Genomic DNA, 72,089 nt, shown 5'->3' on the forward strand with positions numbered 1-72,089 from the left:
GGGAAGGATGATCCCCCACTGACAGCATTATGCTGCTGATCACCGCCAGAAAAGATGTGAAGACTAGGAAGATCTCTAAGATCAAAAGTTAAACAGGAGTTCCCCATATGCTGAACTACTGCTGGTAAGTAAGACCTCAGGAGTCTGGGTGTCCTGGAACTGACTGTGCTGGTGCTGAGTGGGAGGATAGGACCAAAACTATGTTATATACCGGCTTTATTCCAGACTCCCTGGTCTTTACTCCATGTGTGGGGAAGTGGCTAACCCTAGAGCCTGCACTTACAACATGGTATCCTGGTTCTAATATAACATGTGGTGCTGTCCCCATGGGTAAACCACATGGTGATGTGGTAAGCAGACTGCGAAGAGCTACAAAGGGATCTCACAAAACTAGATGATTGGGCAACAAAATGGCAGATGAAATTCAATGTTGATAAATGCAAAGTAATGCACATTGGAAAACATAATCCCAACTATACATATAAAATGATGGGGTCTAAATTAGCTGTTACCACTCAAGTGGAGTTATTGTGGATACTTCTCTGAAAACATCCACTCAATGTGCAGTGGCCATCAAAAAAGCAAACAGAATGTTGGGAATGATTAAGAAAGGCATAGATAATAAAACAGAAAATATATTGCCTCTATATAAATCCATGGTACACCCACATCTTGAATACTGCATGCAGATGTGGATGCCCCATCTCAAAAAAGATATATTGGATTTGGAAAAGGTTCAGAAAAGGGCAACAAAAATGATTAGGGATATGGAACGGTTTCCGTATGAGGAGAGATTAATAAGATTGGGATTTTTCCGCTTGGAAAAGAGATGACAGGTGGGATATGATAGAGAGCTATAAAATCATGACTGGTGTGGAGAAAGTAAATAAGGAAGCATTATTTCCTCTTCATAACACAAAAACTAGTCACCCAATGAAATTAATAGGCAGCAGGTTTAAAACAAACAAAAGGAAGTATTTCTTCACGGAATGCACAGTCAACCTGTGGAACTCTTTGCCAGTGGATGTTGTGAAGGCCAAGACTATAACAGGGTTCAAAAAAGAACTAGATAAGTTCATGGAGGATAGGTCCATCAATGACTATTAGCCAGGATGGGCAGGGATGGTGGTCCTAGCTTCTGTTTGCCAGAAGCTGGGAATGGGCGACAGGGGGATGAATCACTTGATGATGACCTGCTCTGTTCATTCCCTCTGGGGCACCTGGCATTGGCCACTGTTGGAAGACAGGATACTGGGCTAGATGGACCTTTGTATGGCCGTTCTTATGTTCTCAACACTAGGTCCTGTTGTGTTAACCAAACTTGTTTTAATGCGGCCAGTTTCATATTGTAGATGGACATGGACAATTTAGGGCATTCAGCCTGAGTCCTCCTCATAGAAAGTTACAGCCTGTGGTGAGATGTCACATTTCTGAAATAAACAAATCTTCCTTGAACTGGAACCTGCTCCCCTTCACAGGGGCTGCAGGTTTGTATAATTTTTGGTGGTGCCCAGAATGGGTCCAAGTTCTGCCCCCCCACAACCTGCCTAAGGCTCTGGGAGGGAGTTTGGGTGTGGGGGGTGGGTTCTGGGCTGGTGTGGGGGGGAGGAGTGCAGGGGTGCAAGCTTTGGGAGGGAGTTTGGGTGCAGGGTCTGGGCTGGGGCAGGGGGTTGGGGTGCAGGAGGGGCTTTGAGGTGCAGGTTCTGGGAGGGAGTTTGGGTGCAGGAGGGGTGAGGGGTTGGGCTCTGGGGGGGAGTTTGGGTGCAGGGTCTGGACTGGGGCAGGGGGTTGGGGTATGGGAGAGGGTGAGGGGTGCAGTGCTTACCTTGGGCAGCTCCCGAAAGTGACCCACACAACCCTCTGGCAGCAACTCCTAGGCGGGGGCCAGAGGGGACTCCTTGCACCGCTGCCTGCAGACACCACCCCCACAGCTCCCATTGGCCGCAGTTGGCAGAGTCGGCGCTTGGGGTGGGGGCAGCATGCAGAGACACCCCCCCCCCCGGGGTTGCAGGGACATGTCGGCCACTTTTGGAAGCGGAGCAGGTGGGCAGAAAGCTGCCTTAGCCTCATTGCACTGCAGGGGCGCTGGGCCCTTTTAAATTACCTGAGGGCACCATATGGGGCTGGGCGGGACACTTCAGGGGTGGTGTGTGGGGGTGGCCAAGGGAGAGACTCAGCCCCGAACTTTGGTGGAGCCGGGCCCCCGGGCCCTCATATTGGTGGAGCATGGGCACCTCGGGTCCATACAACTCACTGCCCCTACCCCTTCAGTTCTGTTTTAACTACTCTGTCAGCCCATCAGTTTCCATCCCCCCTCCCTCACACTCTCTGTAATGATTAACTTATGGATCATAGTGTTTGCTCCATAAGGTAAGCGTTCATTCAGGTCTGGGGAACACAAAGCCAGCCAGAAAGCTTCAGCGACTCTATACTTCGATTGCAATACACACAATAAAAACAGGTTGAAACAAACTCTGGAGCAGTTAATGACAGAGTTCCAGCACTGCCTTCCTGGTACGGGTTTAGCAGTTTGGGTTTCCTACTCGGCAGTAGCAGACAGTCTGAAAAAGCCGGCAGTGGCAGAAGGTGCAGAAGTCACAGCACGGGGGAGAGGGTGGCTTGCAGTTTTTCCAAGTAGCCACACAATTAGGTGGGTGTGTGGGCCTGGGCTTGCGGGATTTTCTTGTCTGGGTCTTTCTCTGCAAGACAGAAATGAAAACTTTTATTAACTCTACAGCAGTCCCAGATCATGAATAAAGCATCAATACAGGACTTGACCAAGAGAAATGTTGGTTTGAGATCAGGAGCAAATACCTAATAATGTGGCCAATATTGAACATTAGAATAGCCTCTCAGAAGAATTAGTGGAAGCCGCAAGCCCAATATCCTGCGTCATTTAAAACAGCACTGGACAGGGCCCTGGAGAATATGCTGCTATCCTGCATTGACAAAGTGATGGACCAGATGATCTGAGGGTCACTCATAATACTTTGCCCATCTATGTCTTTTTATGTGAAGATCTCAGAACATGTTTCAAAGTGTTTCACAACACCTCTGCAGAGTTGATATCAGCCCTGTTTTATAAACAAGGAAACTGAGTCACACAGAGGTGAAGTGAAACCTGGGAATGGAACTCAGGTTTCCTGGCCCCCACACTGGTGCTTTAAGCACAAGTCTAACTGCCCCCTTAAGAGAGTTTGCCAATTTTTAGGGCCATATTTTTAGATCCTTTTAAAATTATTCCATAATAGCAGGGTAAAAAAACAGCCACCACCCTGCATGTAGGCATGTGCAAACTACTAGTCAAGTATGCACCCAATTCCTGCATGGAAACCCCTATTTGCAAGAACAAATGCAAGTTTTTAGGTGAGCAAACAAAATCTCTTGCAAATCTTCTAGCCCAGTGGTTTTCAAACTAGGGGCACTGCTTGTTCAGGGAAAGCCCCTGGCGGGCTGGGCCGGTTGGTTTATCTGCCGCATCTGTAGGTTCGGCTGATCGTGGCTCCCACTGGCCACAGTTCACCGCTCCAAGCCAATGGGGGCTGCGGGAAGGGTGGCCAGCACATCCCTCAGCCCGCGCCGCTTCCTCCCCATTGACCTGGAGCGGCCAACCGCGGCCAGTGGGAGCCGCGATCAGCCGAACCTGCCGATGTAGCAGGTAAATAAACCGGCCCGACCTGCCAGGGGCTTTTCCTGAACAAGCGGCACCCCTAGTTTGAGAACCACTGTTCTGGCCCACTTATGAAGATATTTTGCAAATGCAGCTCCTCTTGTCTATGAGTCTGCTTGTCTACAAGCAGAATTACAAGCTCCAGGTACATAACGAGTGGGATTTCCATTATTAACCCTCAATTGTTTTCAGAGAGCTAAGACTGAGGGTAAAATTTTCAAAGTGCCTAAGTTATTTCGGAGCTTAAATCCTATTGACTCTGGGCAAGGCCGTCCCTAGGGAGATGCGGGGCCCAGGACATAAGCACCAAATTTGTATTTTGCCAGGAGGGTGCTCCCCTCTGGCTCCACCTAGGCGCCACCCCACTCCACCCCTTCCCTCAAGGTCCAACCCCCCACCTTGCTTCTTCCCACCCCTGCTCCACACCTGCCCCCACCCCGCCTTTTCCCACCCCTGCCCCGCCTCTTCCCCGCCCAGTTCTGCTCCCTCCCCCAAGTGTGCTGTGCCCTCTCTCCTCTCCCTTCCCCCCCAGTGCCTCCTGACGCCACAAAACATCTGACCCACGGCAGGCGGTAGGCGCTGAGAGAGAGGGGGAGGCGCTGATTGGCAGGGCCTGCCATTGGGCAGGAGGTACTGGGGGGATGGAGGGAGAGGTCTGGTAGGGGGGCTCCTCTTTGCCTCCCCCTGCCTACTGCTCGCCTCCCTGTTCGCCTCCTCACCCCGCTCACCCACACACCTCACCTCCCCACCCACCTCCTCGCGATTTTATTGAAGCGCAGGGCCCCTGAAGCACAGGGCCTGGGGCGGTCTCCCCAATTCACTGTACCCAAGGGATGGCTCTGACTCTGGGATGCAAATGGAGCTGCATACGAAAATGGAACCCCCAAAATTGGGATTTTTAGGAGGAAAAAGACTTAACTGACAGAGTTAAGTCACAAGAATTCACCAAAAAGCTCCTGAGGAGAAGTTCCAAGGGGGAGGGACCAGGCAGGCCACTACCCACAAAAACAGAAGGAAAAGCAAATACCCTAGTTTCATTCTGGCTGAGGGCCCCTATGCCATGAAAAGCCATCATGCCTGTTAACGAGGCCTGTCCTTTCTCTACCCTCCTCCTGGCTACCACTGAGATGTAGGTGTCCAGCAATTTCCAACATTTAAGCCTTGACATTTACAAGCAAGGAACCTCTAGCCAAGCAGCAAGTCCATCAGCGTTAATCTGCTGCGATGAGAAAACCATGGGCTAATCTTTTCAACCACGTACGAGCTGCCTGAGGCGCCGGTCCCTTGGCATTCTCGCACTTCCTTTTTTCACTCCAGGTGGTGAGTGTATGTACACGCGCATGTGCGAGAGCACGTGTGCAATGAATAAACAGAATTTATCGGAGAATGACACCTCTAGAATAGTTCCATAAATATCTAAAGCAGCCCTAGGTTAAACAACCTCACTGTCTGAAAGAATACATCCCTATGTATTTTATGGATTAGGAGTTGTATATTGAAACCAGGCTATTTTTATCTACATTCTTGTTTGCTAGTTGAAATTAACAAGTTTTGATGTCCTAAACTTTATTGAATGCTTTGTGTAACCTTATGTTGTGGGGCAGAGCTTAATTTCTAATCACCTGTCATTTGGGCAGGCTGTCTTAATTGGCAACAGAGCTGTAGTCTCAACATTAGCTTTAACTTGTGAGAGGTTTGAGCCAGTGCTTAATGGGCTTGCTATGTCAGTTATGAAAGTAAAAAAACTCCTTGAGCCCTAAGTGAAAGATAAATTTCCTTGAACTGTTAGCAATATAGGGGCTATCATACACAGCTGAGCATTTTTGATTCCTTCCAGAGGAGAGCCAATGGTTCACTAGCCTGTTTATTGTTAATATCCTAAGAGCTAACATCCTCTCCCATGCCTCAAAGTTTATAAAAGTGCGCATTTTTCATGAAAAATAATCCTTTGTAAGGGCCTGATTTTGAGAGATGTTGAGCACATGCCCCGGACTAAGTGGCTGTGGCTCAGCTTGTCTCAGGATATGGCTCTAATTTTGGATGTGAATTTTATACCTCACTGAAAACCTTTGGGCACATCAGTGCATGCACAGAACTAAGTTTACGCATGCTAATTGGCTGTTGGCAGCGATAGGCCAAGGAGGAGCTATTCTGATCTGAATTAGGGTTAGGCTATGGCTCACAATTGGAGAGTATATCAGAGTTAGGGTTTAGTTTAGGATCTGAGGTAGGGCTGTCAATTAATCACAGTTAACTCATGTGATTAACTCGAAAAAATTAATCGTGATTTAAAAAATTAATCGCGATTAATCACACTGTTAGACAATAAAATACCAATTGAAATGTATTACATATTTTTGGATGTATTTCTACATTTTCAAATATATTGATTTCTATTACAACACAGAATACAAAGTATACAGTGCTCACTTTATATGATTTTTTATTTCAAATATTTGCACTGTAAAAATGATAAACAAAAGAAATAGTATTTTTCAATTCATTCATACAAGTACTGTAGTGCAATCTCTTTATTGTGAAGGTGTAACTTACAAATGTAGATTTTTTTTTGGTTACATAACTGCACTCAAAAACAAAGCAATGAAAAATTTTAGAGCCTACAAGTCCACTTAGTCCTACTTCTTGTTCAGCCAATCGCTAAGACAAACAAGTTTGTTTACATTTACGGGAGATACTGCTGCTTGCTTCTTATTTACAATGTCACCTGAAAGTGAAAGAGGCGTTTGCATGGAACATTTGTAGCCAGCATTGGAAGGTATTTACGTGTCAGACATGCCAAACATTCGTGTGTCCATTCATGCTTTGGCCACCATTCCAGAGGACATGCTTCCATGCTGATGATGCTCATTAAAAAAATAATGAATTAATTAAATTTGTGACTGAACTCCTTGGGGGAGAACTGTATGTCCCCTGTTGAGTTTTACCTGCATTCTGCCATATATTTCATGTTATAGCAGTCTCAGATGATGACCCAGCACATGTTCGTTTTAAGAACACGTTCACAGCTGATCTGACAAAACGCAAAGAAGGTACCAATATGAGATTTGTAAAGATAGCTACAGTACTTGGCCCAAAGTTTAAGAATCTGAAGTGCCTTCCAAAATGTGAGAGGGATGAGGTGTGGAGCATGCTATGGCAGTTGGGGGCCCCTGGGCCCTTTAAAATCACCCGGACCCCTGGGCAATTGCCCCCCTTGCCCTTGTTGTCAGGCCTGGGTGTGTTGGCCAGTTTTTAAAGACAAATGCTCAAGGAATTGTGTAGAAAAAGGAAGTTTGATTCCTGGTCCAGAAATAAAATAAATAAATAAGGCTAACTGCTAAATTTACATAGGGTTTGTAAAAATTTTGATAAAAAATTCTACATGCATGCTTCTTCAGATTGGTGCTTTAACAATACTAGTATTATACACTAATATGCTGCAATGTATAATTCCATAAAATGGGGTTAGAAAACCCTTCAGACTGGCTCAGGAAAACATAATCTAGTTTAAGATTCATATGATTTCACAAAAGGCCATATGGCTCAACCAGCGTTTGTTAAAAGCTCCCACGAACAGGCTTTCTGCCTTTTGGCTTGTGATGATTGGTCTGGTAAGCTGCTTTTTTCTTTTCTCTGCCTTTTTTCTTTAATATATATATATTTTTAAGCTTTCTTGGACATCTTGGAAAGGGAGCTGCAGAACAACCATGCGCCACATACATGTAACTAACTATAAGTTTACATTTTCTCTCTCTGTTAATATTTTGTAGCTTTTGTGCCATGATTTACTTTCTCTAGACTTGTGCTAACTGCACAATATTTTCTTCTAAAAACGCTGAAAAGTTATGAGTTAATATATTAACACCTCTCCTTTATTCTGTGTTAAGTCTTTTTGCATTTATTTAATTTACTTAGAATTGGACTAGTGGTTTTGTACAATTATTGAGTTGACTTTATCTAGTACTGGCAGAAGCCCTGGAAATCTGTCAAAAACATACAATGAGGAAAGGTATAGAGTTATTACTTCTGCCATAATAACCTTACAGTGTTAAGAGAGTAGTCACGCACCTTAGATTCTTTCTTCTTCTCTGCCTCTTTCCTGCTTACTTTCCGGGATGTTTTGGTTAATTCTTCAAAGAGAAAATAAAACATAGCATTTAACAATTAATAGTGCAGTTCACCACAGCTATATATCCCAGTATGCAACTCGCCATCATTTAGTGCACTGTCTTTTGGGAAATTTTTGCAGTGCATGGTGGGACAGAAACTAGGCATACAAGGGTAATTGAGAGCTAGGGGTCAAGTTCCCATCATGCACTTTCTCTATCCCATAATGCCATCTGTAGCCCATAATTTTTGCACCTTTTTAAAAAGCCCCACAAACCTGCATGCATTTTTGCTGTCAACCATTTCTGACTGAAACTTGGATCCCGCACAGCTCTGCACTATTGTCATGAGCACTGCAAACACAGGATGAATGAACCTCCAGTATGTGCAGAGCCGCAGGAAGAGAACCACAGTGATGGGGAACATGACCATTATGGAGGACAGATTGCTGTGGGACATAGCGCAAACCAATTCAAGGTTGTCAGTGGTGGTCATGGAGCAGCTGCAGATGGTAGAGTACCATGCCGGGGCCTGAGAAATGAGAACAGCCTGGTGGGATCGCATTGTAGTGCAAGTTTTTGATGATGAGCAGTGGGTGCAAGAATTTTTGGATGAGAAGGACCACATTCCTGGATCTCAGGTTTCAGAGTAGCAGCCGTGTTAGTCTGTATTCGCAAAAAGAAAAGGAGTACTTGTGGCACCTTAGAGACTAACAAATTTATTAGAGCATAAGCTTTCGTGAGCTACAGCTCACTTCATCGGATGCATTTGGTGGAAAAAACAGAGGAGAGATTTATATACACACACACAGAGAACATGAAACAATGGGTTTATCATACACACTGTAAGGAGAGTGATCACTTAAGATAAGCCATAACCAACAGCATTTCTCCAAATGCAAACAGATGGACATCATACCGAAAGGACTGAAGGTAAAAAATCCATTACAATCTACATACCACACAGACTATGCTGACAGCTTGTGCCACACACTCTCAAGGAAACTGCGGAACCACCTGATCAACATCCTCTACAGCAAACAGGGAAAGATTAAGAATGAGCTCTCAAAACTGGATACTCTCATAAAGAACCAACCTTCCACACAAACTTCCTCGTGGCTGGACTTTACAAAAACTAGACAAGCCATTTACAAAACACACTTTGATTCTCTACAAAAGAAAAAGGACACTAAGCTATCTAAACTACTATATGCCACAAGGGGCCACAACAATGGTTCCCGTAACCCACCCAGCAATATTGTTAATCTATCCAACTATACTCTTAGCCCAGCGGAAGAATCTGTCCTATCTCGGGGCCTCTCCTTTTGCCCCTCCACCCCCACGAACATGATACAGTTCTGTGGTGACCTAGAATCCTATTTTCGACGTCTCAGACTCAAGGAATATTTCCAACACACCTCTGACCAACATTTTAACCCACAGAGACCTTCCTGCCAACACTACAAAAAGAAGGATTCTGGGTGGACTCCTCCTGAAGGTCGAAACAGCAGCCTGGATTTCTACATAGACTGCTTCCGCTGACGTGCACGAGCTGAAATTGTGGAAAAGCAGCATCGCTTACCCCATAACCTCAGCCATGAAGAACACAGTGCCATCCACAGCCTCAGAAACAACTCTGACATCATAATCAAAAAGGCTGACAAAGGAGGTGCTGTCGTCATCATGAATAGGTCGGAGTATGAACAAGAGGCTACTAGGCAGCTCTCCAACACCACTTTCTACAAGCCATTACCCTCTGATCCCACTGAGAGTTACCAAAAGAAACTACAGCATTTGCTCAAGAAACTCCCTGAAAAAGCACAAGAACAAATCCGCACAGACACACCCCTGGAGCCCCGAACTGGGGTATTCTATCTGCTACCCAAGATCCATAAACCTGGAAATCCTGGACGCCCCATCATCTCAGGCATTGGCACCCTGACAGCAGGATTGTCTGGCTATGTAGACTCCCTCCTCAGGCCCTTCGTTACCAGCACTCCCAGCTATCTTCGAAACACCACCGATTTCCTGAGGAAACTACAGTCCATTGGTGATCTTCCTAAAAACACCATCCTAGCCACTATGGATGTAGAAGCCCTCTACACCAACATTCCACACAAAGATGGACTACAAGCCGTCAGGAACAGTATCCCCGATACTGTCACGGCTAACCTGGTGGCAGAACTTTGTGACTTTGTCCTGACCCATAACTATTTCACATTTGGGGACAATGTATACCTTCAAATCAGCGGCACTGCGATGGGTACCCGCATGGCCCCACAGTATGCCAACATTTTTATGGCTGACTTAGAACAACGCTTCCTCAGCTCTCGTCCCCTAATGCCCCTACTCTACTTGCGCTACATTGATGACATCTTCATCATCTGGACCCATGGAAAAGAAGCTCTTGAGGAATTCCACCATGATTTCAACAATTTCCATCCCACCATCAACCTCAGCCTGGACCAGTCCACACAAGAGATCCACTTCCTGGACACTACGGCGCTAATAAGCGATGGTCACATAAACACCACCCTATGTCGGAAACCTACTGACCTCTATTCCTACCTACATGCCTCTAGCTTTCATCCAGATCATACCACTCGATCCATTGTCTACAGCCAAGCGCTACGATATAACCGCATTTGCTCCAACCCCTCAGACAGAGACAAACACCGACAAGATCTCTATCATGCATTCCTACAACTACAATAGCCACCTGCTGAAGTGAAGAAACAGATTGACAGAGCCAGAAGAGTACCCAGAAGTCACCTACTACAGGACAGGCCCAACAAAGAAAACAACAGAACGCCACTAGCCATCACCTTCAGCCCCCAACTAAAACCTCTCCAACGCATCATCAAGGATCTACAACCTATCCTGAAGGACGAGCCATCGCTCTCTCAGATCTTGGGAGACAGACCAGTCCTTGCTTACAGACAGCCCCCCAATCTGAAGCAAATACTCACCAGCAACCACACAGCACACAACAGAACCACTAACCCAGGAACCTATCCTTGCAACAAAGCCCGTTGCCAACTCTGTCCACATATCTATTCAGGGGATACCATCATAGGGCCTAATCACATCAGCCACACTATCAGAGGCTCGTTCACCTGCGCATCTACCAATGTGATATATGCCATCATGTGCCAGCAATGCCCCTCTGCCATGTACATTGGCCAAACTGGACAGTCTCTACGTAAAAGAATGAATGGACACAAATCAGAGGTCAAGAATTATAACATTCAAAAACCAGTTGGAGAACACTTCAATCTCTCTGGTCACTCGATCACAGACCTAAGAGTGGCTATACTTCAACAAAAAAGCTTCAAAAACAGACTCCAACGAGAGACTGCTTAATTGGAATTAATTTGCAAACTGGATCCAATTAACTTAGGCTTGAATAGAGACTGGGAATGGATGAGTCATTACACAAAGTAAAACTATTTCCCCATGGTATTTCTCCCTCCCACCCCACCCCCCACTGTTCCTCTGATATTCTTGTTAACTGCTGGAATTAGCCTACCTGCTTGTCACCATGAAAGGTTTTCCTCCTTTCCCCCCCCCCGCTGCTGGTGATGGCTTATCTTAAGTGATCACTCTCCTTACAGTGTGTATGATAAACCCATTGTTTCATGTTCTCTGTGTGTGTGTATATAAATCTCTCCTCTGTTTTTTCCACCAAATGCATCCGATGAAGTGAGCTGTAGCTCACGAAAGCTTATGCTCTAATAAATTTGTTAGTCTCTAAGGTGCCACAAGTATTCCATTCCTGGATCTGTGTGTCAAGCTCGCCTCAGCCCTTCAGCACTAGGACACGAAGATGAGAGCTACTCTGACTGCACAGAATGGAATGGCAACACTGGATTGCTATTGGTCAGAGGGAAATCATTTTGGAGTTAGAAAATCCACAGTGGAGGCCGTTGTCATGCATGTGTGCAGGGCCATTAATTATCCTCTGCTACGCAGGATTGTGACTTTCAGTAATGTGCAGGGGACAGAGCATGGATTTGCAGCAATGGGGTTCCCAAACAGCAGCAGGGTGATAGATGCACATCCCTATTTTGGCCCCAGTCCACCTTACCTGTCAACAGAAAGTGCTACTTTTCTATGGTTATGCGACCATTATTGGATCACTGGGATGCTTCCCTGATATCAGCATGAGCTGGTCACGGAAGCACGTCACTTGCATTTTTAAGAACACAGGACTGTTTAGAAAGGTGCAAGCCAGGATATTCCTTCCAGACTGGTGGATTACCATTGGTGATGTTGAAATGCTTCTGAGGGGATCTAGCCTATCCCTTGCTCCCCAAACTCATGAAGTCATACAGGGGCCAGCTTGGCAGCACCGAGGAAACATTCAATGACAGTTGAATGTGCTTTCAGTACCTTGAAGGGCCACTGGTGGTGTTTACTGACAAAATTGGATCTCAGTGAGAAAAATATCCTAATGGCTATAGCTATATTGTGTGGTGCTTGGTGTACATTGATGAATATAACACTGCCTGTTAATGCAGCTATTTGTGTTGTGACGCTTGCTGCACATTTATAATTATTACACTGTCACTGGCTCTATGAGTTCTGTTGCCCTGTACAATAACTAATAGTAGATACTTTCAGTACCATTAGGCATTGTGCAGCATATGTGGTGTAGTAATGATGATGAATTAATTTCCAAAAAATAGAATTTTATTGAGTACCAAAACCAGTGCAAAATATGTGCAATTTAAAAGAAAATGTAATAAAAACTTCTCAAATAAATTATTTATTTATTAATAAATAAGAACAGAACTTAATAAGGTAAAGAACATTCATGTCAATTTCAGTCCATTTATGCTACAGGCACAGCAACCATGGCTCTCATAGGCCATGTATGTGAAATTGTGATTGTCCTTTCTGTTGCCTGGAGTGCAGTAGTAGGGGTAAGGATGCAGCCATGAAGAATATTGGGGGGGTGTAGGGAGATGCGATGGCAGAGTTATTGACTGACTGCAAAGGGAGGGGAGCCTGTGCTTACAGAACTTGCAGGTCAACAGAAGTTTGTAATATCTGTGTTTGCTGCTGGAGAAGCCCCATTATGTCCTGGTGCATCTTCTTCTCCTTTTCCTGGTGGGACTCCTGGGCCTTCCTCCTCTCTGCTCTTTCCTTTTCCATAGTGTCTGAAATATTCATCCTCCAGGCCCTTTGTTCATGGTCTGATGCAGCAATGGTTTGCAGGATCTCTGAGAACATATCTTGCCTGGGTCCTCTTCTTACTCCTCTGTATCATGGTCAGGCATTCCATGGGCGGGGAGGGGGGAACTCCTTGAGGCTGCAATGGCAGCAGCTGCCAGTAAAACACATAGAGGTACCATTGTGTTTATAGTCACAACAGAAAATGAAAGTTAAGTTTCAGAACTCCCCTCCCTTGCTCCCCTAATGTTTTAAACAAGACTTGCTTATTGACCCTTCAGCCTTGGAGTACCTCTGCAAAGCCCAGCCATGGTAAGTATGGCTCAGGAGGGTCATGGGGGGAATGAGGAAGGAATTGTTTGACTGCATGAAACCCCAGTTTCTGTGGGTACAAGTGCATGGCTCTGGCACTGAGCACTGGCACCATTTCCCACAGGCAGTGGTGATTTTAGCGGGTATCTCCCTTCTGAAGGTAACATAGGTACAGAGAGCCCAGCTGCTGCTGGTGTCCCAACTGGGCCCATACGCCACTAGCCTGTGTTCTGCAATGGTGCCTGCTGAAATAATCATGGACTGGCATGGGAAAGTGTCCTACTGCCAAGGAAGAAATAAGACTTCCCTCCTAGAAGCCTTCAGGAGAGGATTGCAGAATATCTCCCTGAAAGTTTCATTGAGGTCTCTTAGGAGGATTCAAGGGACATCCCTGTGTTCACAAACAAATTGCTCTGCATCCCCTTCCTACCCTCCGTCTACTCCTACAGGGGAATGAAAAGCAGATATCAACTCTACTTCTGCTTGTTTTACCGCTACCTCTTCTAGTACAAGTAAATTTATGAAAAGTTGATACCTGTGTCCTGGTAAGCTGGAGTTGGGTGCCATCTGTACATTTAAACATTGTAGCAGAAAATGCATTTGCACATTTCCCCGAGGTTCCTGCCCCTTCATTGGACATGCCCATACTTGGCTGCCAGGACTGGCTAGTCTGTGGTGGAGCCTCGAACAGGTCCTAGCTCATGGCATAGCTGGATCCCCCATCACATGTCCGCCACCCTCCTTTTCCTCCTCACTGTCCACAGCAGGGGTCTGTGTCTTGGGCTTCTTGGCGGTGCTCTGTGGGGTGGTTGCAGTGTCCGTCAGGTGTGACATTCAGCTCATTGTAAAAGCAGCAGATCTGTGGTTTGGCACCACATCAGCTGTTGACACCAGAACGACCATTGGCCTCCCTGGCCTCCTGGTATGTCTGCCACAGTTCCTTCCCTTTCCTACAGCACTGCTGCTGATTCCTGTCATACTCCTTTGCCTGCATCCTCCATGCATTTCTGCTCATAGGTGTCCACATTTCTACAGCTGGACCTTCACAGCCTCTTCTCCCCCCAGACCCAGGAGACCCGATACCTCCTGTCTGCTCCAGGCAGGAGCATGGCTGGAGCTTGTGACTAACATGATCAATGGGGCAGTTGCATTCTACAAAGGAGAACTGCTCTTCTAGTTATGCTCACCAGGCTAGGACATCAGGAATAGGCATTTCAAAAATGTGTGAGGTTTTCAAAGGGCGGATGAGCATAGGCTGGGGGTATAATAGGTCAGGGACGGCTAAGCCTCCCCTAGCGTTGCGGCGGTCGCTGGATGCTAGTTGTGGGGTTTTCACGGAAGTTTTTGTTTATTATTATGCCCCATACAGTGTCTGGGGTGGCTGAGGAGGCTGTATGTGCTACTCAGCTTCCTGGGTTCATCACCCATTTCCCTGGACTCCAGGGCAATTGTTGATAAAACCAGGAAGCTGAGTAGCACATACCGCCTCCTCAGCCACCTCGGAACCTGCATGGCACATATCAAAAGCTCCGGTTCTTCAGGAAGAGATGAGCTTTTCCCGTGGGGTGGCTTGGGGTCTCAGGACAGAAGGTGTGATGTGGCTTGGGGAGCTCCAGCCAGCCCAGGGCTTCTCCGGCTGCAGGTGGGGCTCAGAGCTCCACCTGGCCTGGGGGTTCTCCAGTTGTGGGGGGCTCAGAGCTCCAGTCATGGCGGGGAGGGGAGGTTTTCTGGGCTTCTCTGAGAGGAGGGTACTCTGGTCACAGGTGGGCCTCAGATGGACGGGGTGGAGCCGGGGGGGGGGGCTCCTCCCGCCACCCATGGAGATGGGGCTCTTGGTCTCTGTGACCCTTGGGCAGTTCACAATCGTGACCATAGTGTCAGGCTTTTTCATGGGAAAGCTGCTGGAGGACTGTTAGGTCAGCTCCGATGAAGTGAGCTGTAGCTCACGAAAGCTTATGCTCAAATAAATTTGTTAGTCTCTAAGGTGCCACAAGTACTCCTTTTCTTTTTACAGATCATGCAGTGTCTACACTCACACTGCATCAACCACAGTATATTGACCCTGGCTCAACACCACTTGGGGAGGTGGTGTTACTGCATCGCCATACCAGAGTGCTTGCATTGGTGGGACACAAATTTCGGTGTAGACACACGCACAGCGAGGTGGGCACAAGGTGACTTACATCAACCTAATTTTGCAGGTGTTGAGAGGGAGGGTGCACAGGAGAATGGGGAAAGTGGGGCAGGAGCTGGGGTGTGGAAATAGGGTAAGACCTGAAGGGAGGGGCGTGGAGGAGGAGCTGGAGTTTGTGGATGTATAGGATCAGCCAGCAAGGGACAGGAGCCGGGGATGGGAGGTAAACAGGAGCCGAGGGAGACAGAGACAGGGAGAGGGCACAGGAGCAAAACAGTCTATAACCATTACAGCACACTCCCCTCCAGAACCTGGAATTGAATCCAGGAGTCCTGACTCTCTACAGTCCTCTACTGCCAGCAGACAGCTGTGGAACTCACTGGCAAAGTGTGTGTCTCATCTCCCACTAATGGCATGGTCCATATAGAGAAAAACAGCTTAATACTGTTAATAGCTACTCCATTAGCTCAAGTGGTAGAAGTTTATGCTGTGAAGCTAAAGATCCAAACACTTCTGATGACCAAAGTCAATGGTCATGGTCAATATGGTTCCACATGATAGCATTTTTTTTCAATTTTTAAGAAATAATTAATTGATTTATTACGAAATTACACCCCCCAAAGTATGTTAAAATAGCAAAGTCAAGCACTCAGAAGTTAGGAATTGCCAGACTTGCCCATGCAACATTAAGTTGTCCCCCTGTGCATATGCATTGTGATAGTTGTTAATTATGTGCTCACACATTAATTCCCCCCCCGACCGTGTTCCTTATTCAGTGCCCAGAACTGACATGCCCTAGGAATGAATGAGAGCTTTGTAGTGAAGGAGACTGTTGTCTGCAGGACTCCTGTATCTTTTTGTTTTTCCGAAGTTGGAAGGCATGTAGTGAGTGAGGCAGATGGCTGCAGAGAGAAAGGATGGTCTTGTGGTTCAGGCTGTCAAATGCTGCCCTTGAGAACTGGATTCTATCTCTGCCTCTATGTGATGCGGGCAAGTCTTTTAACCCAACCTTTTGCCAGATGGGCACTCATTGTGAGTTCCTCATTTTCTACATGCCCATCTTGAGACAGCCCGGGCCAGATTTGCACCAGGGCTGAGTACTCCCAACTGCAACTGATGTTGACTGGAGTTGTGCTTTGAACGTAAAAAAGTACTATCAAAATGCTTGGCACTCTGAAATTCAAGCTAAGTGTCTCAAGCTGGGCACCAAAATGAGTGGGCACTTCTGACAATTTGTCTTCAATTGCTCTGTGCCTCAATTTCCTATCAGAGGCATAATAATACCATCTTACCTCACAGGGGTGCTGTGAAGATAATTTCATCGATGTCCATGAAGCACTCAGATACTATGATAAGAACAGCAGAGACACCCAGGAGGAAATTAATCATTTTGTATTCAGGTCGGGGATTGGATTGTGTGCATTAAATAAGCTGTGAGCCCACACATTGAATGGGGATGATACAAAAAATATATTGACTAAATTGTCATTCACTGAATGAGGCCAGGGGCCTGTTGAAAAAATAGCATGTGATCATGTAAGCAAACACTGTAATGTGCCCAAGGGTGTGTGTGTGTGTGTATGTGGCACATTAAGGTTGCATGGGCAATCTTATGTCTGGCATTTTCTTACTTATGAGTGCCTGGCTTTGCAACCTCAATGTTCTCATAATGTAGTTTTCTTAGATGTAATATACAAATGTTGCCTAATACACACTTGTTGCCTTCAACCATTCCAACCTCTTAAGCTGGAGCTCTTGCTGATACTAACTTCTGCTCTGGTTATCTCTTCTGTAATTCATGTTCCCATAGCATCTCTTCAAGGAATACACAAAGGGAAGCTTGTTTGGGAGTTGACATTCATAATTCATGCATTATTTAACAGGCTTTCTGAGCTCCTTTTGAAAATGAGAGCCACCTAGGGGCTACAAGCCTGAATGACAGAAAAAGCTAACGTCTAAAGTCACCCGAGGCTCTGGAAGTCATACTATAAGCTACCATTGCACAGGGAGGAAGGTGAAACTGTTTTAGCTTTACAATGAATTATTATTAATTATTACATCTATAACTGTAGTGCCCAAAGACCCCAATCAAGATTGTGGCTTTGTACAAATACAAAGGTTAATTAAAGTGGTTAAATTTTCAAAATAAAATACTGGTTACTTTTACAACATCATATTTAAGGGTTATGAAATATTTCTCCAACAGGCAAAAGTGTATGGTTTTGCTTTTGCTACTGCCCATTCTGATTTAACAGAAAATATGACAAATGTGGACATATTTGTCCGCGTGGAGGATTTTTTCCAGTTTCTGAATAAGTTTATCATGAAACACTGAACAAGTGTCATTAACATTTATTCTGAGAAAATGAACAGTTCTGATTCTGTATATGCCTGTTTGACTTTTCTCTACATTTGAATCAGTGTTCAGCTAGAATGTCTACTCCTCGTAAGCTCAGAGCAAATTCTATTCAGTTTTGTAGGGTGTCTGGAACTTACATCTTGCAATTATAAGAAAATAATAATGAATGTTTTGGCCGATGAAATGAAAATCTGGGACATATCAGGCACTCTGAAAAATTAATCGTATGAAAAAATATGACGGTCCTAGTAAAGTCAGGATGTATAATGTGTATGAAAGGTAACCCTTCCATTGAAAATATAGGTGATCAAGAATGCCATCCACATATTCCAAAATCTGCATGCAAATGGTGGTCACTTGTGAGCACATTGTTTCAATTTGTGTGCAGTCCCAGTAATTGCACATGCAAATAAGATGAGTAATTGCACGTTCATCTAATCAGCACTAACCAAGTCCAACCCTGCTTAGCTTGAGAGATGTGATTTGATTCTGAAAGTAGAATCTTTGCAAGCCAATTATGAAAACCCGATATTGCTTGTTGATGGGGACCATCCATAATCAAATCTATTTTGTAATTTTCCTACTGTAATTGAATTTGGATTTGGGAACAGTAGGCCAGTTAAAATATTTTTCTTAACACAATATAGCCATGGAATAATTTTAAACAATTTCCTTGATGTTTCAACAACATCCTATTGTGATGTCACCTGCTATCCACTGAATTTAAATGCCTGGGGAATGTTGTTCCATATTTTCCGTTATGACAGGTTTCAGAGTAGCAGCCGTGTTAGTCTGTATTCGCAAAAAGAAAAGGAGTACTTGTGGCACCTTAGAGACTAACAAATTTATTAGAGCACAAGCTTTCGTGAGCTACAGCTCACTTCATCGGATGCATTTGGTGGAAAAAACAGAGGGGAGATTGATATACACACGCAGAGAACATGAAACAATGGGTTTATCATACACACTGTAAGGAGAGTGATCACTTAAGATAAGCCATCACCAGCAGCAGGGGGGGGAAAGGAGGAAAACCTTTCATGGTGACAAGCAAGGTAGGCTATTTCCAGCAGTTAACAAGAATATCTGACAGGTTTCAGAGTAGCAGCCGTGTTAGTCTGTATTCGCAAAAAGAAAAGGAGTACTTGTGGCACCTTAGAGACTAACAAATTTGTTAGTCTCTAAGGTGCCACAAGTACTCCTTTTCTTTTTAAGAATATCTGAGGAACAGTGGGGGGTGGGGTGGGGGGGAGAAATAACATGGGGAAATAGTTTTACTTTGTGTAATGACTCATCCATTCCCAGTCTCTATTCAAGCCTAAATTAATTGTATCCAGTTTGCAAATTAATTCCAATTCAGCAGTCTCTTGTTGGAGTCTGTTTTTGAAGCTTTTTTGTTGAAGGATAGCCACTCTTAGGTCTATAATCGAGTGACCAGAGAGATTGAAGTGTTCTCCAACTGGTTTTTTTTTTTCAAATTTGTTAGTCTCTAAGGTGCCACAAGTACTCCTTTTCTTTTTGCGAATACAGACTAACATGGCTGCTACTCTGAAACCTGTCAGATATTCTTGTTAACTGCTGGAAATAGCCTACCTTGCTTGTCACCATGAAAGGTTTTCCTCCTTTCCCCCCCTGCTGCTGGTGATGGCTTATCTTAAGTGATCACTCTCCTTACAGTGTGTATGATAAACCCATTGTTTCATGTTCTCTGTGTGTGTATATCAATCTCCCCTCTGTTTTTTCCATCAGATGCACCCGATGAAGTGAGCTGTAGCTCACGAAAGCTTATGCTCTAATAAATTTGTTAGTCTCTAAGGTGCCACAAGTACTCCTTTTCTTTTTGCATATTTTCTGTGTATCTTTAAATGTAAGGTGATACAAGCACAGAGCTAAGGACTGAAGAGTTGTGCTGTATAGAGGGGAGAGCATAAATAATAGGTAACCGAATTTGTACCATTCTGCTCAGTGTGTATCCAACCAGAAGTTACATGGCTTGTATCAGGAAATTGGGACTGAGTTAATGAAGGCAGAAGCTCCATCATAAACATTGAAATTGGGCATTAGAACCAGCTCATGATTGAGAGAAATTCCCCAAATAACAGACAATGACCCAAGCTCTCCTCAGAGAAAAACATGCAACAGTGTATTTCTCAATTGGACTGATGATGTGGGTATTCCAACTGGGAGGGTGACTAGTACCCCAAATACAGGAACAATACATACATATAGTCACCTTGCACTGGCATCTCATCACATCTCACAACCTAATACAGCTGTGTAGCTGACTATCCTGCAAAGTGAGAGAAGCAGGTGGAGCAACTATTCGTGATCACTTGATTACCTTCCCTTCAGATTTCTTTACAATTGATATTTTGTATGTAAATGCTGTGATATGGAAAGGGGCCAGTTTGAGAACCCTGGGAACATTGCATTCTATTTGACTAGTGACTTTGTATAAATAATACGAATAATTAATATCAGGTTATGCATCTTTAGTACCTTTAATTGGGCAGCTCATTTTATAGCTGCTGCAGGCAGATGAAACTCTGGCATCCTCTGCCATTGCTTACACATATCACAGGCAACAGCTTGATCACACACTTCTTTGCTTAAATAGGCTAGGAGATAACCCAGGTAGGCCCCTTGTCCCCACTCTAGCCTGATCCTCCCAGACAGGCCCCTTTCCTTTGCTCTCTAGCCAGCCCCTACAGCTGGCACCCTTGTCTCCCCGACTTCAGCCATTCTCCTCCTTGCTCCCACTTTAGGATCCCCGAATTGGGTCTTTCGATTCCAATTCCAGCCAGCCTCCCTGCTCAGCCAGGCCTCCATTTGTGCTTAAAAGGTTGGGATAACACAGAACTCAGAACACATGAGCAATGAAATGTGTAGCCCTCTAAGTATCATCTTTAGGGTTCACAACATATCTCATGAGGCAGGCATTATTAGACCCATTTTCCAGACAGGGAAGTGGTGAGGTAACTTGCTTATGGTCACAGAGGGAGTCAGTGGCAGAGCCAGAAGAGAATTCTGAGCTCCAGACTCCCAGCCCTTTGCTGTGTCAATCAGCACATGCTTGCTCCTCTGTATAGCACAGCAGCAACAGGATTAGCCCCCAAGATCCTTCCCTGCCAATGTGCCTCAATCCTGACTTGAGAGGACCCCACTGCCCAGCACCCTCTGTAGTAATTTATACTGGTGCAAAGTGAGTGACAAGTGCTATTAAACACTAATGAGCATGAGTCACACCCCTTTTGCACTCATTTTGGTTTTATGGCTACACCAGAATAATAATTCATAGATTGCAAGGCCCGAAGGGCCATTGTGACCATCTAGCCTGACCCCCTGGATCCCACAGGCCAGAGAACTCCCCCCCAAATATTTCCCAGAGAAGGTCTTTTAGCAAAACATCCCATCTGGATTTAAAAATGGTCAGTGATGGAGAATCCACTATAACCCTTGGTAAATTGTTCCAGGTGCAGGGCAATAGAGAATTTGACCCCTTGTCTTTGAATGGCTGTGGTTATAGAGAAGGGGCAGATATCCATGTGGCCACAGAAGACCTTTTGAGAGGCATAGCCACCTGAGAATAGCCCTTTAAGGGTCTGTTGTTAGTAGAAATGCTGGTTAATGGAGACATTTAAAGTAGATTACACATCCACATTTTCTTTGTGGGGAAAATGCTAGCTGAAAGATACCCACTTAGCTGTCTCCACAGTGCTCATTTTTGTGGATTTTGGTCTGGTTTATGCTAGAAAATTAGGTTGGTTTAACTACATCAGTGAGGGGTATGAAAACTCCACCACCCTGAGCGATGTCGTTAAGCCGACCTAAGTCCCTGAGTAGATAGCTCTAGGTTGACAGAAGAGTTCTTCTGTTGACATGGCTACCACCTCTTGCAAGGTGTATTACCTATGCTGATTGGAGAACCCTTCCAATCGGCGCAGGTAGCGTCTACACTGAAGCGCTACAATAGTGCAGCTGTGCCACAGAACTGTTTTAAGTGTAGACAAGCCCTTTTTCTGGCAAGACTTAATGTACTTTTAAAAAAATCTTTGTTTTCTCCTGACTGATTGGTTTTCTGCTTCTTCTATTTTCTCATTCAAAGCCCCACTTCTGTCCCCATTGCAATCACCCGAGGAAGGATCAGAGAAGAGCAGAAGGATGATCCAGTGGTTATGGAGCTAGAATAGGGAGATCTGGGTTCTGTCAGACAGCCACCTTAGGCTAATCACTTAGCCTCTCTGTGCCACTTTCCAATGTGGAAAATAGGGTAGTGGTACCTTCCAACCTCACAGGAGTCTTGTGAGGATATCTATCCATGCAGGATTGTGGGGCAGTCCGTTACTATGGTAATGAGCATCATATTAGTACCTACCTAGAATTGCCAAACTCCCATTGCTTTCCATGGGGCAGGATCAGGCTCTAAAAGCATGCATTCTTGTGCATCTTTATTTCAAAAAGGCTAATAAAAATAAAGAGAAAAAAATTTCCATACCAGTAGAAAGGAAGTTTGGTTTAAAAAATTAAAATAATCAAATTAAAATTCCCCTGTGATAGGAAGCTGCAGTGGAAGTGCCCGTGGGACGATGGGGATGTCTGACTTATCCCATTCCTTTTGTAAGCTGAGAGACCTGCCTGTGCTGTGACATCATGGCTGGTATGTGCTGTAGCACTTTACAGTATTTTCTTATTCCCAGAAACCCCACGTGTGGGGCAATACGTCACGACAAGATGAGAACGCTACGTTGCAGTCAGATGTCAACATGCACACTCTTAATTTATAACCACACTTTGTTTTCTGCAAAGCACTTCAGCTTGCCACCAAATGGCATTTTACTAACCTACTATAGAGATGGGTGGGAGATCTGGGAGTTTCATTTTGATGCTGGTTGCCAGATTGGTGTCTCTGTTCTCCTCAAAGATCATGTGCGAATAGGCAGTTGAAAGCAAAATGGAGCAGAGAAATAAAGCAAGGAAGAGGTTCTTATCTTCCATCCTGGGGAGAAAAGAAATTGTGCTTTCATGAACACCAAAATCAGTCACAAATTATGGAGGGTGCGAGGGAAGAGTGGGGAAAAGAGCTTAGAAATGGTTTACTATGGAGTGATACAGGTTCACAGACAAAATAGCCTTCAATTTCACAGTATTGCTGTGTTTAATACCTTCATAGAATAAAATGTTTGGAAGTGTTAAGTTAAATCGTACTGTATGTTCTGCAATGAGTTTGCAATCACATAACTGCTGCTGAATTAGGCACATGTCAGAACACAAACAAAATTTCTTGCTCTAACTGTGGTGAAAGTTTTGGGATTGCAAAAGATTTTCTAGGGAAATGCAGTAAATTCCCAGAAGAATCTCAGACCTGGAAAACATGCTTATTGTTTGGTCTTTAGAATGGATTGCTTCATATATTTGTAGCATTTTGCTGCTAGTAAAGGAACACCTAGGATAGGATGCAAGTTACAATAGAACCTCAGAGTTATGAACTGACCAGTCAACCACACCCCTCATTTGGAATCAGAAGTATGCAATCAGGCAGCAGCAGAGACCAACAACAACAACAAAAAAGCAAAGTTAAATGTAAAGTACTAAAAAAAATCAAGGGAAAGCAGCATTTTTCTTCTGCCTAGTAAAGTTTCAAAGCTGTAGTAAGTTAGTGTTCAGTTGCAAACTTTTGAAAGAACAGCCATAATGTTTTGTTCAGTTACAAACATTTCAGAGTTACAAACAACCTCCATTCCTGAGGTGTTTGAAATTCTGAAGTTTTACTGTATATCCGCTCCAGAAGGGGTTGTTATTAGAGCTGGTGGAAAGTGTTCAAATAAAAAAAAAATGTGGCTGAAAACCACCATTTTCTAAAAATCATTTTCCCCCCAAATGTTCACTTTTTCAAAACATTGCAACAGAAACTTGCAAGTTTCAGAGTAGCAGCCGTGTTAGTCTGTATTCGCAAAAAGAAAAGGAGTACTTGTGGCACCTTAGAGACTAACAAATTTATTTGAGCATAAGCTTTCGTGAGCTACAGCTCACTTCATCCGATGCATCCAATGAAGTGAGCTGTAGCTCACGAAAGCTTATGCTCAAATAAATTTGTTAGACTCTAAGGTGCCACAAATACTCCTTTTCTTTTTGAGAAACTTGCAAAGAAGTAGGTTAGGCTGTTGGTTTTTGTATGAATTTGGGGTTTTTTTGGCAGGGGAGGGTTTTTGTTGCTGATTTTGGCTGGTTGACATTAGTCACATGGTGGGATTCATTCAAAATTAATTCCCTCCCCCCCACTTTGTTTTTGAACATTTCCTATTTTCAGACTATTCCATATGAGGACTAACCTGTGCCTGGTATAATGGTACTAACACTTCCGTGTGTCTACTGGAAATACCTTGCTTGATGCATCCTAGGACTGCATTAATCTTTTTAATGCCGCATCACATTGGTGGCTCATAGTTGTCCTGTGATCAACTCATACACCCAGGTCTTTCTCCCCCTCTGTCACTTCCAACTGATACGTCCTCAGTTTACAGCAACAATTCTTATTTTTAGTCCCTAAATGCATGACCGTAGACTTTGCCCTATTAAATTTCATCCCATTTCTGTTACTCCAGTTTACAAGGTCATCCAGGTCTTCTTGTATGATATTCCGGCCCTCCTTGGTATTGGCTATACCTCCCAACTTTGCGTAATCCACAAATTTTATTAGCACACTCCAACTTTTTGTGCCAAGATCAGTAATAATAATGTTAAATAAGATTGGTCCTAAGATGGATCCCTGAGGAATTTCATTAATAACTTCCCTCCAGCCTGACAGTTCACCTTTCAGTATGATCCATTGTAGTCTCCCTTTTAACCAGTTCCTTACCGACCTTTCAATTCTCATATTAATCCCCATCATCTCCAATATAATAATTTCCCATATAGAGTTATATCAAATGCCTTACTGAAATCCAGGTAGATTAGATTTACTGCATTTCCTTTGTTTAAAAAATCACTTATCTTCTCAAAGAAGGAGATCAGGTTGATCTGGCATGATCTACCTTTTTGTAAAACCATGTTGTATTTTATTTCAATTACTGTTAATCTCTGTCCTTAACTACTTCCTCTTTCAAAATTAGTTCCAAGACCTTACATACAATTGAGGTTAAACTAACAGGCCTGTAGTTTCCTGGATCACTTTTTTCCTTTCTTAAAAAGGGAGTAGAGGCTTATGCATTAAGCTCCCGAGGTCCCAGGTTTGATCCCGGCCACCGATGACTGTGGTCAGTTGACAGTACATCTGGAAATGAGATAATATCTAACACCTGTTGGGGATTAGTCCTGCCTTCCTGCAGGGGACTGGATTAGATGACCTATCCAGGTCCCTTCTAGTCCTACATTTCTATGGTTCTACATAGCACTTTCATCCCCAACCGCTCCAACGGCCAAATGGGAATCACTTAATCCATTCCTGAAATGCTGCCACCTCTGGGGTGAAGTGATGTAGCTGCTGAACAGCTGTGTACAGGAAATGAAGAATAGTTTAGCCAATTGGAAATGCAAGGGGAACTTCATGCCATGAATGGTTATAATCCACTGGAATTTGGCCAGAACTAAGTCTAGTCTAGCACCTCGTACTATTGCAAAAAGCTCATTATGATATTAATCAACCACAGGTATTCAAGACTTCAGCTTCATGTCTTATCTGAAAGGCATACACCACCCTCCCTAACTTCACAATAGACCGGATTCATGTTTTGACATCCCACATCCTAGTAGTTCCTCCAGCAGTTCTGACATTCCTTTGTTTGGGCAGCTGGCCCTAGTGAAGTTTTACTTTTACTGTGTATTAGCTTTGAGCTGTGTCAGAGTAATTGGAGTCTCACATTGGAGGCACTGCCAACCTGTGAATTCATTGATGGCTGTGTCTGCCAGCACAAAATTCAAAGGAACAAAACCAGTGAGGCCAACCTTTTCTTGTGAGTTGGTTGCAGTAAGCGCAGTCGATCACATCAATAGGGGGACAAAGGAGGCAGAAGCTGTGGATGACAGGAGAAAAAAAGGTTTGCTCAGGATGTCAATTGTAGATAAAATTACCAAGCGTGCACTGCACTGTCATTTATCGACTCAGCTGACATAATCTACCGTGGCCTGTCTTTAAAACATTCTGTTGTGCAGTGCCAAATCATTTAGCAACAGCATTAAAAGATTTGAAAAAGGTTCATGCAACAGGTGCCTTTGCAGAGCCCTTAATTTCACAGAGAATCATTCATTATAAATCAGAATATATTTTGTCCATCAAAAAACACAAATTATAAACACAAAGGACCAAGTTTTCCAATGTGTATGGAGGGCTTTGTGGTACTTGATCTCCGGGCATTGCTATATTATTATTATTATCATTATGCTATTTATTTAATACAGGTTGAAAATGGTATATTCTGCCTCATTATTTATTGTGCAGGCCCTGATTTAGCAAACATACACATATGTAACTTTATGCAATTGACATTGACATATGTAAAATCAAGCAGTTCAAAGTTAGATGTTGAACTCTGAAATTAGATTGTAAACTCTTTGGAGTTAAGAGACCTTGTCTTATTATGTGTTTATTTATCAGCAAGCACAAAAGGTCCTTGAACCTGATTGGTGTTTCTGGCTTTTGCCATAGTATAAATAGTAATATTACACAAATATAATATAATAATAATAATGAATTAATTACTTAGGCCAATCCTTAAAATTTTTACATACGTGATTAACTTTAAGCACGAGTAATCCCACTGAAGTTAGTGAGACTTTGCGTGTGCTTAAAATTAAGCACGTGTGTTAGCAGGGTCTGAGTAATACAGAGTACAAAAGGTGTGCATAGCACTGTCCAAAACAAACAAGCTTACATTTGCAGAGGAGCGCCTCACTTTTATATCTGCAAAATTGCATATGGATACTCGTGTCTGCACTTTGCAAGTGCAAACACACGTGTGCACATTTTAAAATGTCTAAACCTTGCATGGATGCACTTTAAACAGTATGACACCTGAGCATACTCAAGTGTTAGAATTTTATATCAGGAAAACCCAGTACTTCCAATGGGTTTGCAGATGTAAATAGTAGCACTTGTGTGTTGCACAGATTTTAGACTCTGTAAAATGTACACACGAGGTGTTAGAAATTTTGCAGTCTGCATGCGGCTATTTGCACTGCCAGAATGCTGGTTGCAAGTATTTGTGCATGCACCCAAGTGAGATGGGGGCCTAACTGAAAAATGTACCCACTGTGTAAACAGAATGCTGCTTTAAGGAGCTTACAATGTAAATGGGATGTATACAGTACAAACAATGAGAGGAGGAGGCATGGCGGTGGCAGGATGCCGTTATAGTTGATCAGAGGTAGAAGGTGAGATGAAAGAAGGACATGATCCTGAGAGCTTCTGAGCACGCACACCACTACAAATGTATCCTAGCCTGAAGTCCTAGCTGAGATTCTCACCTCCTTTGTAAAACTGCAAGACTTTCTATTGTTGCTTAATGGTGCAGTCCTCATGTTCTTTTTAGATCTGATCCAAAGCCTGTTAGAAGGATTCCCATTGGCTTTAATGGGCTTTACATCGGGGCCTATATAAGCAGCTAGCTCAATAAAGCAGGGGTTGTCCTAATGATGGAGAAATTTATTGCCCTAACGAAGGGAAATATCTCTATTATTTTTCTATCTTGGTGACCATTCATTGTTTTTACTGAGATTAATATATGCCTCTAAACCAGGAAGCTTTGATTCCTAGTAAAAATAGGCATAGTTTCGCTCCAACTTTTGTTTTTGTTTGTATGGGCTCAGCCTGCAAGGTGCGAAGCACTCTAACCACAATCCAGCTGTTGACGTCAAAGGGACAACTGAAAAATAAGCAGGTACTTAAGTGCTTTGTAGATGGGTACTGGAGTGCTCAGTGCCTTGAAGGATTTTGCCCTAAAGAAATAGCCTGTGTACGCCATTCCCTTTGTAATTCAATTTATTACATGTCAATTTCCTGTTCAATGTTTCATATGTCAAAATTTGGAATACGTGACAAATAGTATAAAATACTTCTTTAAAAATGAGAAACTTGGCTGAGTTTTTAACATGGTATTTAACATCTAGTAAAAAATGGAAAAAGTTTTGATTTCCTCTGAAAAGGATTTGATGATGAAATATTCTTCGAAGGAGCTTATTTTCTCCGAAGACCAATTTAACCTAACTAGAATTGTCATGTGCATAGAGCAACATTGTGAAACAAATCAGCACGCTCATGGTTTATCTTGGTAATGAAATTTGGAAGGAACAATTCTCAATTTGAACTCTTCGAACAGATTGACAAGGACAAAATTAACTCACTTAGGAAAAATGTGTATCACCACACATAGCTCAATGAAAACATCTCAATGTGCAGTGGGGGGCATTGATCAACTCATTCCCCGTCAGCACCTGACCTGGGCCAGGGAAGCTAATGATCCAACCAGCGGACCAAATTCCATGATGAATCCTGGTCACGTGCCACCTGAGGCACATTGTGCCTACACTAAGAAGAATGTGCAGCAGAAATCAAAAAGACAAACAAAACGTTACGCTTTACAAAGAAAGAGATAGAGAATAATGCTGAAAATGTTATAAATAAATGGCATACCATGCCATGCCCTCACCTGGAGCACTGTGTCCATTTCTGGGCACCCCATCTCAAAATGGATAGAGCAGAAATGGAGGGGGTTCAGAGAAAGGCGGCAAAACTTACTAGAAGCCTTGAAAGGCTTCCAGTTGAGGAGAGAGTGAAAAGATAAAGACTGTTAAACTTAGAGCTGAATACAAGGGATTGATGATCTGGCTCCTGAAGTTCTTTTAACATGTTTTTGTATCTTAATTTCCCTCTACTCTGACAGCAAGGACTATTAACCCTAACTGTGCAGCGTTATTGAGGCTCCACTCATGGCTCCTGGCAATGGAATAAGAATAAAAAAGGAAAATGACTTCTTTGGAGCATTTGCATGGGAGGCTGGAGAAGGTCAGACTCAGGCCTGGTCTACACTAGAAAATTAGGTTAGTTTAACTATATTGATCAGGGGTATGAAAAGTCCATAGCTCTGAGCAGTGTAGTTAAGCTGATCGACGTCCCTGTGTAGATACCGTTAGGACAATGGAAGAATTCTTCCGTTGGCCTAGCTATTGCCTCTTGGGGAGCTGGATTTCCTCCCTGCTGCCCATGTAGGTGCAGCCCCTCTGTAGCATTTTAAGTGTAAACAGGCCCTCACTGACTGCTTGTTGTAGCTATGGAGTAGACTGTCAAAGGAAGAAATGGTGGTATTTCCCCAAACAAAGGGAAAGGGACCATGCAACAGTCTTCAAGGAAGTCAATACTATCGAAGACTACTTCATTTGTATGAAGAATGTTGGGTTAACCAAAGGAATGGTCAGCAGCAGGAGTTTGTGGGCACCACCAAGGAGAATTAGTTTCCTCAAACCCAGTTTATTTGAATGACTGATAATAAATATAGGGAAACCAACCAACCAACCAACCAACCAACCAACCAACCAACCAACCAACCAACCAAATGGATAAAAACCCCCTAAACATTTGCCCAGTGAGCTTTGTCAAAAATTAAAACGACAAACCAAATCAAAAGCAAAGCAGCAGCTGCTCCTTCCCCCCAAGACAGAAAATAACCAATCAAAATAAAATTGACTGAATAATAAAAGATTTCAATCAGCTCTAGTCATGATTACCATCAGTTCTCCCTTCCCTCTGCCAGTTCAGGCACTCCCTTACAATTCATGTTTCCCTCTGCTTTTGCTGACAGGGTGTGGGTTGCAAAAAGTTGCCAGGGACGATCACGTGCTATTTCAATAAAGGAGTAAACAACAGTAGTTTCTGAGTAGTTCATAAATGCTAATTGGTTGCCTTGTGCTACAATGCATTTAAGGAAAATTTGTGACAATATTACTATGTTCAATGCTTTCATAGAGTAAAATGTTTGGAAGTGTTAAGTTAAAACATAACAGAATATTCTGCAGTAAATTGGCAATCAAATTGCTGCAGAATTAGGCACATGTCAGAACAAATACACAATTTCTTGCTCTAACTATGGTGAAAGTTTTGGGGTTGCAAAAAGATTTTCTACTGAAACGCAATAAATTCACAGAACAGTCTCAGACCTGGAAAAAATGCATATTGTTTGGACTTTAGAGTGGAACGCTTATATAGTTTTTGTTGTATAATTGTTACAGTATCTTATTTCTTTACATTTCATTTTGTCATTTGAGTTTATACTGGAACCAGTCTCTGGGCTGATGGCTTTTTGCTTCAAGAAAATGTCTGTAGAAAAAAACTGGGAAGAGTTTTCAGTTTTTAGACACACAATGCTTTTCATGAGAGATATTCCGTTTGTCATATTTATGGTTGCTATGATGACATAAAATACCATTAGAAGTGCAATAACCTGCCTCAAAAGAGAAACCTTATGTAGAGATGCTGGACTATCTTAATGTGCAGTACTCTCTTAATGCTTCCCATCTATCTATGTGTTTTTAAGGAACAAATATATTGTAATATTTGGTGCTACCAGAATTTAACTCTACTTTTATGACTTGCTGGCAAAACTTCACAGGGAACAGTCCACCTTCAGAGATACAGCTAAGCACCTGTGTTCCTTTTACCAGCAGGTTCTCTTTCACTTTGTAAACCTATCCTTGCACTCTAGCCTGGGGACACTATCTCCTCCTAGCAGAAACCTGCACACCAACCCCAATTCATACTGGTCCTTTTGTTCTCAATATTGAACAAAGAGAAAAGATACAAGAAAAGTTGCACTAGTTCAACTAAAGCAATTTTAAGTTGCTCTAGTTAAATCGGATCAAAACCCTAATGTAGACACACTTAACCCTTGCTTAAACCAGTTTAGTTTAATTTGGATACTAATAAAATGGATTTCAATATTGCCAGCCCCAAATATTCAAAGATATGAAGTCAGGCATCCAGAATCATCAGAATGGCTTAGAAATCATTAGATTAAAAATAGTAATATATTTTGGTTTATTTTTATTTGCCTTCAGGTTTTTGAGTGTTTAGACCACATTGGGATCACATTTTTAAGCACTCTCTGATCATGAAGACTCGGGATTTAATTTTTTTTGTAAATGAAAGCTGAGATGCTCAGGTATTCACACATATCCAAGACTTGAGGCTTTAAGGAAAACCAAATTATTGCAAGACTCATGATAAAATGGCAAGAGTTGGCAACATTGTGACTAAACCAGTTTAAGTGCATCTATATTTAAGGTTTAACCAGACTGAATTTAAAACTGTGGTGAGTTCAGAATCAGGCCAAAAGTTGCTAAATTTAATTGAAGATAAAGGTACCATCAAATACATCCTTAAAAATCCCATGCATAAAAAAATATGGAAATCACAGGAAATGATTACATATATAAATTTGTCACCAACCTAACACTCATTCAGGTCACATATACTGACCATTAAACAGGAAAACTTTAAATGATCAGCACCCAAACAACGTTAAATCTGCCTTTGGATTTGCTTTAGCATTTTGCGACCCAATCCAAATTCCATTGAAATAAATGGTAACATTTCCTTTGATTTTAATGGGAGTTTGGGCTGGTCCCTTATTTATCTTTATAAAATAAATGAGGATGATGGTGTATGTGTGTCTACTATTTATTCTGTGCTAGTAAATTTGATAGTTTGTTATGACATAAATAGTTTCTGGTTTAGTTTAATGATCACAATGTTATGATCCAGCTTAACAGTTATAATTACTCTATGTTTATATAGTAGCTTTGTCTCTAATTATGTTTTTCCAGTTGGGGGAATTACTTAGCTCAGTAGGAAAATATTGCTATTTAGATGTGCCTATATATGTCTATGTTGGGTGTTATGGAGAAATATAACAAAGAGAGAGAAACAGACAGACATTCCAGATACTCTTGAATTGTTAAAATATATTGATTTTATGGGTTGCACAGAACTTTATGGAAGTCCAGATTTTTCTATAACCTTTGCATAAATATTTTATGCTGTGTAGGTTCTTAGATCATCCTCCTCATCTGGATCTGAGGTACTAAAGTTTGTATGTGCAATTTTTAGTGAAAGTATGTGACAAATGGATAAAATTCTGTGTAGATGCAAAGGCGGTCATCTGCTTTGTTTTTGCAATGTCTAGTTCAATGAGTAGAGCTGTGGGTAAAATGGATTTTTCAGTTAAAAAAGTAAAAAAAAAATTAGTGTAGGGTTAGAGTGAAAATGAAAAATTTTGAAATTTTCGGTAAATCAAAGCATCATTTTTGGAGGGCGTACAAAATGTTTTGTTTTGACAAAATCAAAATATTTCATTTCAATTTTGAGTATTTTAAAATATTATCAATTAAAAAAAATAAAATTAAAGGAAATTTTGAAACCAAAAGTAATTTCAGGCTGAACAATTGAAATGTCTCATTTTAATTTTTCAGATTTTGGCCAAAGAGACACAAATTCATTTCAGTATCACAGAATTTGCTAAAAAAAGTTTTGGCCAAAAAATATCACCTAGCTCTGTCAATGAGGCCACAACCTGATTAAATCACTGGGGAGGTCATAATGTAAATGCAAAGCATGGTACATAAGAACATGAGAATGGTCCCTACTGGGTCAGATGAAAGGTCCATCTAGCCCAGTATCCTGTCTTCCGACAGTGGCCAGTGCTAGGTGCCCCAGAGGGAATGAACAGAACAGATCCATCCCCTGTCGCTCATTCACAACATCCTCTGGCAAGGAGTTCCACAGATTGACTGTGCGTTGTGTGAAGAAATACTTCCTTTTATTCGTTTTAAACATGCTGCCTATTAATTTCATTTGGTGACCCCTAGTTCTTTTGTTATGAGAAGTAGTAAACAACACTTCCTTATCTACTTTCTCTATACCAGTCATGATTTTATAGACTTCAATCATATCTCCCCTTAGCCATCTTTTCCAAGATGAAAAGTCCCATTCTTATTAATCTCTCCTCATACGGAAGCCGTTCTATACCCCTAATAATTTTTGTTGCCCTTTTCTGAACCTTTTCCAATTCCAATATATCTTTTTTGAGATGGGGTGACCACATCTGTTCACCGTATTCAAGATTTGGGCATACCATGGATTTATATAGAGGCTACATGATATTTTCTGTCCTATTATCTATCCCTTTTCTTAATTATTCCCAGCATTCTGTTTGCTTTTTTGACTGCCGCTGCACATTGAGTGGATGTTTTCAGAGAACTATCCACAATGACTCCAGGATCTCTTTCTTGAGTGGTAACAGCTAATTTAGACGCCATCATTTTATATGTATAGTTGGGATTATGCTTTCCAATGTGCATTACTTTGCATTTATCAACATTAAATTGCATTTATCAACATGCATTTATCAACATAGTAATTTTGAGTATGTAGTTTTTGTGTTTGTTTTGATGCAGGGACAGAATTAAGGTTGACTGTGGCTCATTGAGAACATTTCTATTTAATGTTCTCTACACGAAAGCTTATGCTCTAATAAATTTGTTAGTCTCTAAGGTGCCACAAGTACTCCTTTTCTTTTGCGAATACAGACTAACACGGCTGCTACTCTGAAACCTGTGGGTGAACTGAATGTTAAGTGTCATGTCAAAACCAATTATGTAACCTTAGCTTGTAATCATATATTTTTTAATAAGTGAATTTTTAAAGGATATTTTAAATGATACCCAGATGGCAATATGTTTTAGTGAACTTCTTGCATTGCAATTAGCAACCTCAAATGTATCTACTTTCCTAGATTTTATTAAAGTGTTTTAAGATGTTGTATTTTGAATGTTACTAAAAGTTGTGTTAAATTGTAAGTGGGAAGGGGGTTCTTAAAAGATCACTAGTTATTTCAAAAAGGCTAGTGAAAAATAGAGATTCTTACAGTATATCTCTGAGAAATGCACTGTCCTTCTGGCAAAGTCAGTTGTAATGACTTTGAAAATTATTATTTATGTGTCTAACTGTGACAGGGTTGGGCCAGATGGCTACAGGAGAGTAACAGAAGGCAGATATATTAGCCCCTGGTTAAGTAGGTCCCTTTTCCCCGGGGATTGTTTCCCAGAACAATCAGGAACCTTCTGGAGGCAATTAAGACAGACAGGCTGATTAGAACACCTGCAGCCAATCAAGAAGCTGTTAGAATCAATTAAGGCACGCTAATCAGGGCATCTAGGTTTAAAAAGGACCTCACTTCAGTTTGTGGCATGCGTGTGAGGAGCTGGGAGTTAGAGGCACTAGGAGCTGAGAGTGAGAACGTGGACTGTTGGAGGACTGAGGAGTACAAGCATTATCAGACACCAGGAGGAAGGTCCTATGGTGAGAATAAAGAAGGTGTTGGGAGGAGGCCATGCGGAAATAGCCCAGGGAGTTGTAGCTGTCACACAGCTGTTCCAGGAGGCACTCTAGACAGCTGCATTCCACAGGGCTCTGGGCTAGAACCCCGAGTAGAGGGCGGGCCATAATTTTAGAGGGCAGGCCATAATGACATAATTTTGGAACAGGTTTTCCGTAATAGATATAGCCCAGAAATAGGCAACCTATGGCATGTGTGCTAAAGATGGCATGCGAGCTGATTTTCAGTGGCACTCACACTGCTCGGGTCCTGGCCACCAGTCCGGGGGGCTCTGCATTTTAATTTAATTTTAAATGAAGCTTCTTAAACATTTTAAAAACCTTATTTACTTTACATACAACAATAATTTGGTTATATATTAAAGAGTTCTAGAAAGAGACCTTCTAAAAATGTTAAAATGTATTACTGGCACGCAAAACCTTAAATTATAGTGAATAAATGAAGACTTGGTACACCACTTCTGAAAGATTGCCGACCCCTGATATAGCCTCTTTGAGACAGCAAATTAAGTGTAGTAAGTATAGCACTTTTGATATGTCAAAATATTTTCTTTGTAAAGGATCACTACAAGGTTTGGGGAAGGATAAAAGGCCTTTATTGCTGGAATTAACTGTACCACATTTAATATGCCAATATGACTTCCTCTGCAATAAATCCTTTTTAAGATTGGGAAAGGATAAGAGGTCTTCATTGTTGGAATTAACTGTTGCCACCTTTTCCTGATGTACCTCCCAGATAATGACATTTCTTTAGTTCTAAATTTGAATTGCGTTGGAATTTTAGATAATACTCATATACCTATCTGGTCCAAGACTCCCCAGAAATCCACACAATCACTTCTGGAACTTCTTCTATCATGGAAAAGGAGTAAGTACTAATGAAGATTTACCACAGAAAACTATGCAGTACTTTGACCATCATTTACTCATAAAGGTGGCTGTATTTTGAAATCCGCAGGGTCCCCCTAGGATCTGTACTGGGACCAGTGCTGTTCAACATATTCATAAATGATATGGAAAAAGGGGTGAACAGTGAGATGGCAATTACTCAATACAGCTAAGTCCAAAACTGACTGCAAAGAGTTTCAGAGAGATCTCACAAAACTGGGTGTCTATGCAACAAAATGGCAGATTAAATTCAATGCTGATAAATGCAAGGTAATGCACATTGGGAAACATAATTCAATCCATACATACAAAATGATGAGGTCTAAATTAGCTGTTACCACTGAAGAAAGAGATCTTGGAGTCATTGTGGATAGTTCTCTGAAAACATCTGCTCAATATGCAGCAACAGTCAAAAAAAGCTAACAGAATGTTAGGGACCATTAGGAAAGGGATAGATAATAAAACAGAAAATGTCATAATGACATTATATAAATCCGTGGTGTACCCATAGCACAGAATCATAGAACTGGAAGGGAACTCGAGAGGTCATCTAGTCCAGTCCCCTGTACTCAAGGCAGGACTAAGTATTATCTAGACTAGTGGTTCCCAGACTTGTTCCACTGCTTGTGCAGGGAAAACCCCTGGTGGGCCAGGCTGGTTTGTTTACCTGCCGCGTCCATAGGTTCGGCCGATCCAATACGTCCCTCGGCCCGCGCCACTTCCAGCAGCTCCTATTGGCCTGGAACAGTGAACCGTGGCCACTGGGAGCCACGATTGGCCGGAAACTGCGAACTCAGCAGGTAAACAAACTCGCCTGGCCCGCCAGGGGCTTTCCTTGCACAAGTAGGAGAACGAGTTTGGGAACCACTGATCTAGACCATCCCTGACTGGTGTTTGTCCAATCTGCTCTTAAAAATACCAAATGATGGAGATTCTACAACCTCCCTAGGCAATTTATTCCAGTGCTTAACCACTCTGACAGTTAGGAAGTTTTTCCTAATGTCCAACCTAAACCTCCCTTGCTGCAATTTAAGCCTATTGCTTCTTGTCCTATCCTCAGAGGTTAAGAAGAACAATTTTTCTCCCTCCTCCTTTGAACAACCTTTTATGTACTTGAAAACTGTTATCATGTCACCTCTCAGTCTTCTCTTCTCCAGACTAAACAAACCCAATTTTTTCAATCTTCCCTCATAGGTCATGTTTTCTAGAACTTTAATAATTTTTGTTGCTCTTCTCTGGACTTTCTCCAATTTTTCCACATCTTTCCTGAAATGTGGCACCCGGAACTGGACACGATACTTCAGTTGAGGCCTAATTAGCGTGAAGTAGAGCGGAAGAATTGCTTCTCATCTCTTGCTTACAATACTCCTGCTAATACATCCCAGAATTATGTTTGCTTTTTTTTCAACAGCGCTACATTGTTGACTCATATTTAGCTTGTGATCCACTATGACCCCCAGATCCCTTTCTGCAGTACTCCTTCCTAGGCAGTCATTTCCCATTTTGTATGTGTGCAACTGATTGTTCCTTCCTAAGTTGAGTACTTTGCATTTGTCCTTATTGAATTTCATCCTATTTACTTCAGACCCTTTCTTCAGTTTGTCCAGATCATTTTGAATTTTAATCCTATCCTCCAAAGCACTTGAAACCCCTCCCAGCTTGGTATCATCCACAAACTTTACAAATGTACTCTCTATGCCATTATCTAAATCATTGATGAAGATATTGAACAGAACCAGACCCAGAACTGATCCCTGCAGGACCCTACTTATTATGCCTTTCCAGCATGACTGTGAACCACTCATAACTACTCTCTGGGAACTATTTTCCAACCATTTATGAACCCACCTTATAGTAGCTCCATCTTGGTTGTATTTCTCTGTTTATGAGAAGGTCATGCAAAACAGTATCAAAAACCTTGCTAAAGTCAAGATATACCACATTTACCACTTCTCCCTATCTAGAAGGCTTGTTACCCTGTCAAAGAAAACTATCAGGTTGGTTTGACATGATTTGTTCTTGACAAATCCATGCTGACTGTTATTTATTACCTTATTAACTTCTATGTGATTGCAAATTGATTGCTTAATTATTTGCTCCATTATCTTTCTGGGTACAGAAGTTAAGCTAACTGGTCTGTAATTTCCCGGGTTGTCCTTATTTCCCTTTTTATAGATGGACACTATATTTGTCCTTTTCCAGTTTTCTGGAATGTCTCCCGCCCTCCATGACTTTTCAAAGATAATTGCTAATGGCTCAGAGCTCCTCAGTCAACTCCTTGAGTATTCTAAGATGCATTTAATCAAACCCTGGTGATTTGAAGACATGTAACTTATCTAATGACAGGTTTCAGAGTAGCAGCCATGTTAGTCTGTATCCACAAAAAGAAAAGGAGTACTTGTTGCACCTTAGAGACTAACAAATTTATTTGAGCATAAGCTTTCGTGAGCATCCGATGAAGTGAGCTGTAGCTCATGAAAGCTTATGCTCAAATAAATTTGTTAGTCTCTGAGGTGCCACAAATACTCCTTAAATTGTCTAACTATTTTTTAACTTGTTCTTTCCCTATTTTAGACTCTAATCCTACCTCATTTTCACTGGCATTCATTATGTTAGATGTCCAATCACCACCAACCTTCTTGGTGAAAACCGAAACAAAGAAGTGATTAAGCACCTCTGCCATTTCCACATTTTCTGTTATTGTCTTTCCCCCCCATTGAGTAACCGGCCTACTCTGTCCTTGGTCTTCCTCTTACTTCTAATGTAGTTGTAGAATGTTTTTTTGTTTCCTTTTATGTCCCTAGCTAGCTTGATCTCATTTTGTGCCTTGGCTTTTCTAATTTTGTCCCTACATACTTGTGTTATTTGTTTATGGTAATCCTTTGTAATTTGACCGAGTTTCCACTTTTTGTAGGACTATTTTTTGAGTTTTATCTTGAACACTGTGTATAGTTCTGGTCATCCCACCTTAAAAAAGATATATTAGAATTGGAAAAAGTACAGAGAAGGGCAACAAAAATGATTAGAAGGGTGGAACAGCTTCCAAATGGGGAGAGATTAAAGACTAGGACTGTTCATCTAAGAAATTAGATGACTAAGAGGCGATATGATAGAAGTTTATAAAATCATGACTGGTGTGCAGTAAGTGAATAAGGAAGTGTTACATACTGCTTCACATAACACAAGAACTAGGGGTCACCACATGAAATTATTCGGCAGCAGGTTTAAAACCATCAGAAGGAAGTACTTCGATACACAACACACAGCCATCCTTGCAGAGGATGTTGTGAAGGCCAAGAATATAACAGGGTTAAAAAATGAACTAGATAAGCTCATGGATGATAGGTCCCTCGATGACTATTAGCCAAGATGGTTAGGGATGCAACCTCATGCTCTGACTGCCAGAAGCTAGGACTAGAGGGCAGGGGATGGATCACTCAATAATGAGTGTTCTGTTTATTCCCTCTGAAGCATCTGGCATTGGCCAGAAGACAGGACACTGGGCTAGATGGACCATTGGTCTGACTCTTATGGCCGTTCTTATGTTCTTAATTACTTTTTGTGTGCTCTAGACCTAGTTATTCTAAGCAGCAATTAAGGTGTTGAGCAATTGCTTCTCTAAATATTGTCCAACGTATGTCATAGTAAGATCTAATCCAAATGCAAATGTCAGTGCAAAAATATTCCTTTCAGCTCCTCTTTGTGTCCTTGGAACAAACTCAGGCTTATGCATGAACACCCTTAGCTAAACGAACACCAATGTCTGTTACAAAGATGATGTGAATTTGCCTGAGATGATCCTTTCACTTTGCCCCATTATACATTCTGTTCCCGGTAAGAGTAAAAATAATTTACTGGGGAGAGGAAGGCCTTAGAGTAGTGGTGGGCAACCTGTGGCCCACTGGCTGCATGCAGCTCATCAGGGTATTCTGCTGGTGGGCTGTGAGACAGTTTGTTTACATTGACTGTTTGCAGGCACAGCCACCTGCAACTCCCAGTGGCTGTGGTTCGCCGTTCTTGTTGGCTTCAGCAGTGTTACTGAACATGCTCAGTCTGTGTGAGCATGGTCACTAAAAGTCAAGCAGCAAATCTGGGGAGGGCATGTGACTCCAATGCTTCTCCCCAACCATGACTCCTCTGTCAGAGCTTATGCTACATAATAAGCGGAATTGGTGCTTCAATTTTCCAAGGTTTTGGGCTTGTTTTGTTGTAGAAGTGGTTTTAGTGCTTGACTGGTGTCAATGTGTCAGTGATGTCATTTGAATTTCAGAATCCTCCTATCCCCACTCCCATTCAACTAAGAAAACAAATCCAAATTCATGAACTTTCTGGCCCGCCCACTTGACATATCCTATGTTCCAATTTTTTTTCCCACACCAGGGTATGCTTCAACAGTTCAACATGGGAATGTACCAAATTAAGGCAACAAAGACCATGGAGGATACAAAGAGCGAGGATGGCCTTTTAAAAATAATGTAAGGACACACACATTTATTATTTTAATATTTTTAATGTGTAACTTAATGTTGTACACAGTAAAACTAGAACTACTAAAAATATGGAATTTGTAGACACCCCTCCAGTGCCTTCCCTCTGAAAGAGGTTGGGCTTGTTTGAGCCTGTTTTGAAGGGCAGCAAGGGGGGGCATGGAGAGTCAAGTGCCCCCTAGGGGCCTGCTGGGGATGGGGAGAAAGATGGGCTCTGTACTTCTCTCCCTGTGCCTCCTTTCCCCCGCACGTTCGGCTGCTCTCCCTGGCAGATGGGTCGAGGGAGTGGGACGAACCTGCTTCTGCCTGAGAGAGCCTGGCTGGGAGGCAGTGGCAGTACGCTCCCTTCCCAGGCTCAGCTGCCGGGAACAGAGACTGAGCATGCCAAGCGGGGGCCGGGGGGGGGGGGGCTCTGACTCGCTCAGCCCATGTCCCTGGCAGCAGAGTCTGAGGCGGGGAGGCCCGCTGCCACCCCAGCTGCTGGGGACAGGGGCTGAGTGAGCCAGAAACATGCTACAGGGGAGAAGTCGGTTTTCATCCCTTTTAAATTTAGGCTGCCAGCTGGCGTAAAGTGACCCACATGGCTGTTATGTACCTTCCTTTGTTACAGAGGGGTCGCCATGTTAGTCCGTATCAGCAAAAACACCTTAGAGACTAACACATTTATTTGGGCATAAACTTCCGTGGGCTAGAATCCACTTCATCAGATGCATGGAGTGGAAAACACAGGAACAGGTATAAATACATGAAAAGATGCAAGCTGCCTTACCAAGTGTGAGGTCAGTCTAACGAGACAATTCAATTGACAGCAGGATACTAAGGGAGGAAATTGAATTGAATTTGTTAGTCTCTAAGGTGCCAGAAGGACTCTTCATTGTTCTTCCTTTGTTAGGGTCCCACTGTACCTTCAGGCACAGTGCCCATCGTGGGGACTAGTGCCAAGCCCCACCACTCCAGTGGGACCTTTGTAAAGCAGGCACAATGCTTCTGCAAGCTCAATGGGATGTAGATGGAGTATTGCCACTGCATTACATCCAAGAGAGGCAGGGCTGTGTCTCTGCCCCCTGCCTGCCTTCAGTTACCACTTTGGAGAGACTAGTGCCAGTAGTGACACTGTCATTGAGAAGTCCTTGTGCTCCTCCTTCCTGGCTTTACAGCTAGACATAATTTTGCCCTTGGTGTTTCTAAACACAGATGGAAAGTGCTAGAGTGCAAAGCATCATTATTTGCAGACAATACATTCCATTAGGATCACCCAGGCTTTTGCAGGCCCCTATTTGTGTTCTTTGCTATCTCCCATTGGCACCAAAAATGGGGAGATAGCGTTTTGGATTTCGTCCTATTTCTTGGGTTTTAGAGACTCAAGACAGACTTTTGGCATTATTCTAACAATGTGTGTATTTCCTAGTCTATTCTTAACATTTTTTAAAAAATGATAAAAGAAAAAAGTCTTTAATTATATGAAAGGTCATCCAACTTTTGTTTAATTGATCGCACACATAAATGTACAACAAAGGGCTATAAAAATGACACATAAAGGCTGTCTGTAATTATGGGTTTCATAAATATGTGTTTTGGGACTATTTAAAAAATGATTCTTTCACAACTTTTAAGCCCTATTCCATAAATAGTGGCGCATGGCAATTTTAAAAACTTTTGAGGCCTGGTAACTGCTTCAGAGGAATCAGTCTTCTTAATGATTATTTGGGAACTCCTAAACATCAGTGCCTTTCTAAAATAATCTGCTTGTATGCCAAACCCATAGGCAAAGAATCCTCCAGAAAATGTCACGGAAAATAAAGCCTCTGTGCTTATTAAATCTCTGTCCTCAGAATATTAAGTCACTCCTTCCTAATGTCTTTTAAAGTCTTAGGGTATGTCTGCACTTAAAATGCTAGAGCAACACTATGCTGTTGTAGCACTTCAGTGTAGACACTGCCTACTCTGATGGGAGAGGTGCCCACGTGGCGTAGGTAATCCCCCTCCAGCCTTAAAGTGGCCAAATGGATTAGTGTGGTTTTTTTTGTTTAAATTGGACCCTTACCCTCCTCTTGGGAGATTCACTTTCATGACGAGACACTATGCCAGATTCCAGGATGGAGTGAATTTTTAAACCAAAATTAGAAGACTGTAATGGAAACATTTACACACTCTTAATTATTGCTGAATGTCAGAAAATGCCACACTGCAATGATGAACTGGGGGACTTGTTCCAGCAGCATGAAAGGGGTATTGGGAATCTGTAATTTTTTTGCCTGGTTTTAATGATCAGTGGAAAGCATGTGGGACTGATCTGTAATAATTTATGAATACTGTATAGCACCTGGTTATTGGGATAATTACTGCATGGCCTTATTGGAATGTTTATTGTGTGCATATGTTGGTTTAATTTAATAGCAGTGCAGTTCAGGCAACACAATGGCGCCAGTTAAGCAACTTCCCAGTAAATATGTCTATTAGCTGGGAAGACAGTTTTGGAGGCACCAGCAAAGTTACATGATTTCCTTTGCTGGGCCTGGGTACTAAAAGATCATTAGAACACTAAATAGTTAAAAAGTGACTCTATAGAGAAAGGGGGAGGCAGTTGTTGAGGACAGTTTGATGAAGCTGATGAAACAAAAACTGCCTGGGCCACTACTCCTGGGTGGTAAGCCTTAGAGGAAGATAGACCTATAGAGAGACCTTCTGTTTTCAAATTCTCTCCCCCTTAGCTTATGGTTTGTTCATTCTGTTATATTAAACAATAGTGTGTTCTGAGAAAGATGTCTGCTCACCTATTTTACCCACTGGCCACAAGCTTCTGAAGGGAAGACTTGTAAATTAATAAATGCAAAGTAATGCACAGTGGAAAACATAAACCCAGCAATACATACAAAATGATGGGATCTAAATTAGCTGTTACCACTCAAGAAAGAGATCTTGAAATCATTGTGGATAGTTCTCTGAAAACATCTGCTCAATGTGCAGCAGTAATAAAAAAAGTGAACAGAATATTAGTAACCATTAGGAGAGGGATAGAGAATAAGACAGTAAATGTCGTAATGTCACTATATAAAGCCATGGTATACCTACACCTTGAATACTGCTTGCAATTCTGGTTTCCCCATCTCAAAAAAGATCCATTAGAATTGGAAAAGGTACAGAGAAGGGTAACAAAAAGATTAGGGTTATGGAACAGCTTCCATATGAGGAGAGTTTAAAAAGAAGGGGACTTTTCAGCTTGAAAAAGAGATGACTAAAGGGGAATATGATAGAGGTCTATAAAATCATTAATAGTGTGAATAAGGAAGTGTTATTTATCCTTTACATAACACAAGAACCAGGGGCCAGGTTTAAAACAAACAAAAAGAAGTACTTCTTCATACAACAGACAGTCAATCCGTTGAACTCATTGACAGGGGATGTTGTGAAGTATAACTGGGTTCAAAAAAGAATTAGATTTAGATAAATTCATGGAGGCTAGGTCCATCAATGGCTATTAGCCACAATGGTCAGGGATGCAACCCCATGCTGTGGGTGTCCCTAAACCTCTGAGTGCCAGATGCTGGGACTGGATGACAGGGGATGAATCACTCAAGAATTACCCTGTTCTGTTCATTCTCTCTGAAGCATTCAGCATTGGCTACTGTTGGAAGACAGGACACTGAGTTAGATAGACCATTGGTCTCACCCAATATGGCTGTTCTTATATTCTTAGGTAATGAACTCAGTCAGACCTCCTAAATAATCTTCATATATGCATAGTGTACTGTAGCCAGAGCCTAATCTAAGAATGGGAGAACCATGGGGTTCCACCCCAGGAGAGGTGAAGGCCCAAGACCTAACATCTGAGTGCATTCAATGAGACCAGAACAAGGTACAGAAGAATGCTAATCATATATCTCTGCAGTCAGACTAAACAGTTTTGCACTTAATGCAAATTAATTTCTCTTCTTTCAACTTGTCTTTTATCTTTGGGGTAAAATGCAGAAAAGGGAAAGAGGAACCGAAGAGGTCGCACGGTCTGCATTAGTGCATGAAAGAGATTGCAAACAGGCCCAGATATACCCTGCCCTGTGGCAGGAGCTCTGGCATATCCCCAAAGATCCACAAGAGGTCAGGATTATCTCTCCAGAGGTCCAGTGTTGGCTCTGGCCCTGGTGGTGCCCCCTCAGGATCTCTGATAATGCTATGTCAATGGAGCTTGTAGGTCGCGCAGCCTCTGGGGCCTGTGGAAGATAATACTGATAATTCTATCATCTTTTCTGCTCCATTGCTGCAGGGCTGTGTGTGTGTTGGGGAGGGCAGGGAACAGGATATTGGTGTGCCTCCCACGCTGGCAGCCACCATAATCTCCACCCCCATCTCCCTGTGCACCCCTCAGACCCATATGCAAGTCTCCCCAGGTTCTGGAGTAGGGAGGTTGGTGACAGTGCTGGGAACAGCTGAGCAACCCTTCCACAAAGGAGGAAGCTCTGCGTGTGGTGGGTTCCATCTATGCCAGGATGGGGATGGTCGTGGTGTCCAAGCCAGGGATCAGTTGCTGTAGCATACTCTCTTTCCCTTCTGGAGATGCAAATAATATTTAATTTAATTGAATAATGGCCCCTGTATACTGAGATGATTTTAGTAGTGGTTTTGTAGGACTGCAGAATCATGGCAGGATAGGTCTCATAAATTCCTCCTATAACCGTACCATAGGGTGACCAGATGTCCCAATTTTATAGGGACAGTTCTGATATTCAGGGCTTTGTCTTGTAGAGGTGCCTATTACCCCCCACCCTCTGTCCCGATTTTTCACACTTGCTGTCTGGTCCCCCTACCATATCAGTGCCATTCTCTCTTTGCAAATGCATTTTTTTTCTCTAGTTCCCAAATTTACACTCTCATCTTGCAAATGGATCCATGCAGGCATGCCTTGCATGGGCTCTGTGCTAGAATGGCCCTGTCTACGTGTAGGGATCTGCCCACAGGATTGGGGCCCTGCTTTACAAATATCTAATTCAGACTGTTCATTTGCCTAACGCCTCTGCTTTGTACTACTGCACATGCTGACATTTCCTCATTTCAACTGCAAAGTGTATTTGCCTTCAGATAAACTACTCCAAATTGCTTCTCTGCACCAAAATGGGGGGGGGGGAAATCTGTTTAGAAATAGTTTGAGTATGAGAATTAAATCTGTGCCGATTCAAGTGTGACTCTGCCTCGGAATGGATTCTTTGTAGCTGATGTTATTAATTGATTACAGGAATGCATTAGACTCAGGTCAACCTGGCTAATATAACTGTGTACATTTCCTCGAAGCAGGGTTTGTCACCGTTCCTGTGCAAATTATTCAATAAATGTATTACTGGCCACATATTTTCGCAAAGAATTTGGCCAATAAAGCATGCCCGCAAACAAACACCGCAATTACTTCCCAGCCCTCCGAGCTGCTCTGAGTAGAGCCTATTGACTTCAAGCGGGGCTTTGTGTGGAAGCAGGAGTTCGCTTGCATGGAGCAGCCTGCAGGATTAGATGCCCCAATCACACGCACCTTAGAAATACACGAAATCGAACACTTAACAGCGCTAATATTTTAAAAGGGAAAATAGGAACTATAAATGCCATTCAAGTATTTTGGACTAGAACAGCTTTAGGGACAGTGTAAAAAAAAAGGGCAAACAATATTTTGCTAAACAATAAGAATGATCCTTCCTAAACGGAGAGAATTGGCATGTCTGATTTTATAAATAATTAAATTATGCCCCATGCATTTGTGAGTGTGAAATAACCCCTGATTTTTCTTAGCATAGATATTTATTGAAACAAAATGAAAACATAAAGAAAAGGAAATGTTTTATAAGAATATGCCAGTGGCACAGAATTGTCAGAATATTTCACTTAAGTTGCTGGTAGAAAAAATTAAGAGCTATTAAAAAACTTCTCCTATAAACAACGATTAAAAGGAAAAGTGAAAATTGAAACCCAGATTTCATAAGCAAATGCAGAGATATTTTTGGTTTTGAGTTATCAACCTATGGTAGTTTTTAAAATTTCATTTGTTATGTATTTCATTTTAGCAAAAACCCTATAGATAATAAAAGCTTTAAATTCTATCATAACAGATGTTAAAACCTTCCACTTTGGTCTGATCCTGCAAAAACCCGTAGACATTAGAATAACCTTACTCTCCTCGCTTCAATAGCACCACTCCCAAGAGTAAAGTTACTCCTGTGTCTAAGTGTTGCACATAGTATGCTTAGTTAGGGCAGAATGAATGAAAAAATCTTCAGGGTAGCTTTGCAAAATTCTCTTCATTCACTTTTTGGGGGAGTAATTTCTTCCCTGTTGTCATCCATACCCAGGATAAAGCCCGGGGGAGCAGATTTTGTGTGGGGCCCGATAACTTTCTCTGCAATTTTATAAGGATGCTTACTGTTTATTTCACCAATAATTTTTTTTCCTGCTGAAAAAATAGAGAAATGAGCAGAGAAATAGAACTTAGATTATAAGCATTGGGAACATAAAGACACCACAAATTCTTTTTCAAAAGGTGGTTGAAAAATGAATGACGATAAAGTGTTAGATTATTATTTGTTAAGAGCTGAAGATATGCTCAGTGCAGTACAAGACACAAAATGAAGCACAAACTGTGATATAGAAGAGTTAAAAAAAATCCCTCAAACTATACACACAATGAAGAAATTAAACAATAACAAAATATACAGGCAAATAAGCAAAAAGTTTAAAAAGGGTCACAAAATCTGCTGTAAAATTATGCCTCGAAGGGACCTTACTGGTCCACCTCACTAAATCAAAACTGCTGTTGACTTTATGGAGTATAGAATCCGGTCCCAAAGCTTAATAGTGAAGGTGCCAGTACAGAAGAAACAAAATAGTTCTTGCTGGACAATGCAGAGCATAGGTTCCTTTTATCGCATGGCCAAATGGCAAAATTGACTGAAAACAAGAGAGGTGGAGTATAGTGTGAGAAATACAGTAAAAACAACGGTAGAAAACATTGGGGAAAGCACTGCACTAGAGCGATAATAAAGTGAATGAATAAAATCTAGTCAATATAAGTTCAAACTACCTTAATATGTCATTAAATCACAATGGATAGAAGTTAACACAAAACTTGTAAATGGAAATGAAAATGTCTTTTTATAAGAACATTACCTATTTAACGGTAAGAGTTAAAGTTATTGTTTCATGTGTATTAGACTTTTATGCTAATCATTGTTCACCTAATAAAGGAATTACTCTATTCACGACTTTTTTTTAATTTAAAAAATAATTAAGAAAGAAAAATTAATGTAAAAAAACCCAGCAGAAAATTGGACATGTTTTGATATTTAATATAAAAATACCCTCTACTTAGTGTGCTATAATAAAGTATGCAGAAAAACACTAACATTATTTTTATTGGCACCCACAGAATAAACAGAAACAACACCTTCAAAACCAAACAAACAAATCAAACCTAAAACCTTAAAACAATTAACCACAGTTAAAAAAAATAGAATGATTAAAATGGTGTTTAAAAAGCTTAATGTAAGTAAACAAATGTATTCAAAAATACTAACTAAACAAATTAAATAACTGGCCTCAATAATGTTAATGTTCAGGGAATAATTTCAGACATAGCAGTGCAAAATTAGTTTAGCACTTAATATTAAAAAATATAATCAGTAGGTCATAAAAATAATGAAAAATGTAACACCTTTTGGTTTTTCAAAAGCAGATCAAAGCTTCTTGGGGAAATTGGAGAAATGAGAGAGATGAATTATTAAAGAAAAAGCCTCAACAAAACTTGGAAAACCTAAAAGAATGCCACAAAACGGGAATCAAAAAAGGCTAAATTATGGTAGATATTGAAAACACATTTAAGATCGAATGCATAAAACTGGAGCAAATAATAGGCAAAATTTTGTAAATAGAAGACATTAGAGTAAGGGAGATTTTTAATTTCATGGCTTCCCAGCCCATCCAGAGAATTCTTTGTGACTGGCTAGAAGAGAAAATCAGAGAATCATTTCCAGTGCTCAGAACTAAAATGCAAATGTTTGCTGTAAGTCCAAATGATAAGACCAAAGTTAAACACCCACTAGAAGAGACTAATTATTTGTATCCTACCTAAAGAGCAAGTGGTCGTTCAATTAATCAGATCTAATGCAAATCAAAGCAGCTCGTCTCCTTTGTCCCACTGGGCTGTAGAGAAGTATGGACAAAGCTCTTGGAATTTTTAATACTCCCCTTTGAGCAGCCTCCCTTCAAGTATCACCTCCTCACGGAAAGCCATGCAGAAGCATTTACTGTGTTGTAACCGACACAATCATTATTCCTGGTGCAGACAGGCTTTTCTTTTCGTGCTCCTTTGAATTCCTGCTGTCAGTCAGAAGGCTATTTATTTACTGTTTTGCCCTGAATATATTTTATGGAAAGGATCTCCCCCCCTCTACAAAGAGAAAGGGTACTCTAATGGGCTGATCCTGCCCTTGAGTCTGGGAAATATCCTATTAACTTCAATGGGAACAGGTTCAGCTTCCGCCTGTACTAAGCAGACAAAATAATCACATAGCAAGAAATAATTAAAAAGGTCTGTTGGTAAATTTTAATCCCGCAGCAGTCCAGTCCTGAAAGGCCTCAGTGCATTGACCTCCCGTTCACTCAAATAGGCATAATGAATGCAAAAAGTGTGCAAGATGGGATCCCCAGTCATTACTGACTTCAGCAGGCATGTTTTGCCTGATTAAAGATGGGCAGGCTGCAGCCAGTAATGAGCTAACCTGGCAAAAATCATGAGCCCAAGAAAAATGTTTTAAAAAGACTGTTTGGTAAATTCACAGAAATAGGCTGATTGCTCAAAAGACTGATGAGCTGCAGTGTGGACTTACATGAGATGCAGTTCCTGAGAGTCTGTTTTAAGATGAAAAGGAGTACTTGTGGCACCTTAGGGACTAACAAATTTATTTGAGCATAAGCTTTTGTGAGTTACAGCTCACTTCATCGGATGCATTCATGTAGCTCACGAAAGCTTATGCTCAAATAAATTTGTTAGTCTCTAAGGTGCCATAAGTCCTCCTTTTCTTTTTGCGAATACAGACTAACACGGCTGCTACTCTGAAACCTGTTTTAAGATGATCTGTGATCTGTCTGAGCATACCCTGATTAATTTCCAGATTCCAGTTGTAAATTAGGGCCATAGTGTGCCGTCAATCTTTTATACTCAACTGGCTCATCTGTATGCATATAGCTAGATGGCAGATATGATCCTTAATGGCCATGACCCTGATGGGACTACTCATGGGTGTAAGTGTTTGCTGGATCAGGGACTGAGAGTCTGATCCTGAGTCCCTTGAAATCTATGGCAAAGCTCCAACTGCCCTCAATGGCTGAAGGATCAAGCTCTAATTTCACAGCCTAATCAGTACAATGTCCATATAACCCTCCCTGCCCAACACCACAGAGTCTAGAAACCATCGTGTGATATTGGAATAGAATTGTGCCCAGTTTCTTTTTTTTTGTACAGATCATCAGTGATGCATACAGTTTGCCATCCAGTCTGCCCTTTAGGATCTCATAACTTGTTCACAACTACACAATATTTGGAAAAAAAATAGGCTTAGTGGTTTTTATTTTTTTCAAAATTGGGATGGTGAGAAATGGAGGGTTAGGAGCCAAAGAAAGGGAAAGAAAGGCATGCCAGCCTGTGCCTCTCAAGCAGATTGTCTAATTTCCCTTTATCATAGCCATTCAATTTGCTTTGGTTTCAAATACTGCCCTCCTGTAATCCTCCCAAATACCTGTCACTGCTGATTTACTAATACATTTATACTACCAGCAACACGGCACTCAGGGGTAGCCAGTATGAATTTTTGAACCCAAGATGTGTGAACTGGGTACAAAGTGGGTGCAAAACTGGAACTGAAATTAATTTCAAAATGTCAAAATTTTCCATGAAAGGAAAATTCCATTTTTTTAACAGCTCTGCTTAGCAGCTCTGCTAGTGGCTCAGTGCTGCTCCAGGTTCACAATCACAGCATGGAAGCAGATGAGTCCATAAGAGTCCATAATTCTGTGTGGTAGGACTAGAAGCAGGACATCATTCATCTGTGCAATGGTATTAATGATAGCGCTGTTCTGCCTCTCATTCTATTTATTTACATATTTTCTTTCTTTCCGTATCCAATCTAATCTAGCGATACTGCACTCCTCAGTGTGATGGCTAAGTGCCTAAAATTGTAGCCTCTTGGAATTTTGGAGGGCTTTGGATTCTAACACCAAGATCCAAGCCCACCTCTGGTTTTGGGTACAAGTTGAATTCAAAACAAAAAGGGGAAGATTTAGTATTTCTATTATTATTATTTGTATTACAGTAGTGCTAAGAAACCCCAACTGAAACTGAAGCCCCATTGCGGTAGGTGCTGGACATACACATAACAAGAAACGTCCCCTGTCCCAAAAAGCTTACAGTCCAAATAGACAAAAGCAGAGAAAGGAGGTATTATTTACACAGGTTTACAGGTGGGGAATGGCACAGAGAGATTAAGTGAATTGCCGAAGGTCAATATAAAGACGGGGACACCATGGGCTCCTGAGTCCCAGTCCAGTGCCTTGACCATAAGACTTCTTGTTTCTAGATCATAGACAGCCAGAATCTCACAATATAACTGTTCTCATGAGTGCTCTACAATCCAGTCTGTCAAAACAGCTTGCAAGATTTTGTTGCCTTCCTGTTTGATCTATGAAACCTAGCTTTGATTGAAATTCAAAGACCCTAAGCCCTGTGATTGAGATCCAAACACCACCACCTTGACTCATAACTAGATACTGATCATGGTGAATTGATTGCATCCGATGAAGTGAGCTGTAGCTCACGAAAGCTTATGCTCAGATAAATTTGTTAGTCTCTAAGGTGCCACAAGTCCTCCTTTTCTTTTTTTGGTGAATTGATTGTGTCGCATGCAGAGGACTTCAACTAAGAAAATGAGTGGTACACTTCTAAATGTCCTCACAACAGATATTAGAATTTAAATCAATTATCAATCTTCCTTTTCTTCATTTACTGAGGTTTCTGTATAAATATTTTCAAACAAGTTATCTATATAAATTTAGCAGAATTTGTACTTTGTTTGTGGGCCAGATTTTCAAACAGTTAAAGGTACAGTTGTACATCTGAATTGTGCGAATGCACATAATATGCATGTGGAATCACTGCAGCTGCACACAAAAATTACCAGATTGTTTTGCAAATGCAGACACTTACCCAATTTGCACAGTCTGTTTCTGTTTTTAAGAAGCACACTGATTATGTGCACAAATTAGGGATGCATTTGCAACAGTAAAATGCCTGAAAATTTAGCTCTGCATGCCACGTTGTTCACTTTTTGAAAGGGATGTAAAAAAATTATTTAAGTAGTTCTTTCAAGACCGTGATTTATTTAAACAAACTAAGGGAAAATAAATACAAGAATTAAACAAAAGCAAATATGGAAAATTGCAACCTCTCATTTTCAAAAGACCCCTGCAGCAAGAAGCAAAAGGTTCCTCAGAAATGCACTAAATTGGGACTAACAATAGACAAAGAGTAAAATTTGCAAAAGCACATAGGTGCCCAAGTGACATTTCAAAAATTACTTCAGCATGAGGGTCCTAAATCACTTAGATGCTTTTGAAAATGTTTCCCAAAATTCTAAAGAATTAGGCCGAAATAAGGGAATCCATTATCATAATTAGATATAAAGCTGACTTAGACTAACAGCTAAAATACAACCAGTTGTTCAGATTCACCAATATATTCTTGGTGTCTGATCCTGCACACATTTAAATCTAGTAAAACTCCCACTGCCTTTAGTGGGGTAAGATTGGGGCTTTGTTGTTTTAATACGGCAAAGTGGCTGAAAGCAGGCAGAATGTGCCAGTGTATCTGGCTTACAACCCAGAGCTATGAAGAAAATCTTTATATTCTTAACTATATTAGTAATTACTATGAACAATAAAAGCCTCAGCCAGGGGAGGAATTAAAGTCTGATTCCTTAAACTGCATTTTTTAAGTGGTATGGAGGGAGAACCCTCCATGACTTGCTCTGAACTGCTACCGCATGAAGTCTTCATTGTTTCTAAGAGGTGCTTTGCATTTGCTGAAACCCAAGATCAAAAGCTCATAATGCCGAAAGCTCAGTTGACTCCTGGGTTCTGCTAAGCCTGGTTGTGAGTCCATTCCTGTCTTGGCAGTTTTTTGATATTTAGAGCAACATAGCTGTCATAAACCACCATATGTTCAGCAATGTGTGAGCCGGGCTGAAGAAGAGAATTTCTTCTGCAGCTTATAGTAGCTGATGTGGAACCGACCTGCAACACACCATGGCAGGGTAAGAGCAGAGTAGTGGCTGTAGGCTGCAACTGCTCTCCATAGGAGGGGCAGCAGATCCATGTAATTCACAGATCTTCTGGCCATGCCTTTAGCCCACTCCCATCACACCTTTCCCTGTGTGAAGTGCAGTGCAGCAGGCCTCAGGATCATGCTGTAGTTCACAGCAATCCATGGATTTTCCCAGTATGTCTCTTGCATCCTCCTCCCTTCAGCAGAATCACAGTGCTATCCTGACATTACAAGTCTACCAGTCAAAACATAATACTTTATTAGGGGCCAACTCAGGCAAAACTCCTCTTTAAGTTGAAGTGAAGTTTCTGTAATATATATTTTTTCCGTACTTCATTCTCTCTCCCTCCATTCCGTTCTTTCCCCTTCTTCTCTTTTCCAGTCTTGTTCGGGTGTCTTGCCTCCCCACCAGGCCTGGCTTTCATCTCTCTTCTTTTCTCCTTTCTTCGCTCATCTGAATCAAAGCTGTTGCAGGGAGATTTAAATTACACCACCGTGCTCCAGCTCAAAGCTAGGTGCTGTACCCCTCACGGGTTTTTCACCATTGGCAGCACTGGTTGTTCATCGAATGAGCATATCGCTTGGCTGCTCTCGTCACATCCCCTTTCTTGCTAGGCCTACTGAATTTTAGGGCTGCGCTAGTCCCCTATGGCCAGCCTGGAAGAGGGGACACTGAAGCTTGGTTTATGCTGGCAAAAATCTTCCAGGCCAAGTCCTGTAAGATTGAGTGATGCACTGCAGAACCTGGCAGTACTGCATTATGCATGAGAACCCATTCTCCTTACACAGAAAAAGGAAGTCTCCTACCCAATGTGCATTTGAAGGTCTGTCTTTCCCTCCATCATGGCCTCCAAGACTGGATCTGGAGAAGCACCAACCCTATTACCTCAGCAGAAAGACATTTGTACAGCTTCCTGCCTCAGGGTAGCCGGACAGCATTTGATACTGGGAGGAAATAAGACATAATATGATGCTGACAATTTAAAGTAACCAATTGTTTGGGTTTTTCTGTGGGGTAAGTGGTGGGTGGTGGGGGGTGATTTGAAGTAACAACAATGTACCATTGAAACAGTATTTTAAAGAGTGTTTGTTTAAAAAGTCAAAATGAAACGGCATTCAGGGATATGGCTGAAGGAGTGGACAGAGTGGAAGGTAACCTAAATGCAGAGGATTCATGGCCACATGGATGTCACAAGTCATGGACCTTCCCTCCTCACAAAGGTAATACAAAGGCTTGGAATCTCAGTTGGATTCCCAATGCACTGCCATATGGAGTTTTTATCTCAGGGTGATACGGAATTTCTAATCCATTCTGGAATTTCTCAGGGGGCTTTTAAAAAAGATAGAGGCTTGCTCCTTTATGTATCTCAGAAATAAAACTCAGCAGTCCCCTTGCAAAGCAAGCTGGGATAGCTGTAGAAGAGGCAGGTTGGCTGGGCAGCATTTGCAGCACCTACCTTCGTTATTTAGCTGCGCTATGCAACGTTCAGGATGTGTGTTCCTCCTCCTCCGTTTGACCCCACCTGTGTTTTACTTTGACGGTGTCTGGTGCATGCACTGGTGTTATTTTCCCTATTAGGTCATATGTTTAAAAACACACAATATCTCTGTGTTTGTTCTTCTTTCTCTTTCCCTTTGTTCCTCTTTGCTTTCCACTGTCTCCATATCTTGGTTTAACTTTTCCTCCCTCTTTTTCTGTTCTGTCCCACAATTTTATTTTTCTGCAGTATATTTTTTTCCGTACTTCATTCTCTCCCCATACATCCTGTTATTTTCCCTTCCTCTCTTTTTCAGTCTTGTTTACTATCTTGCCTCCCCATCAATTCTTGCTTTTTGCTCTCTTCTCTTCTCCATCAGTCCTTCTCTCTTTTCTTCACTCATCCGCATCATTTATACTCACTCCGCCCACCCCTGCCTTATGACTCAGACTTTATTTCTTACTCCCTGGTTCACACAATGCACTGTGCATTCCCCCCACATACACTGCTTTCTCCAGGTACACTTGGGGCAGGAGTTTGTTCTCCCCACAAATAAAGAGGGTGGAACATTTGGAAGCTCACACATCTGTGAGACTACAATAAATACCTGATCAAAGAAGGGATCACCTTGGATCCTTTTCTGGTTGTGTTATTCTTAGTCATTGTGTTTGCTAATTGTGCATTAGTCGTGCATAATGTTAGTTGGAGATTCTACAAGCTAGAGATCCTGTTTTGTAACCACCTCTCATTACTCTAAGAATTGTTGCACCTCATGGATACATGGGGCCAAAGTCTCCTTTCAGTTCCATTCTCATTGACTTCACTGCAATCACATCAGGGTAAAAGAGAGGCAAATCTGGTCCATGACTAGATGGCATAGTGGGGTGTTGTTGGTAGCTGGACTCAATGGGTAGTGAAAAAACACTTTCAACCAGAAGTTGATTTTAAGAAAGATTTTAGTTTGGGAGTTATTGTTATTTATTGAGTGCTGGTAGTCTGTTTGGAGCTGTACAAATCACAGAACTTGTCTTCACTTGGATAAAAGGTGTTTTTTAAAACATATTAGCTAGGGCTGTCAAGCGATAAAAAAAATTAATCACGATTAATCGTGCTATTAAAAAAATTAATTGCAATTAATCTCGTGATTCATTGCACTGTTAAACAATAGTAGACTACCATTTATTTAAATATTTTTGGCTGTTTTCTACATTTTCAAATATATTAATTTCATTTACAACACAGAATACAAACTGTATAGTGCTCATTTTATATTTATTTTTGATTACAAATATTTGCATTGTAAAAAACAAAAGAAATAGTATATTTTAATTCACCTAATACAAGTACTGTAATGCAAGTACTGTAGTACTCTTTATAATGAAAGTTGAACTTACAAATGTAGAATTATGTACAAAAAATAACTGTATTCAAAAATAAAACAATGTAAAACTTTAGAACCTACAATTCCACTCAGTCCTACTTCAGCCAATCGCTCAGACAAACAAGTTTGGCTACAATTTGCAGGAGATAATGCTGCCCACATCTTGTTTACAATGTCACCTGAAAGTGAGAACAGGCATTTTCATGGCATTGTTGTAGCTGGCTTTGCAAGATATTTACATGCCAGATGCGCTAAATATTCTTATGTCCCTTCATGCTTCGAACCACCATTCCAGGGGACATACATCCGTGCTGATGACAGGTTCTGCTCGATAACAATCCAAAGCAGTGCGCACCGACATGTGTTCATTTTCATTATCTGAGTCAGATGCCACCAGCAGAAGGTTGATTTTCTTTTTTGGTGGTTCGGGTTCTGTAGTTTTTGCATCAGAGTGTTGCTCTTTAAGACTTCTGAAAGCATGCTTCACACCTTGTCCCTCTCAGATTTTCAAAGGCACTTCAGATTCTTAAACCTTGGGTTGACTGCTATATCTATTCTTAGAAATCTCACATTGGTACCTTCTTTGTGTTTTGTCAAATCTGCTGTGAAAGTGTTCTTAAAACGAACGTGTGGCTGGGTCAACATCTGAGACTGCTGTAACATGAACTGTATGGCAGAATGCAGGTAAAACAGAACAGGGGACATACAATTCGCCCCCAAGGAGTTCAGTCACAATTAATTAGCACATTATTTTTTTAAAGGGCATCATCAGCATGGAAGCATGGCCTCTGGAAGCTGGCTGAAGCATGAAGGGGCATATGAATGTTTAGCATATCTGGCACATAAATACCCTGCAATGCAGGCTACAGAAGTGCCATGCAAACGCCTGTTCTCACTTTCAGGTGATGCTGTAAATAAGAAGCAGTTAGCAATATCTCCCATAAATGTAAACAAACTTGTTTGTCTTAGCAATTGGCTGAACTAGAAGTAGGACTGAGCGGACTTGTAGGATCTAAAGTTTTACATTGTTTTGGTTTTGAGTGCAGTTATGTAACAAAAAAAATCTATAAGTTGCACTTTCATGATAAAGAGATTGCATTACAGTACCTGTATGAGTGAATTGAAAAATACTATTTCTTTTGTTTATCATTTTTACAGTGCAAATATTTGTAATAAAAATAATAATATAAAGTGAGCACTGTACAGTTTGTATTCTGTGTTGTAATAGAAATCAATATATTTGAAAATGCAGAAAAACATCCAAACATATTTAATAAATTTCAATTAGTATTCTATTGTTTAACAGTGAGGTTTGTCACGATTAATTTTTTTAATCGCAGTTAATTTTTTTGAGTTAATTGTGTGAGTTAACTGTGATTAATCAACAGCCCTAATATTAGCTAAAACGTGTTAGCTTGTTTGTTAAAATCCTAGTGTAGACAAGGCAGTTTGAGTTGTGGGCTATTCTACACTACCGCTTACATCGATCTGATTTACATCGTTCAGGGGTGTGAAAAAGCCCCCCCCAGAGCAATGCAAGTGACACTGACCTAAGCGCTGTCCACACTGGTGTTTTGTCAGCAGGAGACGCTCTCCCATCAGACAGAGCATCTTCACCAGGCATGCTTCAGCAGTGCAGCTGAGCCAATGTAGTGCTTCTAGTGTAGACCTGCCATTAGTTGGTTGAGATAAACCCTATGAGGGAACCTAGGGGTGACAGCACATATTAAATGCAAATTGCCTTGTCTACCAAAGGGTTTAACATGTGTTTTCAACATATGTTAGCTACCGCATCTTTTTCTCCTGTTGTGGACATAGCTATAAACAAAGAGAGAGAGCCCCTATGCCCAAGAATTTAAAGGCTAAATTAGACCAACAATACCTTCAGACTCAAAGTACCCTTGCATAGCTAAAAGACAGTCTAGTCTTAAAACAGAGCACAGCTCTGTCTCTGTACTCTGATGCACTATGGTCACAGTTTTGCTCCTGAGGAAACCAAATACAAAACCCCCACGGATTGAGCCCTGTTGCTTTGGTGCATTAGCAGTGGTAGGCATTACAAAAGAAGTTTGTTTTAAGGAACGATTTGAATGATGAGAGGTCAATCCTTTAGCATGCACTTGAGCAGGATTAGTCCTCGCTGCTCAGTGCTGAGGGAGTCAGTGCTGTTCGCTTGGTGTCTTTGCCCAAGGACTAGGCTGCAGCGTAGAGAAAGGATGGGAAAAGTAGACTGGGAAAAATAAGAACCTTTTTCGCCTGAGACCTTCATCCTCTTTTAGAATCAAATCTGGCAATTCCTATGTTCCTATAGGAATGGACTTACCAGAAATCCTAAAGAACAGCTAATTACCTGCCCAGCTTTGAAAACACATTTGGGACTGATTCACCACTACATTCCTCCAGTTTTAGATTGGTGCGATTCCCTCAGTTAATATGATGGAGTTATCCTGGCAAAAAACTGAAGTAGTGCAGTGCTGAATCAGGCCCCAGAAGGTAAGGTTCAGAAAAATGTGAATTCTTGGAGATGGGGCTCATCGGAAATGAACCTTTTAATTGTTTGAAGATACATGTGTCACTAATACCAACAATGGAGAAAGCAGAAAAACAAAGAATCTCTCACAGCTTGTACCAGTTAAGCCTCAGTGAACCCTAATTAAGTGTGTGTGTGTGTGTGTGTGTGTGTGTGTAAGAGCTGGCAGCTTCAGTTTGGCACATCTGTGCACGTGCAGAAACACGCGGACATGCATTTAATACAATTTCCATAGAAAAGAAACCGTCTCTAAGGGCATCTCTTCTCTGTTCATTAGGGTGTAATAGTCGTACAACTGTGCCTATTCCAATTGCACCTTAATTTGGAGTGGAGACATACCTGCACTAGCTTTAATCTAGACATGATGGCACAGGTTTGAGCATGGGCTAGCCAGTCCTGTTCAAGCCTGCAGGGGACTCTGGGCATGTACTCAGCTTGCTAGCCTATACTGAAAGCCATGCCGCCACATCTTTACTGCTGTGGTTACTCATGCTAGCTAAATTAAGGCTAGTGTGGGTATGCCTACCTGTGTTACAGTCACACCTTAATTTGCAGTGTAGACATACCCTAGGAGCTTGTAAGAAATTGCACAGAAAAAAGGGCCACAGTTCTTTTTAGCAGCTATGGAGTTATGTTAATAGTCATAGCCATTACAACTGGCTGGAATACTCTTGCTATCTATTCACAGTGTTTTATCCCGGGGTGTTTATGGCAGAGCATTGTTGGAGAGCAGAGGGAGGCCCGGGTTATGAAACTGACTCTTGCAGAGCCAGAGTTTTGCAGCTTTGAAGATGCAGTGCATGACACAGCTATTCACTCTGGCTTTTGGTTTTGGGGTGAATGGCTGGAAAAATATTTCTCATCACACAGCGATGCCCTGCTGGTAATATTTGGGTTGATTTTATGTGCATTTTATAGCATTATTGTTTTGTTTGTCATTATTGTAACTATGCTGCTCTGACAACAATGGGCAAGAGACACATTTCTAAATACTTCAGAAAACCCATCTGTGTGGGTGGTAGAAAACATCTATAATTCCCATATTAGTGCTTCAGTTAGATTTTTACTGCAGCATCCTGCCAGTTTTGAACACTTCAGCATTCAAAAAATCATCACAGGATCATTAATCCCCTTTCATAATTTTCCAGGTTTCTAATAATCTAATAATCACTTCAATACTGCCTCATTTCTAAAGACAAAGAGCCCTAACTTCCATGTTTCCAAGTAGTGCACTCACTGAAAGCTAACGTCTTTGTAATCGCTTTTGCTACATCCTGTTTAGGGCAAGACTATCTCTCTGGGGCATAGTGATGTGTATAATCCACACAACTGATCTTGGTCTGATTTACAGTTTTTGATGGAAAAAATGTAAATGATGGCATTATATTTTGGTGAAGTAATACTAATTCTGTGTGGTGGCCATCTCCGTTTGTACTTACATGGCTGTAAAAGCCTGATCGTTAGTAGTTTATCATAAACAAACTTAAAAAAGAAACCAAAAACTAAAGATTTCATTAGCTGCAGCCAGTGCCTGTAAAATCCATATGTGGCTGCATGGCAGTTCCAGATTTACGTCTTTGTTCATGCAGCAAGAAGTTGCAAGAAGTTTTATGGATGTAACATTGTTCAGCTGGTTAAATGAGACTGATGTTAGAATTGTGATTATCATAGCTTTTCTCATTCCTTTTTACTACTGTGAAATGTATAAGGTGGATTGCTTTTCACCTTCTGGAAGAGATCAAAATGATTGAGTTTGTCTTTCAACCACCTGACCTTATTATTTTTTCCCTATTGCCCTAACTTTCAGAATTTCCACCCATGACACATGTCCACACATGTGATATCCATTTTTGTTTTGCAGTTTGAGCTCTTTATTCTTCTGAAAAAAAAATACACACACACAGTGGTCATCAAATAGAATTTTCTGCTGGCAGATTAAGGAACTGAAAGTAAATCCAACCCAATGTTAATGGGTCAATTTATTATAATACTTCCATTATTAATCAGTACAGTATTTCACCTGATCCTGCATTCCTTTTGTCCTCCAAACTCCCATTGGCTTCACTGGATACACAGAAATCCCAGACTGGGCACCATGGGAAAAATTCATCTCCCGCATAACTGTACCAGTGACTAATCTTACCCATTATGTTTCATAATTAAATAAATGGGGATGAGGTTCAATTAGAGACAAACTAGACAATTTAGAGTAATGAGGCTATGGATATTTCAAATTTTGTATAATATGCATGCACACAGCTTGATCCTTCTCACACTTAAATCAATGACAAAACTCTTGTGTAACTCAATAGATTTTTTTTAACACTAAACCTGTATGTGCGGGGTGGATAGGGAGGATAGATGGAAGACAGAATTATGACTTATATTGGGACAGCAATCACAGAGCAATTACCCTGGGGCATTTGGGGGATCCCAAAGATGGAGTAGAGGAGAGGGGATAGTTTTAAAGAATGATCATGTAACTAACAAGATGTGTACCTAACATCACCATTAACATTTTTTCTGTGTGTTTGTTGTGTTTGTTTAGGGTCTGATCATGCAAACACTGATACACCTGAATACCTTTACTCATACGAGGAGTCCAGTGGAAGTGCTGTTGACTTCAATGCGACTACTTGTGTGTAAAGTGACTCATGTGCCTGGTTTCAGTATTGGACTCTTAGGATATGTCTACACTGCAATCAGAAGATGTGATGGCAGCATGTCTAGGCAGACCCAAGCTACCTTTGATCAAGCTAGCTCATGGAAAATAGCAGTATAACCATGGTGGCGCAGGCAGTGGAACAGGCTAGTGGCCTGAATACCATCCTGCCCTGAATCCTGGGAATGTACTCTGATGGCTAGCCCATGCTGCCACCCCTGCTGCTCTAGCTACACCGCTATTTTTAGCAAGCTAGCTCCATCAAAGCTAGCTCACTTATGTCTACACATGTTGCAGTTGTGCCTCCTGAGTGTACTGTAGACAAACCATTAGACTATAAGCTCTTCTGAGGAAAGCACCTTCTATGTTCTGTGCAGCAGCTAGCACACTTGTAGCCGCTGGCTAATGTATATACTGCAGGATTGTGCCCTCTTATTCCACATTTGTGCACTGCATAGATTGCATATAAATCAGCCATTTGAAACTGCTTTGGGACCACTGAGGATGAAAATGTAATATTAAATTCTCACATTAATCTGTTTTTTAATTGAAGTGAAAAGCATTAATGATAGTTATCACCCTGTTCCATTAATAGAAAATTAGCCATTTAAATAAATATCTAGTTTTCCGTATGGTGTCTACATGGGCGAGATTTAATGAATGTTCTTACATTTTGAAAGATTCAGCATGTTTTGAGAGAGACTCCCTAGCCTTAAAACAGACAGTACCCCTAGAATCTTGAATCTTTAAGTGAACAAGGATGTTTAAGTGAACAAATACAGATATTTTGTAATTAAACACAAGAACCCCTTAAAATATGCAATAATATTCAAATAAACCAACTTCTTTCCATTTACATCATACACTGGAGAGCTATCGGTATCTCCCACTATCTCTTTGAGGAGAAATCCAGCATCTTTTGGATACTTGGATGATGTCTCATTTAATTTTTTCCTTCAATAAAATGAAAGGTTCAAAGTCACTTGAAAAGCAGACTATTGGGTCTAATTTCCTAATATCTTGTTAATTTTCCCACATGCCAAAAAGGAGAGAGAAACAGAGGAGGTCTGGTCCTTGTTAGTGAAATCAATTGTCTAAGTTTAAGAATATTAAGTACTTCATAAAAATACCTCTTGTTTAAATTTGAACTAATACCTTGTACAATATTTATAAAAGTGCTGCTGGTGCTTGAGAAGAGATAAGGAGAATATTGGAAATGGCTATGAAAACTATCTAGCATATTTAAAGTTAAAGAGTCATGAATCAGAAAAGCAAAGAGTTCATTTTCCTTCACTCATCAAGAAATGTCACTTTTCCCCATCCAACTTAAGAATGCTAGCAGCCAGTAGGAGACAAAACTCACAGCTGTCTACAATTACAAAGGATGCACACAAATCACAGCTCTCTAAGTTTTCAGAAACAGGCTGGTCATTCAAAAACGGGAGAGAAAACCAGTCGCCCATCCCATCCCAGAGGTTCTCAGAAACGAATGTTGTCATTAAACCAACATTTGCCCTCTCCGTTAACCTACTCAGTTTTAACCTCATAAAACTGGGAGCAGCTGAACCAGTGCACCTTTTAGCGGATGAACACCATTACTTGTGAGATAGTTAAATTGAGTTGTATCCCAAGCGCCGGCCGGAGCAGCTCAAGACAACCTCTCATTTTAAGCTAGCCTTGCAAACTCTTCACAGTGCAGGCAAAATATCCACTTGCCTATCAAAAACATTACTCCCCGCAGGTGAGTGGATGAGGAACATTTTGCTTGGCTCTTTTGATTGATCAGTATCATGAAAAATTGAGTTCAGCTCCAAATTTGAGGAGCATGTCGGAAGCGTAGCGGCTTGTCTGAAAGCCCTGGCTTTTCTCATTGCAGGAGATTTCACTGTGATTGATCCTCTGAAGTAACTGAAACTTCATAGCAAATTTATATTTTGTGGCCCTGCTGTATATTTATCTTTTGTTAAAAAAAGAATGAAGTACAACACTGCAGAGGGAGATATTGCTATCTTGGGGGGAGGGAGGGGCTGTCTTGGTGCTGTGTGCTCCATCTGACTGCAGCCGGGGAAAGCAGTTTTTTGATATTCTGGATGAACCATTTGCTCATCTGATTAATTAAAATGAAATCCCAAACATATTTGCTACGTACCTTTCTTTCAGAACCTTTGGTCCCATGTACTGCTGTTAATAATCCAGTTCCCCTCTCTCTGCTTCTAAGTCAACAGCTAAGGTTCAATCAGTGAATTAAAGATGTGAGTGATCTTACTTATACCCCAGACGTACTGGCAGGGGCGGTACCTCAAAAAGAGTGATTTTTCAGCCCCCTCCCTCTCAAACATCCACATCAAGAATGGAACTGCTGACTTCATCTTGTAGGGTTCTGAAGTTGTACAGATATGTACTATGTTCAGACATCTGCTTCGCATAGGTGAGATCTAGAAGACGTAGTGCAGCACAGCTCTGAAAGAGGAAATGACTGGAACAATTCCCCTTTTCTTTTGTCCATGGGAAATGTAACCTAGTGCTCCATTGGTCAGCTTCATTTCAGAAAGAAAAACAACAGTGGTCTTGATGGCTTCTTCTATTTAGAAGATGTTTTACCTTTACCGTTGGCAGCTAATAACAGCGGAAAGGAAAGGAATAAGAGGACTCCTGTCCTCTGGGTTATTAATAATCCACTTGAGCAGAGCCATTCACACAGAGATCTCAAGTAGCTTTGCTGACTAATTAGTGAATTAAAATTTACATCATCTCTGTGAAGCAGGTCAGTATCATAATCTCCCTTTTACAGTAGGGGAAACTGAGGCACAAAGCGGTGACGTGACTTGTCCCAGGTCACACTGTGTGTGTGGGGAACAGTTATGAACAGAACCCAGGTGTATGATGCCCAATCCTTTGTTTTAGCCTCTTGACACCCCTCTATCTTATTGTACATTAAAGCCAACAGGGCTGAGGCAACAGGAGTCCTGAATGCACCTTAATTTTTGGCTCTTCAAAAACTTTGGGGCTCCTCTGGGCAGACTTTCCTTGCTGCTTGTGGGATGAACTCTCCCTCACAATCTCCACAGACAGACTCTTTCTTTCCTTCCACTCTTGACTTCTCATTCTTCTTTCCAAATGAATGAACCCATTCCGGCAACTGTCATCTGCCTGAGTCATGCCATATCATAGTGGTAACAAACATTGAACTGCTTTTTCCCCCCTATTTTCCCCCTTTTTCTTAATAGGGTAATAATTCTTAATTGTTTGTGTTAAGAATATAAGGGTAATGCTCTCGTCCTTGGGTCGAAGGCACAATGTAAGTGCAAAGAACTGCAAAGCACTGGTGTGTGTGTGTACGTGCGTGCGTGCACATGTGTGTGATTATGCAGACACTGTTCCATAATGCAGGGCAGCCCCTGTAGAAAGAGAGGTGCTTACCAGATCCTACAGAATCCTGCAGAGTAGCTGTGTCTTATTTGTTTAGGGCTAGGTTGTGTAATCCATATTAATGCTTGTAATAGATACTTACATGAGAGGGAAACTTGTATAAGTAAATACTACTCAGTATGAGTAAGTGTTGCACTGTCCAGCCCTTAATGAACCCTGTCCTCAGTACTTTTGTGTGAAGAACTTCCATTGACTTCCTTGTGAGATCTGCATCTGCCGTGACAGCAGGAGAGCCCAAAAAATTACCAACACCTTATCTAGTTTCCTGCGTGCAGACTGCTCTGTGTTTTTTCACCACTCAAAAAGGTAAGTCAGTCATGTTTGGCAGCACACACATTGCAAGAGTTTGTAATTTGTCACTAAACCCAATGACTGCAACTACACATGTACAAAATCAACGTAATCCACGTCTCCCAGAGGGGGAAACAAGGAAGCAGAGCAATGTTAACTACTGAACCAGAGAGACTTTCAAAGGTGCTAAAAAGAACTAGCAAATAATTGTTGAAGAGTGGCGTGGGAGGAGTGTCGTGACTCAGCAAACATAGTGTCAGAAAGGATTTCAGTGCTTTTGCTGGGAGAGATATATAGTACCCTCTAAGCTCTCTGGGTTGTGGTGAGATGAAATCTGTCTTTTGCCAGCATAATGGGCAATAATTTGAAATAAGGCTTTTAAAGATTCCAGTAGATTATGAAAGGGTTTTGCAACAAACAACCTCTTCCTTTTCCAGTAAGCTGCCAATACAGAGATCCAGGGAGGAATATAAATAAATAAGAACAGGCACCACTGGGTTTATGATTCACTACAACTGAGTTTCAGTTTGGAAACATACCCAGGTAAAATGTTTACATTATATTTTTAAAGAGGAACTATGTCATATATCTTTTTCTATTTCCTCTTTTTCTTTGCCTCTTGGTTTGACTTTTCTGATTTGAATCAAGCTGTACCCAGCCCAGCATATGGCCAGCACATAATCCTGCCAAAACCAGCTGGTGGCTTCTCAAAATTACTGGAGACCTCTGATGGTTGCATCTCACTGATTACACTTGCAATTTCCCTTAGGGAATGCAATCATGTATTAATCAAGTAGCTCCGTACCATGCTGAGTTTCATTATTTACAAGAAAATGGAAATTAACCTGAGGAGGACAAAGGTATGATTTTGATAAATTAGTTCACTAACAGCAAACTTTGCTGTTTGCTCTAAAACTTCTAAAGGTTTACAGAATAAGACAACCCCATCTCCACCTCCCCCTGCCATCCTCCCAATAAGCTTCACATTTTGCCTCTGTATCCTTCCCTATAACAGAATTAGTGTTTTATTTGCCTGTTAACCTGGGCACAAACCAATGATATTTGTCTGAACACTGAGGGCTAGATCTTCAGCTGGGGTACCCTGATGTAGCTGCAATGAATCTGCGCTGATTTACACGAGTTGAACATCTGGCCTTAAAAGTTCTAAGTGTGCTGAGGATTGATACCTATGTTTCTTAGTGCTTAGGAAATAGCTCATCCTAGAACTCCTAAGCAGGCTCATTTGAAAGACCCTGACATGGGTGGAGCACACAGGACTGATTTTGAGACAAGGAAAGACATATTTGGGGAGTTATTCCTTTGTGAACTAGGAATGTCAGAATGGCCCATTGGATTCAGAGGTCTTTTAAAAGGCACCAAAGCTTCCCTTTAAACAAAATTGAAGTCTCCATAGCAGTTCTCTTCCTTGAAGAGAAAGACTTTAAAAATCAAACTGATTCCTAGATAGGTTTGTCACAGTTATTTTTTAAAAGGGCAGCAACTGTGCCCCTGGGAGATACGTCCAGTAGGGCGGTGTTTCGCCGAAGTTTTGCTGAATTTTTAAAGTGATTTGTTTCACGCATGTTCATATCCCAATTTTATTTGTTTCCACAAACCTTTGAATGACTAAGTTTTGCTACCACTAATGTCTCAGGAAAGCAAATTTCAAATCATAAGAGCAAATATTGGTGGAAACCACATTTTCCATTTGCATGTGTGAATGTTCAGTCATGCATAGGAACATTGCCAGGTGACCAATCCCAGCAGATCAGCACAGCTCAAATATGGAGTAATGACAAAAGACTCATAGACTTTGAGGCCAGAAGGAACCATCATGATCATCTAGTCTGACCTTCCGCACATTGCAGGCCTCAGAACCGCACCCACCCACTCCTGTAACCTCTGGCTAAGTTACTGAAGTCCTCAAATCTTGATTTAAAGACATCAGTTTACAGAGAATCCACCATTTACTCTAGTTCAAACCAGCAAGTGATCCATGCCCCACACTACAGAGGAAGGGAAAACATCCCCAGGGTCTTCGCCAATCTGACATGAGGGAAAATTCCTTTCTGACCCCATATATGCTGATCAGTTAGACCCTGAGCATGTGGGCAAGACCTACCATCCAGACACCTGGGAAAGAATTTTCTGTAGAAACTCAGAGCCAGGGCCGGCTCTAGGTATTTTGCCTCCCCAAGCGGAATGCCACCAAAGAAAAACAAATAAACAAACAAACAAACAAAAAAATGGGCTGGAGTGCCGCCGAAGCAGAAAAAAAAAGAGGGGGGCAGAATGCCGCCCCTTGAAAAGTGCCATCCAAGCACATGCTTGTTTGCTGGTGCCTAGAGCTGGCCCTGCTCAGAGCCCTCCCAAAATAGTGTCCCCTACCAACCACTGGAAATATTTGCTAACAGCAGTTACAGATGGGCCAGTGGCAGACAAAGCTGGTTTTGCAACAACAAAATGAATCTGTGAAACATGTACTCAATAACTGACAAAACAAGTAAAATATTATGTGACCTTCCATAAATATGGTCAAATGAAGGAAAAATTATTTGTTGATAATGTATTTGAAAAAATGCCAAAATTCATTGGTTAAATTCTTTACAGTGAATAATTGAAGCTTGTCTGGACATAGAACTGTTTGTGGTCAGGATAGAGAGTACAAAAAACAGTCTCAATAAACCCCTGTTAATTATATTCAAATAATGAATTTGAGGAAATTGTTATCTGCTCATCATGCAAAGCAGATGAACTTGAGAGTATATTCACTTATTCTCAAGGCTGTAAAAGGAAAATCTTTTGTGCCTAAATCAGATTTTGTGGCCCTCCACCAAGAAAACCCTATTACTCATCCTATTACATTCAACTAGAGGGATAGACATCTGCCTCAGATACCACAGTGAGGAATGGTAAATGCTTGGTTAGCTAGATTAGATACAGTAGATACACAATACATGAGACAGGGAGCTAGCTGGCTAGCTAGATATTTTGTCTATGTGCCATAGAGAAATACTATTGATGTGATTTTCAAATGGTGGTCCGTTGACCGCTGGTGGTCCTTAGCAAACTGTCTGGTGACCTGGAGCTGACTCTCTACTTGTTTCAAGCTGTTACACTGCATTAAAATTTATCTAAAAGTACATCAAGCATGTTCCCAATACTACTCTTCCAAGAAATGTAAACAATTGCAGTAGTTGCCTCAAGGATGGGATAGGATAGTGAAAGAGAGGAGAGATGTCCATGACACCAGTCTCTCTGTTATTATTAAGATGTGATCTGCTCTAATAAGAAAGAGCAAGAACCTCTCATGGCGCTAGATAAGTAGTGACTGTGCCTTAATACAGTAGTTAGATAGTGTACATACATAGATCCTGTAGATATATATTTGTTTATTTCAGTTTCTACTACTCTACATAAAAAGAGCATCCATCCAAGATTCTGGGCATCCCTGACAATTTTTTCTTAAAAACACACTTCATAAACAGACTCCCTCAACTATCCCCACATTATACTCTGGCAACAATATAACAATGTAACAAAAATGAATAACCCCTCCAAACAGAATTTCCATCTGTATTAATTTTTAAAATCCTTGCAGGCCCCCACCTTCTGTACTCGAAGTGCCAGAGTGGGGATTCAGCCTTGACACCATCAGAGTCCCTGCTTCTGCTGCTACCCAGTTTCAGCCATCACCCATCTCCTTATGAGCCCAGAAAATTTGCTGGGGATTGCAGGCTGCCATGAAAGTGAACATACTTGGGCAGTTACAAACAGGCTACCTCTGAGATAACCATCTCCCATTCTAAGTGGACTACAAGAGGTGGCACAAGAATCCAGTGCCTGGAACCAGAGAATTGGAAAGAGCAGTTCTCTTGTTCCTGGGCAGATTTTATGGATCTCTCTCTAGTGTGTCCAGAGCTGACAAAAAGCTGCTGAGCCTCATTACCAACGACTGGTGACCTCAGGTTTACATTAATGAGACCATGAAGGGGGATTAGAAAGGGAGTGTGGCTGATCAGGAAGCAGGAGAAAAGAGATTCGCAGTCTGGTTCAAGGTACTGGCCACGCTAGTGCACTTGAACTTCATGTTAGCCACGTTCGGTGTATGTTTGGCTGAAATGAACACAAATGTTTTCTACCGTTCTAATTTTAAAGTTCCGTTCTGTTAATTTATCTGGTAAGTTTGCACGATATTATTTTTAATTGCACATTATTTTGTGCACTGTTTTTGGTACACAATACATTTTTATATGGTATTTGATTACTTCCTAACATATCCCATGGAATGCCTAGCGCCACTCAAAGCATGCCTTACTTGTAATAGAACAGGACCAAAACCAGTGTCGTACTGATAAATGGACAGTAAACACCGCATATTCATAGGTTCATTAAAAGACGGTGTGATATTCATAAACATACACCAAGTACTACACAATTCCTAATGTCTCCCAAAACTTTGGGGCTAGGTACTGCACTGTCCAGCACAGCACATTATTGTGGCTGACTGTTAAAGTGCTCTTTCACCACCTGCCTTAGCAGCATAGTTTTGCACTGAGCTCGTCTAATGGCCCTTGTGTTTGGCTGTTCAAAGTCAGCAGACAGCCATTCCACCTCCATCTTGGAGGCAACTCTCCATCACAGTGGCAACTTTTCCTTTCAGATGTTATGCAGGACACAACAGGCAGCTATAACCACTGGGATATTTTTCTCCTTAAAAACTAATTGAGTGAGTAAACACTGCCAATGACCCTTCAATCTAACCAAAGCCCATGCAACTGTCATTCTGCATCTGCTGAGCCAGTAGTTGAAGCTTTCCTTGGAGCTGCCAAGGTTGCCAGTGTACAGCTTCATGAGTCAGGTGAGCAAGGGGTAGGCTGGGTCCCCCAGGTTCACTACTGGCATTTCAGCATCACCAATGGTAATTCACTGGTTAGGAAAGAATGTCCTTGCTTGCAGCTTCTTGAACAGTCCTGCTTTCTTAAAGATGCGAGCATTATGCACCTTCTCTAATCAGCCCACACTGATCAGTGAAGTGTGTCCAGTGATCCATCAATGCTTGCAGAGCCATAGAAAATCACCCTTTCAGTTGCTGTATTTTGTGGCAAGGCAGGCTGGGGAAAAAAAAGGTATGTGCTTGTCATCTGTTATCCCACAGCAGTTCAGGAAGCCCATAGCTGCAAATCCATCCATGATGTCTTGCACATTGCTTAGAGTCACAGTCCAGTGTAGCAGGATATGATTAATGGCCCTACACACTTGCATGATATTGGCTCCCACTTTGGGTTTTCCAAGTCCAAAATGATTCCCACTGACTGGTAGCGATCCAGTGTTGCAAGCTTCCAGAGTGTGATTGCCACTCGCTTCTCAACTGTCGATGTAGTTCTCATTCTGGTGTTCCTGTACTCAGAGAGCTGCGACAAGCACGGCACACAAATCCAGGAATCAACAGCCACTGCTTTTCATCCCAAACCTCCATTACAATGTGATCCCACCAGTCAGTGCCCATTTCTTGGGCCTGGAAGCAGCATTCCATTGTTTGTTGTTGAAAAATACTGCGAGAAGGATTTTGGGGTGAGCAGTACCTTATTAGACAAGAGGGCACCTTGTTAGTTGGGATTAGGCTCAAGAATACATGTTATGATTTTGTTTTATATATAACCCCTTGTTTCCAGTATTTCTGTTTGCTAGCATTTGACTCTCTGTTCTTTGTTAAATAAACTTATCCTTGCTTTCTCCATAAACAACACTAAGTGCCATGTGTTAAGCAGGGCTGTATTCTGCTTCTTTGGGAACAGAAGATCTGCTGATTCGCAGGGTGTCCAGTGGATAAGGATCTGGATACCACAGGCAGATGCTCAGGAAACTTCAGCTTTCTGTGTTTGTTACCTAATATCGCTGTTCAAAATCCTACTCAGCAAACCATGTACACAACACCGTAGGTCTGCATGGTGCTTTACATCCAGACAAGCAAGAAGACAGGTCCCTGCCCTGTACTGCTTGTATTCCAAATTAACAGTATATAAAGATGTTGGGGAGGGATGGGGGGAACACAAGATGCTTTAAAATTTGTTCTGAATTGCCTTTTATTGCAGGTCTTTCATTGTTTTATAACCCTTGCCTCCTTTGCAAACTAGATACCATTACCTTGGATTTGAATAGAGACTGGGAGTGGCTGGGTCATTATACATATTGAATCTATTTCCTTAAGTTAAGTATCCTCACACCTTCTTCTCAGCTGTCCAAATGGGCCATCTTGATTATCACTACAAAAGTTTTTTTTCCTCCTGCTGATAATAGCTCATCTTAACTAATTAGCCTCTCACAGTTTGTATGGTAACTTCCAACTTATCTGTATGTGTATATCTATCTATCTATCTAACTATATGTTCCATTCTATGCATCCGATGAAGTGGGCTGTAGCTCTATGCTCTAATAAATTTGTTAGTCTCTAAAATGCCACAAGTACTCCTGTTCTCCTTGCCATTTGAGGTTTCTTTCGATTAAAATTCATCCCTGTTAGCACAAGGTGTATGTCCCACTTAAGCCCTCAAATTGATGCATAAATGGCAAATAATTGGTGCATAGACCTCACGTTAGGCTGGCACTGTGCACTCTGGGAGTTTCAACTTTCCATCTTTTCATGAATGTGGTTATTTCATCTAAGTAACAGTTAGAAATTACTTTGTATATAGTAGAAAATAAACCTTCATGTTTCATGGATATTAAAGTAAACCTTTATGTTTCATGCAGTTTTTCAAAATCTGTCCATTTTCTGCTTAGATTTGCCTTTTTGTGAGGATGGATTGAAAAAATGTCTCAATTGCTGGTATTGATATACTGGAATTATGGTGTCTTTTGAAAGTTGTATTTAATCAAGTGATCTACATGTATTGTTTCTAAACAATTGGCCAAATTTTGATATACCTATAAGTTCCCAAATGTCAAAACTTCCCAGGCTTTTAGATGGGTTAAATTTTATATTATCTACTATGGGCATTAGAGGTGATGTGTATGGAAATAACTTTCTACATACAATATCCCAAGTTTCTATTGTTGCTTTAAAAAAAGTGTGGTTATAAATTGATTTTGACCTATGGGTTGTCTTTATCCAGGAGAGCATATGGAGTTCGGTTGCAAACTAGTAGCTTCGTTCTATCTCTACCCAATGCTTATTGGGAGGTTGATGATATCCAGTACATCGGATTTCTAATATGACTAGCTTGATAATAGTTCTTAATGTTTGGTAAAGCCAATTCTCCTTTAGCCATAGTCTTTGTAAAATAGATTTCTTAACCCTGGGTTTCTGATTTCCCCAAATGCATTTGTTTATAATGAATTGCCATTGAGAGTGTTTGGAAAAGGAAATTAATTCGGGGAAAGATATTCATTTTAACTGTAGCAATTTCTCCTAACCATGAAATTTCATATTTTGACCAATTTTCCAGGTCTGTTTTGATTTTCTTACTCAAAGCAGTATAATTAAGATTATATGAGTCTTGCCATCTTTTAGAAATGTGCATTCCCAGATGTCTTACTGAAGTAGTTACTCATTTATCTTTCTCTTATATTTTTCTACGGAACAGAGCCCACATAGACACCCCGGAGTTCTGAGTTGTCCTAGTTTATTTTAAATCTTGACATTTTGCCAAATGTTAAGATTTTCTCTTGAAATTCTGGTGAGGTCTGAGCTGTATTCATAACAAATGCCATGACATTGTCTGCATATCAGGCTCATTTGTGTTTCCAGTTCTCTATTTTAATACATTTATATTAGGATTATTTCTGGTCGATTGGGCAAATGACTGCATGACCACAGCCAAAAGAAGGGATGATAATAGGCATCCTTGTCTTTAAAAGGGGGGAATTTTCTGATAGATATCCATGTGTTCTTATAGTAGAATGTAGATTGCAATATAAGATGGAAATCCAATTTTGAAAGTTAGGACCAAAATCTAGTGTATCTGTAGTATCTTTTATGAATGGCTACTTTCCTCGGTGAACAGCTCTTTCTGCATCTAGTGAAAAAATAGATGGGGTTCATTGATAGAGTCTGCAAATTAGAGTGGTTCTAGAAGTCTGTGAATGTTGTCCATTAGCCCCCTATTTTATACAAACCCTGTCTGGCCTCTGCAAAAAGAAAAGGAGTACTTATGGCACCTTAGAGACTAACAAATTTATTTGAGCATAAGCTTTCGTGAGCTACAGCTCACTTCATCAGATGCATTCAGTGGAAAATACAGTGGGGAGATTTATATACACAGAGAACATGAAACAATGGGTGTTACCATACACACTGTAAGGAGAGTGATCACTTAATAGCTCATCTTAAGCTCACTTAAGCTTAAACTCATTTTAAGCTTAAATCTTATGCTCAAATAAATTTGTTAGTCTCTAAGGTGCCACAAGTACTCCTTTTCTTTTTGCGAATACAGACTAACACGGCTGCTACTCTGAAACCTAAAC

General features: G+C 41.4%; 1 protein-coding gene across 1 annotated transcript; it reads right to left on the reverse strand.

Annotated features, from left to right (window-relative positions):
* Positions 1-2,324: 2,324 nt before the first annotated feature.
* Positions 2,325-25,764, reverse strand: LOC119842158 (agouti signaling protein). Its single transcript, XM_038370072.2, has 4 exons — positions 25,695-25,764; positions 22,595-22,749; positions 7,739-7,800; positions 2,325-2,699 (listed from the first exon to the last, which is right to left on the reverse strand). The coding sequence occupies exons 2-4, from the start codon at positions 22,746-22,748 to the stop codon at positions 2,523-2,525; spliced, it is 393 nt and encodes a 130-aa protein (XP_038226000.1). The 5' UTR covers position 22,749; positions 25,695-25,764; the 3' UTR covers positions 2,325-2,522.
* Between the last annotated feature and the right edge of the window lie 46,325 nt (positions 25,765-72,089).

Source organism: Dermochelys coriacea, chromosome 13 (genome assembly GCF_009764565.3).
Source record: "Dermochelys coriacea isolate rDerCor1 chromosome 13, rDerCor1.pri.v4, whole genome shotgun sequence".
NCBI classification, from domain to species: domain Eukaryota; kingdom Metazoa; phylum Chordata; order Testudines; family Dermochelyidae; genus Dermochelys; species Dermochelys coriacea.

Bases quoted from the DNA above. Each gene is read 5' to 3' on its own strand.
- LOC119842158 (XM_038370072.2), bottom strand. From the start codon at position 22,748: ATGGAAGATAAGAACCTCTTCCTTGCTTTATTTCTCTGCTCCATTTTG. The intron at 7,801-22,594 runs GTTAGTAAAATG...TTCTCTTTGAAG, and splicing joins CCCACCCATCTCTATAGTAG to AATTAACCAAAACATCCCGG. The intron at 2,700-7,738 runs GTGCGTGACTAC...TCTGTCTTGCAG, and splicing joins AGAAGAAGAAAGAATCTAAG to AGAAAGACCCAGACAAGAAA.